Source organism: Hylobates moloch, unplaced genomic scaffold (genome assembly GCF_009828535.3).
Source record: "Hylobates moloch isolate HMO894 unplaced genomic scaffold, HMol_V3 SCAFFOLD_9, whole genome shotgun sequence".
NCBI classification, from domain to species: domain Eukaryota; kingdom Metazoa; phylum Chordata; class Mammalia; order Primates; family Hylobatidae; genus Hylobates; species Hylobates moloch.
Window position 1 is genome coordinate 114185301 of NW_026652284.1, and position 68937 is coordinate 114254237.

The following is a 68937-nucleotide window of genomic DNA, read 5'->3' on the forward strand; positions in this document are numbered from 1 at the left end:
GGGCACCATGCTAAGTGCTTGCCGTGGTTTTATGTAATCCTTGCTATAGCCTTAAGCATGGATATAGCTATTATTCTCACTTAACACATAAGGAGAATGAGGCACAGAGAGGTTGAGTCATTTGTTCAAGATCACACAGCTGGCGAGTGGCAGAGTTGGATTTGACCCAGGCAGTCTCGCCCAGAAGCCCATGTTAGTAACCACTGGGCTATATTATACCGTTCTTATGATTGTCATTATCATTATCATTGTCTTCTTCTGAACTTAAACAGGGAGCTTGGTCTGACTAGGATGGAGCACCCAGAGACTCCCTGAGCCAGGCCCAGAGATCAGGCCCAGGAGTCTTATTCCCAAAGCCAGAGAAGCTAGGTACAGGAGGCAGGACGCAGTCCTTCCTGGAGATGCTGCCTTTGGGGTGCTTACATTGGGAGGTCGGCACCCAAAAAGCGAGGAGAAGAGAGTTCAAATGAGGACACTCCTGCTATTCATTAAACCAAGGAGAGGCCTCTGCAGGACTGAAAGCACACGGCTTTATTCTTTATTCTCCGATCCAAAGTCTGGATCAGAGCTAATCAACCACAAAGCGATTACTCACATTACACAGCTTCAGGCTGACTCAGCACCTTTGGAACCCAGGTTGGATAACAGATCCTCTTTTCCCACTGTCCTGTAGAGATTCTAGGCAGTGGGGTCCACCCCATTTGATATGAGACTGCAGCAAATTCTCCTGAGATCAGACAGGTGCCTGCCCCTGACTAGGGAGTATTCTTCCTTTGTGTTTTCTCCTTCTGGCACGGAGAAGTAAACTGCATGTATGGTCCCATCTTCTTCTTTTTTTTTTTTCTTTTCTTTCTTTCTTTTTTGAGACAGTCTTGCTCTGTTGCCCAGTCTGGAGTGCAGTGGCACAATCTTGGCTCATTGCAACCTCTGCCTCCCAGGTTCAAGCAATTCTACTGCCTCAGCCTCCCGAGTAGCTGGGATTACAGGGGCATGCTGCCATGCCCAGCTAATTTTTTGTACTTCAGTAGAGATGGGATTTCACTGTGTTGCTCAAGCTGGTCTCAAACTCCTGGGCTCAGGCAATCCACCCACCTCGGCCTCCCAAAGTGCTGGGATTACAGGTGTGAGCCACCGCTCCCGCCCCCCATCTTTTTCAAATAATCTCATGAATTCAAGATTTTAAGTTGAAAGCAGGAGGATAATGTATCAGCAATATTTTTGAAAATGTTGAAAAGAAAAAATGTACCCCAATTTCAATGATTCTCAGAGCAATAATTTAATTTCTCTCCTATGAAATAGGAATGATGGTAATAATGATGATGATGATGATGATGATCGTAACAGCTAACATATATTGAGCTCTCACAACGTCCCAGGCACTTTGCTAAATGCTTGACTCAAATTATCTCACGCACGCATTCCTACCTGACATAGGTGTGATCCTGCTGTCCAAAACACTTACAATCTTTTTTCAAGATGCACTAAATTATAGCTCAGGCAATTTACATGCAATTAATCTCCTTAATGGAATGTTTATGGTTAGATAATAGAACCATGGTACAGATGAGTGGCAATTCATTGAGCTCCTCTGCTCAAGTTGGATCTTTCCTGTTCTAAGAGGAGTGTGGTGGGAGACGTGGAAAGGAAGGTGAAGGAGAGGCAGGGCTGGGAAGCTGACCGCTGCCAGTGACGCCCCTTTTTTCCCTCTGTATCTCCCTCACTAAGCTTGCTCCCTCACTAAGCTCCAGCTACACTGTCCTCCTTTTGTCTTTCTTTGTTTCTTAAATTCTGTGTGCTCTATGCCTCTCCAGGGCCTTTGCAAGTGCTGTTCAACGCCTTTCTCTTCTGTGTGCCTGGGTGGCATCCACACATCCTTCTGGCCTTCAGCTTGGTGTCATGTTCTTGGGAAGCCCTCTCGGACCCTGGGTCCTGGTTGTGCTGCGCAGCCTTCTTCCTATTGCTTGCCAAAGCTGCACTTGAACATTCGTTTTGGATCTTATTTGTTAGTGCCTCCCATGCATTAGACTCTTCACACCACGAGGACAGAGACCATGCCTATCTTATTCCTATTTATTATCATTGCATCTCTACCACCTAACACATAGTATGGATTCAATAAGTGCTTGTTGAAGGAGTGAATAAGTAGAAAGATGTGTTCAGGTGGCACATATGCATCAGCTCCGTGAATGTGGGTGATGAATTCAGGCTGAGCTGGACGCTAGTCTATACCTGGGGAAAGGGGATAGGCTGTCATGGCCTCAGCCAGGGGTTGGATAGGCACACTGGATACTTCGTAGGTTGATGGCAGCATCATTGAGTCTGATTTTCCAGGGTATGGGGCTGGCCTTTATGTGGACTGGATTTGAAGCTGGAAAAAAGAGGAACTGAGAGAGCCAGGCAGGTGCAAGGCAAATGCCCCTCCACTGGCCCAGAATCTTCTCCCCTGCCCGAAGCAGAAGCACTGGGCCCTCAAGGTCTAGACCAAGAGGAGGTAAACAGTCTCTGTAAAGGTCCAGATGGTAAATATTTCAGGCTTTGTGGGCCTTATGGCCTGTGTTGCAACTATTTAACTTATACCATCATAGTACAAAAGCAGCCGTAGACAATGCATCAGCCAATGAGTCTGGCTGTGTTCCAATAAATATTTATTTATTGACATTTGAATTTCACATCTTCATGAATCATAATTTTTTTTTAATTTTTTTCTCTCAACCGTTAAACGATGTTAAGGCCAGGCGCAGTGGCTCATGCCTGTAATTCCAGCACTTTGGGAGGCCGAGGCAGGTGGATCATGAGGTCAGGAGTTCGTGACCAGCCTGGCCAACATAGTGAAACCCCATCTCTACTAAAAATACAAAAAAATTAGCCAGATGTGGTGGCATGCGCCTATAGTCCCAGATACTCAGGAGGCCGAGGCAAGAGAATTGCTTGAACCTGGGAGGCGGAGGCTGCAGTGAGCCAAGATCACGCCACTGCACTCCAGCCTGGGCGACAGAGTGAAACTCTGTCTCAAAAAAAAAAAAAAGTTAAAACAATTATTAGCTTGTTGGTTGCACAAAAAAACAGGTGACCGGCTGGATTTGGCTCACCAACCCTGGTCTATACTCTTGGTCCATATTTCTGTTTTCTCTGCCATTTCATAGAAGATGCTTTTTTAGGTCGGCTGGGACCAGGTCCTCAGGTGCCATTTCCTCCTTGTGTGATCTAGGGGGTGTCATTTGATCTCTTGGGGATGGGCATTTAGGGGTTGGGTTAGATAAGTTCCAAGCTTAGGCTTTCTGTTAATGGTTGGGTGACGATGATGTCTGGAGACCCTTGCTGGGGTCTCTCCACTCCATGCTGGGGGTTCTTCTGGGGAGGCTCTGCATGGCTTTCAGAAAAACTCTGAACATCAGAGCGAGACTACCATGTAGGAAGCCACCAGTGGATAGAGAAGCAGATTCCAGATTCCTGAGCTGTGGGTGCCACTGGGGGTCTTGTTCATTGAAAGAACCTCCAATTCACACTTGGAACCGGACCTGAGCCACGTATTCATTCATTTTCCTTCCAGAAAACTGTGCAAGATTACCGGAATCCATCCTTATCTTCAAACACTCTGCTGTTGTGAAATAAGGACTTGATTTCCATCAAGCAGGAGGAGGTGAGGCTTGAGTGGGTTAAGGGATGTGGGACATGTTACCACAAGTAGTGTGTGGGCAAAGATCACAGCTCACAGCCGATTTGAGAAACAAAAAGCTTGGCCAACCTGTTTTTTGTCTTATTTCCTTATTCTTTGTAGATGACCCAAGTATATACCCAACCCGGAAACCGGGGCTTACTCGGGCCTTCCGTCCTTTCTCCCACACACACCATTAATCCTGTCAATCTGTGCATTTTTCCCAGGACCACTTGCGAGTGTGTGGCCTTTCTTGGACTCCAACCCATACTTCCTTCACTCAGCACTTTACCTTCCCGCACCTGGACCAAATTTGACCTCCTAAAATCGTTAATCATCGTCCTGCCTTTAGACACTTTCTAATTTTCAGGTCATGTTACACGTTGTTGTGTGTTTGTTTTGTTTTATTTTCCATAAATGAAAATCTGATTGTATCAGTTACCTGGTAGAAATTATTTAATGGCCTGGGATAATGAAAAGTTCTGGAGCTGGATATTGGTGACAGATGCCCAACAATGCAAATGGGCTTAATGCCACTGAATTCCACTTAAACGTGGTTAACATGATACATTTATGTTCTGTGCATTTTAAATTTTTTTTGTTTTTTTTACAGACAGGGTCTTGCTCTATTGCTCAGGATGGAGTGTAGTGGTGCAATTACAGCTCACGATAACCTCAAACTCCTGGGCTCAAGCTCTCCTCCTGCCTCAACCTCCCAAGTTGCTAGGACTACAGGTGTGAAGGCACAGCACCAGGCCTTTAAATTTTTGTTTGTTTGTTTGTTTGTTTTGTGGAGGTGGAGTCTTGCTATGTTGCCCAGACTGTGTTCTATGGATTTTACTACAATAAAATTTCTTTAATCATTCTCCATCATTGCAAAACACATTTGTAAGGTTTATGGGGACCTTGTAGAAACTCGAATCTCTCACCATGCAAGTTTCATTCCACGCGCTCTGATCTTAGCTTTACCTTCAGCAACCTGTCATTCCTAACTGCACTTTTTTTGTCTCCCCACCTTCCATTTCCATTTCATCTTCCTGATGTGTATTTCATCTTCCTCTCCTTCCTACTGCCTGAACATCTATTCAACTTTGAAGATCCAGGTCAACAAGATACTGTCATCTCCCCCATCATTGGCCTCTTACTGACAGCATTAAAGGACTATTTGTTTAATTTTAATACTAATACTAGATCAGCAAAAAAAGTCCTGGGTATTTATAAGGGGTATGCCAGATAAATGTCAGATAAAGAGAACCTCAGTAAAATGAACAGCACTCATTCTATGCAAAAGATAACCAACATCTTTGTAGTTGTGTGTATTTCTGTTCCCAAACTTCTTTCCTTCCTGCCCCCTTCAGATTTGACTCCTACCATGAATTTCGTATGTGTCCATCAATTTGTTTTCTTCTGTTTTGTCATGCCAATTTTTCTCCCTGGCAGCAGATCATGTAGTTGAACATGCTTTTGAACTTTACATAAGTGGAATCACACTGCATCTTCTCTGTGACTTGCTTTCTCCCCCCCAAAATTAGGTGTGTGAAATCCATCCACTCTTTTGCATGTTATTACAATTCATTCATTTCACTGGTATATACTGTTTAATTGGATAAATATAATACATTTTAAAAACCTATTCCTGTTGGTGATGGGAATTTTAATTGTTTCCAGCTTTTGCTATAAAAAATTGTGCTGACGTAACCTGGCTGTCTCTGTGCAGGTTTCCTGGAGCAAACCCAAGATTCTCCAGGTATATAGACAGAAGTGGAAATGCTGCCGCAGACTTACACATCTCCTTAACTACATCTGATGATGCCAAATTGCTGTCTACTGTGATTTTATCAAATTACACTCTCACCTGGCATTGGTTGAGAGGAGTGATTGTTCCATTTCCTTGCATCATTGATTATCAGACTTTAATTTTTGCTTACTTGGTGGATGTGAAATTATATCTCATTGTGGCTTTATTTCACATTTCCAAATGACTAGAGAGGTTGAGTTCCTTATTGCGTGTTGATTGTTGATTCACATTTTCTTTTTTATTGAGTAAAATCTGCTTTGCTCATTTTTTCTACTAAATTTTTTGTTTTGTTCTTATTGATTTGTAGTTCGTTATATATTCTGAAAAGTACTTAATTAATTTATATATTGCAAATGTTTTTCTCTAGCTTTGGCTTACCTTAACACTCTCTCTAGTTTCTTTTGATGAGTCAAAACTTTAAAGTTTAATGTAGATGATATTGTCTATTTCTTTCTCTGTCTTTATTTTAGAGATAGGATCTTGCTCTGTCACCCAGGCTGGAGTACAGTGGTGTGATAATAGCTCTCTGAAGCTTTGACCTCCTGTGCTCAAGTGATCTTCCCACTCCAGCCTGCTGAGTAGCTGAGACTACAGGTATATGCCACCACACCTGGCCAATTTTTTTTTTAACTTTTTGTAAATACAGGGTCTAGCTATGTTGCCCAAGCTGGTTTTGAACTCCTAGACTCAAGTGATCCTCCTGCCTTGACCTCCCAAAATGCTGGAATTACAGGAGTGAGAAACTGCACCTGGACATTCTTCTTTATTGCTTATGCTTTTTTGTATCTTGTTTAATAAATCCTTTCCCAGCTTGAGGCCATAAAGGCCTCTTCTATGTCATCTTTTAAAATTTTAATAGTTTTACCTTCGTGGTATTCAAGTCTACTGAAGTTGATTTTTACTTACAATGTAACGAAGGTGTCCCAGGCAAAATATTTTCCCATGTGGATGTCAGTGATCCCAGAATCACTCATTGCACATCTGACATCTCCCCCGAGATCTGCTGCAGGGCTTTCATTGACTGAGGTTCTGTCCCTGGGCCTTCTATTCAGTTCTAGTGTTTATTCCTGGGTCCTCACCACACTGTCTTCATTCCTAGAGCTTACTAATGTGTCTCAATATTAGTCAAGGCAACTTACCTCAGCAGTTCTTCCTCTGAAATGCCTTGACTGTCTCTATTTCTTTACTTTTTCATTTACATTTTATTATAAGCTTATCAGATTTCATTAAAAAGTCATGATTTGAATTATATAATTCTTAATCATGGCTGTCATAGTGTTTTATACGATGCACATAAATCTGTGCACACTTATTTGTACCCAGGATTCACATCTTACCCTTAAAGCTTTTCATAGCACCTGATACATAGTAAGTTCCTTAAATGAATGGATGAATGATCAAAGTTCTCTATTCAGCTGTGGTTCTATCTTATACAAAACCCAAAATTTATAGTGTAATTAAATTATTAACCTTTCAAGAGGATCTATCACTCCACAAAAGAGCAGGGAAAGGCCAGGTGCGGTGGCTCACGCCTGTAATCCCAGCATTTTGGGAGGCCGAGGTGGGTGGATCATAAGGTCAGGAATTCAACCCTAGCCTGGTCAACATGGCGGAACCCCGTCTCTACCAAAAATACAAAAATTAGCCAGGCGTGGTGTCGGGCACCTGTAAACCCAGCTACTCAGAAGCCTGAGGCAGGAGAATGGCTTGAACCCAGGAGGCGGAGTTGCAGTGAGCAGAGATCGTGCCATTGCACTCCAGCCTGGGCAACAAAAGCAAGACTCAGTCTAAAAAAAAAAAAGGTGGGGGGCAGAAAGAGTACCGGCCATTATCTGATCAGCTACCATGTGCCAGGAATGTTGCTAGGGCCATGCTTCCTGACCTTCAAAGCTGTAGTCTTGAAGCCTGGGTTCAAATCCAGGCTCTGAAGTTCCCTGAATGTCTGACAATAGGTAGACACTTGATCTTGGGGAGGGGCAAAGTTGTCACTGAAATGCAGAATGGAAATAACCAGGCTTGTCTTCCATGAGGCTATGCTCTTGGGATGAGGAACCCCTCGTAACCAGTAACGTGTCATGGAAATTCTAGCTCACTCATTCATTCACTCAAGAAGTATTCACTGAGCACCTGCTATGTGCTGGGCTCCACAGAAGAAGTAGACGCACAGCAATTGTGTGTTTTAGAAACTGTCTTTTTTTTTTTTTTTCTGAGATGGAGTCTCACTCTGTCACCTAGGCTGGAGTGCAGTGGTGCGATCTCAGCTCACTGCAACCTCTGCCTCCGGGGTTCAAGCGATTCTCCTGCCTCAGCCTCCCAAGTAGCTGGGACTACAGGCATGTACCACCACACCCAGCTAATTTTTGTATTTTTAGTAGAGACGGGGTTTCACCATGTTAGCCAGGATGATCTCGATCTTCTGACCTTGTGATCCACCCCCCTCAGCCTCCCAAAGTGCTGGGATTACAGGCGTGAGCCACCGCACCTGGCCAATTTTTGTATTCTTAATACAGACAGGGTTTCACCATGTTGGCCAGGCTGGTCTCGAACTCCTGACCTCAGGTGATCTGCCTGCCTCAGCCTCCCAAAGTGCTAGGATTACAGGTGTGAGCCACTGAGCCCTGCCTAGGAGCTGTCTTTTGCCAGTAATAGAAATCCAACAACCTTGGTTAATACAAGCGGATGCTTTTGGGATGGGAAAGCCCTCACAACTAGTAACGTGTCCTGGGAATCCTAGATCACTAATCTGTTCACTTGAGAAGCATTCACTGAGCGCCTACTATGTGCTCGGCTTTATAGTAGAAGTGGATGCACAGCAATTAAACAACAAAACTCCTCCCTCAGGGAGCTGGTCCAGTGGTAGGAGATAGACACTAAACAAATCAAGATCTATGGAGAAAAACAAGGTTGTCTAATGAGCGGGGCGGTGACTGTGGGAGTAGGAGTAGTGATGGGAATACTGTATGTGAACTGGACAGGAAAGGCCTCTTTGACCAGGTGACACTTGAACAGTGGGAACTGACATAAGTAAGGGAGTGAGCCCCAGTCTTTCTGGAGAAATCTTTCCAAGCAGAAGGAACTATAAGCATAAAGTCCCTGAGACAGGAGGTCACCATGGGATGGCAGGTGACCTGAGGTGGGTTGGGTGGGGCTTGCAAGTCTAGTGGTCGAATCCTCTGAGCAAGGGTGTCCAGGGGCACGGCCCGTGTTTTTCTAGTCTGCAAGTGTGAGGATGAGTGAAAAGAATGTTGGATGAAGCAGGACTCAAAAGGAACCCCTCTTGCACAAAATGCCTCCCTTTCAATAAAAACTCATTCAGCCAGTTGGACAGGGCTTCCTCCAGAGTCTATTTCCATAGACTTAGTGAGTGACTAAGTCTATGATTTAAGTCATAGATTGAGTGAGTGACTGATTCATATCACAGCTCTGTGAGGTGACCTGTGAAGTCAGCTTCCCCAGGAAACAGTCTCTAAGGTGGGACTTACCATGTGGGGCATTTATTAAGGGGTGTCATTGGGATCAACATCTGTGGATGGAAGGAGAAGCAAGCAGGATTGGGCAGAAGGGGAAGTTGAGCTGTGATGATGTCCCTACAAAAGCCTCAGGTGACACCCCGGGAAGCTCTGGAATTGGAGTAGCCCTGCAGAGTTGTTTGGAGTGAAAGGGTGAGGATTGAGCCTTCCTGTGTCTCAGCATGGATGAGTCCTTACTTCCAGGCTTTTCTTGGAAGGAGGCATGACCTTGGGTGAGGTGGCTTTCGTCAGCTAAGGCAACCCTTGTAGGAACTGACACTGAGGGCTGTTCATCAGCAGTGGGAGTATAAGGCTGCTATTGTTTGAATCTCTGTCTGCACTCAAATCTCGTGCTCAATTGTAATCCCCAATATTGGAGGTGGGGCCTGGTGGGAGGTGATTGGACCGTGGGAAAAGTTTCTCATGAATGGTTTAGCACCATGCCCTTGATGCTGTCATCCCCCAAATGAGTGAATTCTCATGAGATCTGATTGTTTGAAAGTGTGTGGCATCCCCCACTACTTGCTCCTACTCTGGCCATGTGACGTGTGTGCTCCTCTGTGGCCTTCTGCCATGATTGTAAGTTTCCTGAGGTCTCCTCCAGAAGTTGAGCAGATTCCAGCATCACACTTCCTGTATAGCCTGTGGAACCATGAGCCAATTAAACTTCTTTTCTTTATAAATTACCCAGTCCCAGGTGTTTCTTTATAGTAATGTGAGGATGGACTAATATAAAGGTCTTGAGTTCTGGAAAAGATCTGGGCTATATTTCAAAGCAGACTCCACAGCCAAATCCTTACAATGCTCAAGCTCATTTCTTCATAGAGGCTTTTCCATCCAGAGGCCTTTGCTGTCCAACTCATGTAAGGACTCTGTCCTCAGGGTTCCAGTGGCCTCTCTTGCTGGGGAAATGTACCAGTGGACATTTGTGGAAGGCTCTATAGCCCCAACACTGCAACTTGTCATGGGCTGCAAATGATAGACCGTACCTCCCTCCTCCATTAACCATTCTAGATTCTACTCACCCTCAGCCAGCACCTGTTGGGCTCAGTGGCTTACCTGCCTGTCCTTATGCCAGAAAACTCTGACATTCAAGTCACCATGCTTTTCTCAGGTTGGAGTTGCCACACTTGCCTATTTACAGTCAAAATTTTTAAAAAAGGAGTATCAAAAGGAGAGGTGCATAAGTGGATCAAACATATCCCCCTCCTTCCCACACACATTGTGTAGCAGAAACACTTCATCTCCTAGCTATCAAAGTCCATAACCCCGTAAGATGGTCCCTGAGCATAAGGGGCACTAGCTTATAGTTCCATATGACTCCTGTTGTGTCCCTTAGAAGTAGTCTTCTCCCTTTGGGAGCCAGGGCCACCATCTCTGCAGAGTGGAGATGTACAGACAGGAAGTGCATGTTCTCCATGTGGTCACTGGGAGTGATGGCCAGAGAAGCCACTTCTTTCTCTCCTTGGCTCCAGGGTCCATATGTTCTTCCTGCTGGGGACACAGCAACCTATAAAGGGCTTTGATTTAAACATACCCTGCATTCTGGAGGATGATGCTCTATTCTCACAATGTCATGATTTCTGAAGTGTTTCTATGAACTCTTGGGTAGGCTATTCCACAGATCTCTCAGGCTGACAGCTCTGGGTGATACAGTACATGATAAACCAGCACACCTCAGCATCAGGCTCATTCTTGCCCCTCCCTGGCTGTAAACTGGGGTCCCTTCATCTGACACAATGTTATGTGAACTCTTGTGCTAGTGAACAGAACATTCTGGAAGCCCCAGGATAATGGTGTAGATGAGGCTTTGTTGGCAGGAGAGGCAAAGGCATACCTGGAACGTATGCCTATTCCTATTAAAATTAACCACTGCACCTTCCAGTATTGAAAGGGTCTCAGATTGTCACTTTGCCACTAAGTGGCCAGTGGGTATCTTCCAAGAGGGCTGACATGTCAGGGGTTCAGCTTTGGTCTCTCTTTCTGGCAGGCTGGAAACTTGGCAGTTGCTGCAGCTAGATCAGCTGTGGAGCCTGCCCTGTTGGGTCCATGCATAGCCTCTAGCCCTGCTACCAGGGCTTCTTCATTCAGGCATCATCTGTGTCAGCAATGGAGTGGACAGATTGGGGCTGGCTGGGGTCAAATGCATGCATCATTAGGCCTCCTTGTTCTTCCTTGCTGGGCACTTTCTGGTGGCCTTTAATTTTGGCAGAAAAAAAGCCCTCCCACTCGGGGCTACTCCCACACGTGCATGCCTCCTCCCCAGACCTCCTTGCTATTAGTCTTCTGTCCTTTTTTCTTCCAATCCCCTGAGCAGACAGGAAAGGAACTGCACTAAGTGCTTCATCTGCATCTCTCATTTGACCTTCTGACTCACTCAAAGAAGATGAGCATCATTTTACAGAGGAGGAAATTGAGACAGAAATAAGTTAAAGACTTGGAGTTGGCCAGTTGCGGTGGCTCACGCCTGTAATCCCAGCACTTCGTGGGGCTGAGGCGGGCGGATCACGAGGTCAGGAGATTGAGACCATCCTGGCTAACATGGTGAAACCCCGTCTCTACCAAAAATACAAAAAGTTAGCTGGGCGTGGTGGCAGGAACCTGTAGTCCCAGCTACTCAGGAGGCTGAAGCAGGAGAATGGCGTGAACCCGGGAAGCGGAGTTTGCAGTAAGCTGAGATTGCGCCACTGCACTCCAGCCTGGGCGACAGAGCAAGACTGCATTGCTAAAAAAAAAAAAAAAAAAAGAGAGAGAAAAGAAAAAGACTCAGAGTCACACATCTAGTGTCTGTCAGGGCCGGGAATGGAACCCAGGCTATATAACTCTGCAAAGTGCCCTGAACCAACACGCTGGCCACATATGGAAAGGGGGGATGAATGAAAACTAAAATCTTAGCCATGCAAAGGAACTTTCAACACTGGTGACAGACAGGAGTCTGGGCTCAGCAGGATGAGATCCTGGGAAATTCAAGGAAATCCTGAGGACAGTTGTTCATTCCCACTTCAGAGAGATTCTGAGCACTTCCGTATGTCCCATCACTGTCTGGTCATCGTTTACCCAAGGAGTTGAAAAAGGAGGTAGGAAGAATAAAATACACCATCTTTAGTAATGTGTTCTTTCCTTCCTTCCTACATCCCCACCTTCTTTCCTTCATCTCTTCACCAAAAAGTAACTAAGCCCCTGCTATGCCCTGGAAATTGTGCTAGGAGCTGTGATGAAATGGGTCCCCCACTCCAATTACATCTCCCACCATCTCCCTCCCTCATGATGGTTCTTTCTGTATCTAGAACCCAGCACATTGCCTTTCTGGCTTCAGAGCCTTGGCAATTGCTGTTCTTTCTGTCGAAAATACTCCTTTCCCTTGTATTTCAATGGTTCATTCTTTCCTATTTTATAGATCTCGGCTGAGATGTTACCTCTTCAAAGGGTTCTCTGTGTTTGTTAGGGACTGTCTCTTGCTAGTAACAGAAATACAACAACCTTGGTTAATACACAAAGGGTTTATTCACTCACATTAAGGGCATCCAGAGAAGGCAGCAGAGCTCTGAAATCAATGCTCAATGAGGTCATTAAGGACCCGGGCTTGTTCTATCAATCCTTCCCCCATTGATGGTGGGGGATTGTTTTCATCTTTAAATTTTAGGAAGGCTGCTGGGGCTCCACCCATCATCTATATATTCCAGATGGGTAGAAAATAAAGAGAGTCAAAATAGTAGCCACCCTCTAGCCATCTGTTTCTTCTCTTAAGGAGCTTTCTAGGAAATCCAGCTTCAAAATATTACACATAGATTATCTACTCTTAGCTGCAGGAAAGACTGGGAAATATGGCATTATCCTGGGTACATTATTGCTGAGAATAAAATAAGGGTTCCAAAAATGAATAGAGTGGGGAGTTGCGTAAGTAGCTAGTTACCTCTGATACACCTTTCCTGGCTACTGTAATACCACCCTCTCAGGCTCTCTTGGCTTTGTTATACTAGTCTATTTTTAAGTTTTTGTAGGAAACATTATTATCTGAAGTGGTCATTCTCTGTTGTCTTCTCCACTAGACTGGAAGCTCCCTGAGGACCTTTGCCTGTTTTGATCTCTTCTGCATCTTTATTTTTCTGTAGAGATCTTAGAGCACTTAGGTTCTCATGTCAAAAAAAGAGTCAGTCGTAGCAATATATACATGGATTTATTCATTCAATAATTTATCTATTAGTTTATTCTGCAATTAATTTTTAAGCTCTGTGTTGCTTTACATTAAACACTGGAAGAGATAAACTGCCTTTCCTAAGGGAGATTGACATGCAGATGTAGAAACTGAACAGTGATATGAAAAAAAAGAAACTTAAAGTCACGTGTAGAAGCTGTAGGAGCCTAGAAGGGAGAATGATTACCTGTCTGGAGAAGGAGCTTCTTAATGGGGCACTGTAGTTAAGTCATGCAAGACTTCTACCAATGGCCTGCACAGTTCCCCTAAGAGTCAGGAGGGGTGACTGTGTGTGCCTAAAGTTTCTTCAGCTTTTGACACAGCCACAAATAAAACCTTTAGGCAAGGAAATCAAGCTGTAGTAGAGAATAGCAAACTATCTGTAATGGTCAAGGTGAAATACAAATTAATACTCCAATTCTGTCATCTACATGGGTATGTATACATCAGCCAGGGGCTAATGAGCACAATTCAATACCCATCAAACATCTATTGAGCACCTGCCATATAGGTGCTTATTTGCAAATAGCTTTATAGTTTACAAAGCATACATTTGCACTGAAATAGTCAAAGTTTTACTGGTGGCAAAAAAACAATGAAAACCACTTCTAATTGTAACTTTTTAAAAATATGTATGTGTGTGTTTGTGTGTGTGCATGCGCATGTGTGGTGGGTGAGATTTACTGGAAGAATTCTAGCACAGTTCAGAGAAACAAACAAAGAACATCTAAGACACAGGAGGGTAGGAAACTTGGGCCCTTTGGGATTGCAGGCCACCAGGTAAAGAGGGCTTTTAGCTCCAGCGTCTTTCTCTCCAAATGAGCTAAGAAAATGCAAGCTATGACTGAAGCAAGACAAAACAGTCTATTTTTCTTCTTCTGCAGGATGTTTTTCATAATGCCTATAAGACTGTGAGCTCAGGGGATGCTGATGAAGAGAGAACAAAGGCTTTCACTGGGGTCTCAGGGTCTCAGAGGATTGCATCTGGGAGGGAGGAGAAAGGATGACAGAGATGGGAGAAGGAGCTCAAGGCTGTATAAAAAGTCATTATGGGCTTTTAAGTAAATTCTCAATTATAATTATTCTAATGGATTTAATAATTCTGCAATTTGGAACTACAATGTTCTTCCATGTCAGCTGTCATATGCCTCAGTGAAAGAGTCTCTTTTTTCCTTTGAAAGCCAATAAGAATAAGAGGGTACCTGCTATGGAGAATTCTGTCAATTTCTCATTCAACAGGGGTTGGGACTTTCTTTATATATATATATATATATATTATACTTTAAGTTCTAGGGTACATGTGCACAATGTGCAGGTTTGTTACATATGTTTACATGTGCCATGCTGGTGTGCTGCACCCATTAACTTGTCATTTATATTAGGTATATCTCCTAATGCTATCCCTTCCCCCTCCCTCCACCCCACAACAGGCCCCGGTGTGTGATGTTCCCCTTCCTGTGTCCAAGTGTTCTCATTGGACTTCCTATCTTATTTTAAGACCAATTCAGCCACCAAGGTGCAGTTATAGATCCAAGCCCAGAACTGTCTACCCTGAACTCTACTAACTTTGGCTATTAAGTAACTGATAGCAGCAGAGAATGTGCTAGTGGGAATGAGTGACTGTGGCAGATGCTGCTTAAATGATTTGGATTCAAATTCTGTTTCTGCCTCATTGTAATGAGGAAACTTTGGCCAAGCCAATTTCCTCCTCCATGTCTCAGTTTTCTCAGTTGTGAAATAAGGATGATGACGATGCCCACCTCACAGCATTGGAGGAATAAACAGTCTCATGTGTGCCAAAGCCTGTGCTTGACATATAATGGACTTTACTCATGATAGCCAAAGTCTTTTTTTTTTTTTCGCAGATGAGAAAAAATAATATGCTGACTGTCCAACATCACTTAGCAACAAAATTGCTAGCACGGTGAGCCAGCAAGATGATGCCAAAAGAATACCTTGAACTTGGGCATCAAAAAGACCTGGATCAAACCCTAGCTCTGTCATTTATCACCTTTGTGGCTCTAAGCAAATTTCTCTCTTGCCTCAGGGCCCTTTCCCATTGTCTGGGGTGTTCTTTCCCGACATCCTTCATGGAAGAAGACATATTCCACTCCTTCAAGTCTCTGTTCAAAAGGCCACTTGATCAGGGAAGGCTGCTGAGTGCCCTGCATCACTCCTTTACCCTGCTTGAGGTGGTCATCTGACATATCGACTTTTTAATTATTTTGTCTTCTGTCTTGCATTGCATGACAATGCATGCTCTTTGAGAACAAAGATATCTGTGTGTTTTATTCCCTGCTAAACCTCTATGTCCTAGAACGCCACCTGGCATAGACAAGGTACATAATGCGTATTTGTCGAATAGGTGTGGAATGAAAGGGTCTTAATTTCTCTAAGCTTAAATTATTCACGGAATGAAAACACCTATCTCCCCAGATCATTGTGGAGATAGCTTTTAAATGCTTAGCATCAGGACATGGATTGCTGGCAGATGTCAGTGCAATGATAATGGTGAGTTCTATAGACCCCTGTGGCTGTGGCAACACTTTTCATAGGCTGACCCTGCCCCTGAAAGCTTTTGTCAAAGGAAGATTTGGGTCAGTGTTTCCCACATCTGGCTGCAGATCAGCTTCACATGGGAGCCTTGTAGCAGCGCAGCTTTCTGGGCCCTGCTGTGATCATTCTGACCCAGATCCCTGGATGGAGCTCAAGAATCAGTGTTTTTTAAATATTGCAGTAGCCATGGAATTTCCCCTTTAGGAATCAGAAAGGAGGCAACTCCAGAGAGAGGTATTGTGATGTCAGTTACCAGTGCTTCCTGTGAAGATCATTATTATTATAAAGAATAAACACTTCCTGAACAACGTAAAGGCTACATATAAAAAGCATAATCGTAAGTCAAGGAAAGGGAGCAAAGAACTATTGACCAGAGAGAACTTGCTCGCAAGGAGCAAGCAGTTTGGTGAGATACAGAAACTACTGTAGCCACATCCATAGCAGACAGGCTGCATTTCTGTAGATGAAGCCAATGAAAGCAACGTGATAATTATATTTCTTTTTTAAACACTGCTGAGTAGCAAGCAGGTAGTAAATGCTTCTAAGACTATTTGCATTGCTGAGTGTTTAATCTTTTAATTATTACTCTTGAAGTTTTTTTTTTTTTCAATGTAATGCCAATAAGCAAACACATGGCCTCTTTCTTGAACTTAATTTCATGCATGGAGTGTTGACACAACTGTGAATCCCTGCAGTGCAAAATACTGGGGCCAAGAGCTAAACCCATTGGATAAACAAACTGAAATCATCCTGTGTTTACAATAAAATAAGTGTATACATAAGTAACCAGGCTGATATTTTCTTAGTAATTATCTAGATCCGTGCTGTCCAATACTGTAGCCATTAGTCACATGTGGCTTTTTTAATTTAATCAAAATCGAATTAAAAATTCAATTCCTCAGTTGTCCTAGCCACTTTTCAAGTGCTTAGTGACCACATGGGGCTATGGGCTATCGTGCTGGACAACACAAACTAGAGAATTTCCATCTGCTGGACAATGCTGATGGAAATTTTCTAGAAGTGTGTGGAAATCTGCAACATATGGTATATGCTAAACAACAAAATGGGCCCAAAGCACGAAAGATGTGTTGTTGAGGAATTTGAGTCTTAGAGCCAGATTTTAAAACCTTGTTGTCTTGGACATTTAAGAAGGGGCTGTAAATTATTGATAGGAGGACACTACCCATATATGAGAAGCAGACGATTGAAGTGGCTGTGCATGGATGTTTGGAAGCTCTCTCCCAAAGAGTGACTTTGCTTGGGAAGGAAATAGAAAGACGAGACTTCTGTTCTTCCTAGTCTCCTTGCAAGGACGGCTGTGCTTCTCACAGCCCCTCACCAGTGGAAGAAGATAAAATGAGAAGCGTTCATATTTGGATCGGTATTTGCATTGCTATGCCCTAAGAAAGAAAATCAGATTGGATTTGAGAGTGACGTTACCTGAACTCATGCTGTCTCTGCCCTGTTGATCACCTTCTCTTCTCATAGCAAAGACAAGCTGGAATCATACAAACCGGGGACTGCTTCACTGTAATATTTAAACCGCAGAATCCGTCTTAATGAGATCTGGCTGTGTGACATTGGTCAAGTTATTTCACCTCTATGAGCTTCAGCTATCCTGTCAGCAAAATAGCAACAATGTGTCCATCTGATGGAGCTGCTTTCAGGGGAAAATAAGACAGTGCATAAATGCACTGAACAGGCTGCCTGCCTCATGACACTCACATAATAAATGGTTAATCATAATGCATGCACCCAGCACCAATCTCAGTTTTGCTATTAATTATCTGCTTCACTAAACATATTAATGCTTTTATGTTGATTTCCTCATCCGTAAATTGTCAATGACGTTACCACCTATGTGGAAATTTGTTATGAGAATCAAATGGAATGAACTACGCCAAGGAGCACTGACATGAGTTGACACATAGTAGGAGCTTCATGGACGCTGTTGCTACTTTTGGCCTAAAAACATCTTTGGGAGCAAAACCTATTTAATTCTTAAGCTTTTAAAGTTTTTCTATTAAGGTCAAGACTGAGCTGGACCATATTCAACAGCCAGTGGATTTCCCCTCTATTCATGAGTTCTGCTGGGCCCAAGCATTCTTTCCACTCTCCAGAGGATAGGGGTGCAGAGCCCCATTCCATATCAGAGGGTCCCTGAGTACCATGGGCAGGTCAGTGGGTGAGAACAGAAAATGTCAACTGGGCTTGTTGCTGAAGCCTCAGCTTCTTATGTAGAGAGACTTCGTCCACTGGAAGCTGCCTCCCTGCAACAGCTGGGCTTGTGTGCTGGTGGGAGAGTGGCAGCCTTGTGGATCTGCTCTGCTTTCCCCCCTAGAGTAACTAACCTGCACATTTACCTGGGGCTTTCCACCACTCCATGTGATTGTTTTTTTTAATTTTTAAAAATTTGTTTAACTTTTTTTAAAGACAGGGTCTTGTTCTGTCACCCCGGCTGGAGTGCAGTGGCAGGATCAGCGCTCACGGCAGCCTTCAACTCCTGACCTCAAACAATCCTCCCACCTTGGCCTCCCAAAGCGCTGGGATTAAAAACATAAGCCACCACACCTGGCCACCCAGGTGGTTTTCACAGCACCCCAGGAAGAAGGCAGATTGTACCGCAGTGGAAGCTGACCCTCAGAAAGGAGGAATACTTTCTGCGAAGACATAGCTTGTACATGGCCAGGCTGGGATGAGAGCCTAAGACCTCGAATCCTACTTCTGTTTTGCTTTGTCTTTTTCACTGTAACTTCCCTTGCACTGTCTCTCAGAGCTCTGTATCCTCTGTAGCATCCCCCAGGCCCTGCCCAGCCTTGTTTTGCCTACTGCAGCCCCCCTGCTCCATGCACACCCCATCTCCTCTAATAGCTTCATCCTCACAGCATGACCGAAGTAAATGTAACTTGAACAAAATGATTCTTTTCTAAATACACAATGACATATTTAACAGCTCAAGAAAGTTTGGAAAAAAGAAACTGGATTATTCTAACCACATCCCACTGTGGTGAATTCCAGGCACTTAGTAACACCAGATCTCGAGGCAAGGGGCAGAGCGGGAGGCATAGCTTTGCTGCTAATCGGCAGGTGACATCGGGCTGGCTTCTTAAACCTGAGCCTCAGCCTCTTCATGTATGAAATGAAGTCATTCAATCCTAATGCTTTCAGAAGGCACATCCAGCTCTAGGATTCTTTGAAATAAGGAGAAGCATTTCAACCGCTGAAGAGATCATGTTGCTCCATTCTCCTCCTCCTGTTTTGGGTAAGGAGGCACCTGGATTTGGACACCGTATCAAGGCGAGACGTGGTCAGTTTCCCTTGACATCCTGCAGCAACTCCCTGTGCAGGGAGCTATGGGGACATAAAGCTCAAGATTCCACTCTCCTTGGAAATCCCTAAGGATTCCTCCCTTTTCTTTAGTCTCCAGGGAATCTCTTGTTCCCTTTTGGACCAGGTCCAAGGTTGTTACTATTCGATTCTTAGGTTTGTCTCCATATTTTCTCCTTCTGCCAACAGCCTGCACAGTTCCCCTAAGAGGCAGAAGGGGTGACTGTGTGTGTCTAAAGTTTCTTCAGCTTTTGACACAGCTACAAATAAAACCTTTAGGCAAGGAAATCAAGCTGTAACAGAGAAGAGCAAACTATCTGTAATGGTGAAGATGAAATACAAATTAATACTCCAATTCTGTCGTCTACATGTATACGTATACATCAGCCAGGGGCTAATGAGCACAATTCAATACTCGTCAAACATCTATTGAGCACCTACAGTATAGGCGCTTGTTTGCAAATTGCTTTGTAGTTTACAGAGCACAGATTATGCACTGAATTAGTCAAGGTCTACCAGTAGCAAAAAAATGAAAACCAGTTCTAACTATAACTAACTTTTTAAAAACATATGTATATGTGTGTGCGTGTTCATGTGTGGTGGGTGAGATTTCCTGGAAGAATACTAGGGCAGTTCAGAGAAACAAACAAAGAACATCTAAGACACAGGAGGGTAGGAAGCTTGCGCCCTTTGGGACTGCATCAGTCAGAGTCAAACTTAGTGAACCGAAACTATTCTAGGTCTTTTGAGTAGATGGCATTTAATACAGGGAAGTGGTTACACAGGAGATGGAATAACCGAAAAATCCAAACAGAGGACAGCAACGTCACCCAGATTAGCAGTAGCAAAAAGCCTACTTCTTCTGGGACTAAATGTTTTCATTTCATTGGGAGAAGGTGATACTCAAATTCACAAGTGGGGCTCTGTAATGAGAGCTGGAACCACGATAGGGCTGTCTCATCAGGTGCTAAGACATCGGGGTGAGAGGGTTACTCTAACTTGGCATTGAAACTACTGAAAAGAGACAAAGCCACTGCTGAAGACACCAAAGGGAACATAAAGGTGGGAGAAATATCTGGTTCTTCCCTCCTCTTGCCCACCAGTCTTCTGCCTGAGCTTCCCACTGCCTGAGCCTACCCAGAAGGCAGCTGGCAAGGGCGCTGGAGTATGCAGCTGCCTGCAATGCAGAGTATTGCAGAAGAGAAGAGTCTGCAAGGAGGCAAGCAAATGGCCAGCTTGGAAACCTTAGCCATCCTTACTCCAGAGCACGGCCCCCAGTATGACTTAGCTAAGCCAACTTTAGTCCCTGGCTTATTCTCTTAAAGGTTCAAGTTCTCAGCAAGGAATGTAATGGCCCCAGCTTGCTTCAGGCAATTCCTCTGGAAGCTCAGCTATGGTCAAGGCACAGGGTCAGTAAGGGAACTGTTGGGAGTTCCCCCATCCCTGACCTCCTCCAATATAAAATTATAGCAGATACATTTTCTCACTTAAGGTCCTGGGAACTGGTCTTTATTTTCAGCTTAGTCTGCAGACAAAGACACTGAAGACACTGAAGCTCAGTAAGAGAGAATAATTTCCCACATAGCGTGTGATGGCCAAGAGCTATGTGGAGTTACAGAGTTTGGATTCAAATTATGACTTCGACTCTCACTGGCTGAGTAACGTTGAACAGACAATTTGACCTCACAGCATTGTTGGGAAGATACAATGAGATCACACACACATACACCCACCCACACACACACGCACATGCAGGTACACACAGACCTGGCAAAGCTGGTATTCAGAAATCTCTATTTCCAACAGAGCAGCTGCTTTTCTTTGCATGTCATGACCCAACTCATGGAAGGTTTTAGCCAGGTTAGTGAGCTTTCCCATCTCATTAAATAAGGCTGTTGTGATGCAAAGTGTCACTCAGAGTGATCTGCATACACAGAAAGATGCGATTAATATCTTCTAATCCATGCATTCTCAACATGGCACCCGGGGATGGTGGTGGTACAAAAATTGGTTCTTGAGGAAAGAAAATATCTTACTCTTTTTGTGTATAGAGCACATATACACACATAGATTATGTGAAGGACTATATAATATGTTTTTGGTATTAAAATTTCATGGGGGAAAGTGGTGATTAGGAGAAACATATGTAAAAGGCTCCTTAGGCAGGCAATAATCAGATGCCCTTAGCTCTCACTAGAAGGTCTTTTATTGCTCAATAGAGAGTCATTCCTGCCATGTCCAGGGGAGACTTTTGGGGATAGGTAGCTGATATCCTCTGACTTAAGAGAAGCACGGGGCATAGAGGTCATGCTATGGGCTTTTGAATCAGATAGAAGTGACAGTCTCTATTGCATCCTAACCACATGCCCTGGGAAGCTACTTTGCCTCTCTGAGCCTCAGTTTCTTTAACTCTGAATTGTGGATGGTGATTTTTCCTTGCAGACACGTGGAAAGTATGGGAGACAAAGCCTGTGAGGAACAGTAAGTGGCACGTTTTTGCTGCTCCATGCAAGGTGCTTGGATCACCCTAACTTTGCTCAAGGCTGAGACTTGAAGCCTTTTTCTCATTTCTGATTTTCATATCATGCTGTCTTCTTCTCTCTCTCCCATCTCCTGACTCCTTACTCCTCTCCACCCCTGACTTATGGGCCTGATATCTTTCCCTGCATCTGACTTTCCTCCAACGTATAGGACCCACCCTAGGGTCCACACCTGGGGTCCACACCAGTCCTACCAAATGCTGGGCTTTCCTTGCCTGCCCTAAGTGGCTTTTGAGAGTAGATCAGACAGTCTTGTCTGTCCCTGAGTCCTGTCCACTCACCCTTAGCCATACACCAGGGATGCAAAAATTATCCCATGCAATGATTATCCTGTGTGGCTTAGATGGTGGTTCTGCCTTCAGAATTCCAAGACAAGGCATTGTTCCCCACGCAGTCTCAAAGGCCTGGCATTGCAGAGCCAATTTCTCTGTTTGTGCCCAAGCTGGCAATTCTCTAGCTTCCTGCCTGGGTGCTAAGTCTTTAATGCTGCCCTTCCTATGTTATTGCCAGTGGGTGGTGGAGTAGTTCTCTGCAAACACTCTAGATCTGCCTCCTTCACAAACGACTGCTTCTGCTTTGTCTCAGTTCACCTATAGGTTCTTCAAATACAGACCTGGCTCTAAACCCCTCTGCATTGATGTTTTTTACTAATTCATTTATCATTCATCCATCCACCCATTTGATCACTCAGCAAACATATATCAATCACTTACTGTATTAGTTTCCTAGTGCTGTCCTAACAAAGTGCCACAAAATGAGTGGTTTAAAACAACAGAAATGTACTATCTCATGGCTCTGGAGGGTAGGACTGCACATTCAAGGTGTGGACATGCTCCCTCTGAAGGCTCTAGAGAAGAAGTCTTCCTTGTCTCTTCCTAGCTTCTGGTGGTTGCTGGAAATCTGTGTTCTTTGGCATACAGATGCATCACATCAATATATTCCTCCTTCTTCATACCATCTTCCCTGTGTGTCTCTCAGTCTCTTAAATTTTCTGTAGAAATGAGATCCCACTATGTTGCCCAGGCTGGTCTTAACTCCTATCTTCAAATGATTCTCCCACCTCAGCCTCTCAAAGTGCTGGAATTACAGTGGCATAAGCCACTGTACCTGGCCTCTCTCTGTCTCTTCACATATCATTTTTATCTCTTTGCATCTATCTCCAAATTTCCCTCATTTTATAAGGACCCGAGTCATAGAATTTGAGCCCATCCTAATCCAGTATGGCCCCATCTTAACTTGACTACATCTATCAAGTCCCTGTTTCCAAATAATGTCAGATTTACAGATACCGAGGGTTAGGATATCAACATACCTTTTTAAGAATGTGATTCAACCCACTATGTCTACTATTTGCCAAGGCCTGTCTGTGTTAGACTGTGACCAAGCAATGGACTCACTGCTCAACTTTATTGTGAGTCAACTGGTAAGGAGACAGGAGGCCACACTCAAAGCTGTCTCCCCGATCTGGGATGAGTCAAGCTTTTATGATGATCCTAACTAGTCCCAGCTGATGCTAATGCAGCCGCTCAGCCAGTCTGGTCATGTTAACAATTAGAAGGTTAAGACTTTTTCCCATTGAGCATGCCCAAGCCACATGACTTGCAGTCTTTGCTCTACTTTATCTATAGCAACTTAAGCAATGACTAATTGGCTTGAGCTGGTCCCATGGCTACAGTATTACTGCCCAATTCTTAGTGTGGGCTCCATGAGTTCATACCTTCAAGGTACATTCAAGCCATGAGGGGTCATCAAACTAATTCTTTGTTTCTGCCCAGTCATCATTCTCAGGCAGCTGCCTGGATCTCTGGCCATCTCTTTCCATTAGAGCTAATTTTTTCAGATTTAAACAAAAAAAATTTAAAAAATCATCCCATTGTCTGTGTCTAACCTCTAGGAAACAAAAACTTTAGCTCAGTGGCCTATCTGTGCAAACATCTGCCAGGATGAGGCTGTGCTGCTAGCTCAGAGTATAATAAGAAATGAGAAAAGGAATTGAATTAGAGGGAACAAAAATAATCACCTGTCTCAGGTTCTCTTGGAGGGAGAAAAAAAAAATCATGATTTCAATCATTTTCAGGGGAATCCTCACTCCCAGCTTCACAGATCCAACAGCTCTACTCAATTTTCCCTTTGGAAACTGGCAGATTCAACAGTTTCCCAGAAAAATCAGTTACTGCAAGGGTCAGCAAACTCGTTCTACAAAGGGCCCAATCGCGAATACTTGTAGCTTTGTGGCTGCAGGGTCTCCATCACAACTGCTCAGCAATGCTGTTACAGTGAAAGCAGCTGTGGACAATCCACAAAGGACTCCCCCTCACTGTGTCCCAATAAAACCTTGTTTACAAAAGGCAGTGAACCGGACTTGGCATGTGGGCCATACTTTGCCAACTCTTAGGTTATGGCAGAGAATTATGAAGAACCTCCAAGGAACTGAATCTGAGAACCAGAAAGGGCCTTGAGTATGAGCCGGTGGCAGGGGATTGGACCATCTCTGCACAGCCAGCCTAGCTTGCATGTCGCACGATGGGGATAGGTACTTCTCCAGATCATGCACTCCATCCATTCTGTAAGGAAGTTCCTACTTACGCTGACCTGAAATCTGTCTCCCTGTGTCTTCCTCTATTGGTCCTTGGGGCCACGTAGAACTGCCCCAAACCCTTGCACCCAATAGCCCTTTGAATATTTATATCCCCCGAGTCTTCTCTCCTCCAGATAAAACATTCTAAGTTCTTGTGATTATCTTTTTGGCTAACATGGCTTTAATTCCTCCCCTTTTCAAATCACCCTCATCATGTGGAATGTTGGTTTCAGACAGAAAAGCAGAAAGAGCTGTTACCTGAGACACTCACCTGGAGGGCGAGGTGATTGGCTTCTAGGTGGCAGAGGCCCCTCAGCTGGGGAATTGGATAAGGATGCTGAGCTCACAGAGTTGCTGTAAGGAGGAGATGGAAACTATTTCCTCCCATGGGGCCTGGTACACAGAGGGCTCTGGGTAAGTAATTCAGGTACTATCTTGGGACACTAGGTATTGATGGAACATATCTCAAAATAATAAGAGCTATTTATAACAAACTCACAGCCAATATCATACTGAATGGGCAAAAACTGGAAGCATTCCCTTTGAAAACTGACACAAGACAGGGATGCCCTCTCTCACCACTCCTATTCAACCCAGTGTTGGAAGTTCTGGCCAGGGCAATCAGGCAGGAGAAAGAAATAAAGGGTATTCAATTAGGAAAAGAGGAAGTCAAATTGACCCTGTTTGCAGATGACATGATTGTGTATTTAGAAAACCCCATCATCTCAGCCCAAACTCTCCTTAAGCTGATAAGCAACTTCAGCAGAGTCTCAGGATACAAAATCAATGTGCAAAAATCACAAGCATTCCTATACACCAATAACAGACAAACAGAGAGCCAAATCATGAGTGAACTCCCATTCACAATTGCTTCAAAGAGAATAAAATACCTAGGAATCCAATTTACAAGGGATGTGAAGGACCTCTTCAAGGAGAACTACAAACCACTGCTCAATGAAATAAAAGAGGGCACAAATGAATGGAAGAACATTCCATGCTCATGGGTTGGAATAATCAATATCGTGAAAATGGCCATACTGCCCAAGGTAATTTATAGATTCAATGCCATCCCCATCAAGCTACCAATAACTTCCTTCACAGAATTGGAAAAAACTACTTTAAAGTTCATATGGAACCAAAAAAGAGCCCACATCGCCAAGTCAATCCTAAGCCAAAAGAACAAAGCTGGAGGCATCATGCTACCTGACTTCAAACTATACTACAAGGCTACAGTAACCAAAACAGCATGGTACTGATACCAAAACAGAGATATAGACCAATGGAACAGAACAGAGCACTCAGAAATAATACCACACATCTACAACCATCTGATCTTTGACAAACCTGACAAAAAAACAAGAAATGGGGAGAGGATTCCCTGTTTAACAAATGGTGCTGGGAAAACTGGCTAGCCATACATAGAAATCTGAAACTGGATCCCTTCCTTACACCTTATACAAAAATTAATTCAAGATGGATTAAATATTTAAATGTTAGACCTAAAACCATAAAAACCCTAGAAGAAAACCTAGGCAATACCATTCAGGACACAGGCATGGGCAAGGACTTCATGTCTAAAACACCAAAAACAATGGCAACAAAAGCCAAAATTGACAAATGGGATCTAATTAAACTAAAGAGCTTCTGCACAGCAAAAGAAACTACATCAGAGTGAACAGGCAACCTACAGAATGGGAGAAAATTTCTACAATCTACCCATCTGACAAAGGGCTAATATCCAGAATCTAAAAGAACTTAAACAAATTTACAAAAAAAAATCAAACAACCCCATCAAAAAGTGAGTGAAGGTATGAACAGACACTTCTCAAAAGACATTTATGCAGTCAACAGACACATGAAAAAGTGCTCATCATCACTGGCCATCAGAAAAATGCAAATCAAAACCACAATGATATCTCATCTCACACCAGTTAGAACGGTGATCATTAAAAAGTCAGGAAACAACAGGTGCTGGAGAGGATGTGGAGAAATAGGAACACTTTTACACTGTTGGTGGGACTGTAAACTAGTTCAACCATTGTGGAAGACAGGGTTGCAATTCCTCAAGGATCTAGAACTAGAAATACCATTTGACCCAGCCATTCCTTTACTGGGTATACACCCAAAGAATTATAAATCATGCTGCTATAAAGACATATGCACACGTATGTTTATTGCAGCACTATTCACAATAGCAAAGAGTGGAACCAACTCAAATGTCCATCTATGACAGACTGGATTAAGAAAATGTGGCACATATACACCATGGAATACTATGCAGCCATAAAAAAGGATGAGTTCATGTCTTTTGTAGGGACATGGATGAAGCTGGAAACTATCATTCTCAGCAAACTATCACAAGGACAGAAAACCAAACACTGCATGTTCTCACTCATAGGTTGGAATTGAACAATAACACTTGGACACAGGGTGGGGAACAACACACAACAGGGCCTGTCGTGGGGTGGGGGGAAGGGGGAGGGATAGCATTAGGAGATATACCTAATTTAAATGATGAGTTAATGGGTGCAGCACACCAACATGGCACACGTATACATATGTAACAAACCTGCATGTTGTGCACATGTACCCTAGAACTTAAAGTATAATTTAAAAAAGATTTTTTTAAAAAAAGAAAATGGAGGGTGTATTTGTCGAGGAATTTATCCATTGCTTCTAGATTTTCTAGTTTATTTGCATAGAGGTGTTTGTAGTATTCTCTGATGGTAGATTGTATTTCTGTGGGAGCGGTGGTGATATCCCCTTTTACACTTTTTATTGCATCTATTTGATTCTTCTCTCTTTTCTTCTTTATTAGTCTTGCTAGCGGTCTATCAATTTTGTTGATCTTTTCAAAAAACCAGCTCCTGGATTCATTAATTTTTTGAAGGGTTTTTTGTGTCTCTATTTCCTTCAGTTCTGCTCTGATTTTAGTTATTTCTAGCCTTCTGCTAGCTTTTGAATGTGTTTGCTCTTGCTTTTCTAGTTCTTTTAATTGTGATGTTAGGGTGTCAATTTTGGATCTTTCCTGCTTTCTCTTGTGGGCATTTAGTGCTATAAGTTTCCCTCTACACACTGCTTTGAATGTGTCCCAGAGATTCTGGCACGTTGTGTCTTTGTTCTCATTGGTTTCAAAGAACATCTTTATTTCTGCCTTCATTTCATTATGTACCCAATAGTCATTCAGGAGCAGGTTGTTCAGTTTCCATGTAGTTGAGTGGTTTTGAGTGAGTTTCTTAATCCTGAATTCTAGTTTGATTGCACTGTGGTCTGAGAGACAGTTTGTTATAATTTCTGTTCTTTTACATTTGCTGAGGAGAGCTTTACTTCCAACTATGTGGTCAATTTTGGAATAGGTGTGGTGTGGTGCTGAAAAAAATGTATATTCTGTTGATTTGGGGTGGAGAGTTCTGTAGATGTCTATTAGGTCCACTTTGTGCAGAGCTGAGTTCAATTCCTGGATATCCTTGTTAACTTTCTGTCTCGTTGATCTGTCTAATGTTGACAGTGAGGTGTTAAAACCTCCCATTATTATTGTGTGGGAGTTTAAGTCCCTTTGTAGGTCACTCAGGACTTGCTTTGTGAATCTGGGTGCTCCTGTGTTGGGTGCATATATATTTAGGTTAGTTAGCTCTTCTTGTTGAATTGATCCCTTTACCATTATGTAATGGCCTTCTTTGTCTCTTTTGATCTTTGTTGGTTTAAAGTCTATTTTATCAGAGACTAGGATTGCAACCCCTGCCTTTTTTTGTTTTCCATTTGCTTGATAGATCTTCCTCCATCCCTTCATTTTGAGTCTATGTGTGTCTCTGCACATGAGATGGGTTTCCTGAATACAGCACACTGATGGGTCTTGACTCCTTATCCAGTTTGCCAGTCTGTGTCTAAACTAGTTCAACCATTGTGGAAGTCAGTGTGGTGATTCCTCAGGGATCTAGAACTAGAAATACCATTTGACCCAGCCATCCCATTACTGGGTATATATCTGAAGGACTATAAATCATGCTGCTATAAAGACACATGCACACGTATATTTATTGCAGCACTATTCACAATAGCAAAGAGTTGGAACCAACCCAAATGTCCAATAACGATAGACTGGATTAAGAAAATGTGGCACATATACACCATGGAATACTATGCAGCCATAAAAAATGATGAGTTCATGTCCTTTGTAGGGACATGGATGAAACTGGAAAACATCATTCTCAGTAAACTATCGCAAGGACAAAAAACCAAACACCGCATGTTCTCACTCATAGGTGGGAATTGAACAATGAGAACTCATGGACACAGGAAGGGGAACATCACACTCCGGGGACTGTTGTGGGGTGGGGGGAGAGGGGAGGGACAGCATTAGGAGATATACCTAATGCTAAATGACGAGTTAATGGGTGCAGCAAAACAACATGGCACATGGATACATATGTAACAAACCTGCACATTGTGCACATGTACCCTAAAACCTAAAGTATAATAATAAAATAAAAATAAATAAATAAATAAATAAATAAATAAATAAAAAGAAATTGAACCACTTTTATAATTTAGGCCATCTCCAAAAAGTGTTGAATTTTTGTTAGCTTTAATAAGAAAGTAATTGAGACATGCACACAGCTAGAAGATGAGTTAGAATATCCAGTGAGTAACAAAAGTATACACTACGCAAGATTATTTGAAAGATGGTCCCTATTTATTTGTGTGCAATCTGTTTGAGAAATGTTACTGTATTATTTGACTCTCTTCCTATGTTGTAGTTTATCATGTTCTAATTTAAACTTGGTTAGTTCTAATTAATATTTGGGTTATCTTTGGGTCATCTTTGCATGTAGTAAAATTATTGCTACTTGCCTCTTTATGAGCACACAGTATAGTATATCATACACAATTCTTGAGTAAATAGTAAAATAAATGAAAAAAAAAAAAGAAAATGACCAAGTGAATCAGCACCTGCTCACCTCTTTATCATTGTAGCTAGACTGACGTGAGGTTGACAGGGAAGAACTGGTGATCCCATTTTACAAAGAATGGAAAAGAGGATCTGGGAGACGTAGTGAGTTTTCCAAGGCCACGTGGTCTGTGAGAGACAGTGCTAGGCCATTCCTCAGAAGCCAGGCTAGTTCAGTGCTTGTGTGACCACCATACCATATCACAGGCAGCTTAGAGCCAGAGCTGGGACCAGAAGCCTGTCTGCCTTGGCATTATTCTTCTCCCTGCTGTGTGGGAGTAGTGAGGGTATGTACTCTGTGCCTTCCTTGGCAGAATCCTGAGGCTTATCAGTGTCAATGAGGAGGAAAATGACAGCCAACGCCAGCTCCCTTTGGCTTCAGAGAGTGCGATCCAGTCATCTCAAAGAAAAGCAGTGGGGGAGGCAATCTGTGGCAGACACTGTGTTATTAGCTTCCAGGGTAGGCAGTGGGACTCAGGGGGGAGCCTGCTGAAGAGGATGGAGCCCAAGGAAAGTGTTGGGACACAGCTCTGGGGCAGGTGTGGGAGGGATGGGCCAGCAGGCTGACCCAGCCACTGGGACACTAAGCCCACCCCTGGATGCCAGTCTGGCAAGGATGGAGGTGAAAGAAATGGCAGGTCTAGAGAATGGCTCAGACCCAGAGAGAGAAGTGGTGGGGCCCAGTCCTCACGACTTGGTAGCCATCAGGGTGAAATTAGAAACCCATCCCAGATTGCAAGGCTTAGGCTTTGCTATACAGCCAGCACTGCTCATGGAGCCTCACCGCAATACTCAGCTGTCCTTCCTTTCCACATCTGCCCTCCCCACACGCGTACCCTAGGCTGGGTAGGACTATAGGCACCATGCAGGCCCCATCCTCCCTCCCCACAAGCTCTGACTCTGTACCCCCACCTCCGGTAGGTTCTCAACAGCTACCTCAGTCACTACCACCCAGGCTGGGGCACAAGCTATCCTCCAGCACCTCTGCTATTCTCTAGCCCATCCAGCATTAAGCCCTGGTAGCCTACAGAGCTATGAGTTCATTCCCTGCCCATCACCCCTGTCACCTCGGCCAGCTTCACCAGATGTTTCCCTGGCTGGCCGCCTGCTCCTTCCTCACCCTCCTTTCAGCTCACCAGCACCATTCTTTCATCCAAGCACTTGCTTGATCATTTAACCAATATGGGTTGAAGCCCTGCTATGTGCTGGGCACTTTTGTAGACACAGCTGTGAATAAAATGAATAAACCTTGTCCTCATGAAGCTTATATCCCAGAGGTGAGAATGCAGACAATAAGCAAATCAATAAGCAAATGTGGTATGTTGGGATGATAAAAACGTACACAGCAACACACACACACACACACACACACACACACACACACACACACACACACACACACACACACGAAAGAGAGATAGGGAACCTGGGGTGAAATGTTGGTGTTTTAAACATTTTGGTTAAGAAACACCTTATGGAAGGGGGATTTTTTTTAAGTGGCTAAAATTTATCTTTTTAAAAATTTTATTTCATTTTATTTTATGCTCTGGGATACATGTGCAGGACGTGCGGGTTTGTTACATAGGTAAACATGTGCCATGGTGGTTTGCTGCACCTATCAAACCATCACCTGGGTATTAAGCCCCACATGCACTAACTATTTATCCTGATGCTCTCCCTCACCCTCCCCCACCCCACCACCAGCCCTGACCCAGTGTGTGTTGTTCTTCTCCCTGTGTTCATGCTTTCTCATTGTTCAGCTCACACTTATAAGTGAGAACACGCAGTGATTGGTTTTCTGTTCCTGTGTTACTTTGCAGAGGATAATGGCCTCCAGCTTCATCCATGTCCTTGGGAAGGACATGATCTCATTCTTTTTTATGGCTGCATAGTATTCCATAGTGTATATGTATCATATTTTCTTTATCCAGTTTATCATTGATGGGCATTTGGGCTGATTCCAGGTCTTTGCTATTGTGAACAGTGCTGCAATGAATATACACGTGCATGTGTCTTTATAATAGAATGATTTATATTTTTTTGGATATATACCCAGTAATGGGATTGCTGGGTCAAATGGTATTTCCGGTTCTAGGTCTTTGAGGAGTCACCACACCATCTTCCACAATGGTTGAACTAAATTTACATTCCCACCAACAGTATAAAAGTGAGGAACGGGACATTTAAGCAGGCTCTGAAGGAGGCCAGGGAGGGGTCCTGTAGCTATCTGGAGGAGAATATTCTAGGCAGAGGAAAGAGAAAGTTCAATGACCCTAAAGTAGGAATCACTGGGTGTGTCCAAGGCATGAAGGAGGCCATGGGCTGCAGTGAGAGGGACCCATGGAGAGACTGGCAGGGGAGGAGGTCAGAGGGGAAATGGGGCTGGCTCTGGAGGCCAGGGCAGGCCAAGGCAGGGAATTTGGCTCTTCCACTGAGTGAGATGGGGAGACATCAGTATTTGGAGCTCAGGAGTTGTGCCATCTGACTTGCACTTTGAAAGGATTCTTTTGGCTACTGCTCAGGTAACAGATCTTAGGAGACAGAGAAAGGACACTGATCCACTCTTCTAGGCAACAATCAAGTGACAGAAGTGGGTGGATGGGAGGGTACTGGCAGTAGAGATGGTGGGTTGGGGTCAGGTTCTGGCTATGTTGTGAAGGTAGTGCTGGAAGAATTTGCTACACTTTGGGTGTGAGTGGAAGAGAAGGGGCAAGGTTTTTGGCCTATAATCTTAGAAGACTGGAAGGACCATTTACAGAGATGGAGAAAAGATTAAAAGAAGCAGGTTTTGCAAGGAAAAGACGAGGTGTTTAGTTTTGATACCATCAAAATTGTCAAGCATTTGCTGTTACAGAGCATTTTTAATATACATTCTTTGATTGGATTTCATCCTTATAACAAACCTGTAAAGTAAGCAGGAGCACGCACATGCGCACATGCACACCGCACCCTGCCCCCAACAGTTTCCAAATATATCAGGATACTTTTCAGAAAGCGGACAGATACATTCTAGAGAGGGCAGTTGCCACAGCAATTATTTTTATCTTGTCATCTTCTTTATTGCAAAATCATAGAAGGTTATTTCTCTCTTGTATAACAGGGTAGAGCTAAGTGTTTCTGGGAAATCTATTGTCTTCTGTCTCTGGTTCTAAAACAGTGGTTCCAGTCATACCTGGAATGGAGAAAGAGGATGGGAAGGCATGCCCCTTGTCTTTGAGAAGCACAACCTGCATGGTGCACACCGTGCCTCTGCTTACATCCTGTTGGACAAACATGAATCACACAGCCTTCCCCAGCTACAACAGAGGCGAGAAAGCAGAATGTTTGCAACTGGGTGGCCGTGTTTCCAGCTATAGTTTGGAGAGGTCTACCCCTGAAAAAAATGTGAATTCATAAAGGAACCATGCCACACTTATCCTCCCCCAATCCCACTTAACAGAGAACATGACCTCAGCAAGATGACAATTTTCTCAAATCACCAATCTGACTGTTAATGTCCTAAAGTGTAATATATTCCTTCACTGATTTTCTGTCTCCAACAAAGGGTCAGTAAAAGAATGATTCCACTGTATAACATCCTAGAGACCTTCCCAAAGTCTTCTTTACCCAACATCTCTCTCCCCCAAATCTCAACCTCAGCTTAGCTTATAAACGTCATTTTAGCTTCTGTTGACCTTTCCATTCCTATCTCAAGCCAATCACCAATTAGCAAACTAAAGTCCAGACAAGCAATACAAACATTTTCTAGATCATCAGGAAGGAGAATCGAAGGGGAAAAAGTATGAATAATGATAATGTAATGTTTTGACACATATACATGCGTGTGTGTGTGTATGTGTGTATGTGTGTAACATCTGAGCAGTCTCCCTCATAAAATCTCCTCAAATCACCTAATGTCCATGCAGTTAGAGGCTGAGGTTTCTTTCCTCTGTCCAAGACCTATGCACAGATTTTCTTTTATTATTATTATTATTTATTTGTCAACCAGGAAAGCAGGGACACATTATGGAGCCCAGAACCTCAGAGCCTTCCTCTGTCTCCTTGCTTCAGCTTTTATGCATACTCTCAGGAAAAATATACACATTTCTCCGTTTTGTTTTGCAGCAAAATTCCATTCCAAGTAGGAGGAAGCAAATCTATCTGAAGGGATGAGCTATGGTTTGCCAGGCAGGCAGGTAGACGGCATTTCAGCATTTCAGTTGGGGCAATGGATAGGCCTCTGAGGTCTAACTATTTTTGAGTGAACTGTTCAGTCATGCTAAGTACATTCACATTGTGTGCAACCAATCTCCAGAACCCTTTTATTTGCAAAACAACATTCTATTTCCTTTAAACAACTTCTCATGTTTTCCTCTCCCTAGCTCCTGGCAACCGTAATTCTACTTTGTGATTCTGTGAATTTGACTACTCTAGATTGCCCTTGGAATCACACAGTGTTTTTCTTTTCGTGACTGCCTGATTATACTTAGCATAATGTCCTCAAGGTTCAGTCATGTTGTAACAGAATTTCCTTTTTTTAAAAGACTGTATAATATTTTATTGTATGCATATGTTTTCTTTATCTATTTATCCATTGGTTAGCAAGTGGGTTGCTTCCCACCTCTTGATTGTTGTGAATAATGCTGCTATATACATGGTATATGAATAATTTTTCAAGACCCTGCTTTCTTCCTTGGCTATTATTTCAGAAACAGAATTGCTGGATCATATGGCAACTCTACTTTTAAGTTTTTAAGGAATCACCATACTGTTTTTCACAGTGGCTGTACCATTTTGCATGCCTAACAGTATACAAGGACTCTGATTACTCCATATCTTTGCCAATATTTGTTATTTTCTCTTTTTAATAGTATCCAGTTTAATGGATTTGAGGTAATATCTCATTATGGTTTTGATTTATGTTTTCCTAATTATTAATGATGCTGAGCATATTTTCATTTGCTTGTTGGTCATTTGTATGTTTTCTTTGGGAAATGTCTATTTGGATTCTTTGCCCATTTTTTAAATTGGGTTATTTGGTTTTTGTTGTTGTTGTTAAGTTGTAGTTCTTTATGTGTTCTGGATATTAACCACTTATCAGATGTTATATTATTTGCAAATATTTTTCCTATTTCATGGGTTGCATTTCACTCTGTTAATTATGTCCTTTGATGCACAGAAGTGTTAAATTTGGATGTAGACAAATTTGTCTATTTTTACTTGTGTTTTCTCTGCCTTTCACGTCATATTCAAGAAATCCTTGCCAACTCTATTGTCATGAAGCTTTCCCCTATGTTTTCTTCTAAGAGTTTTATAGTTTTAGGTCTTATGTTTAAACCTTTAATCCATTTTCAGTTAATTTTTGTGCATGGCATATGGTAAGGGTACAATTCGATTCTTTTGTGTGTGGATATCCAGTGTTCCCAACACTAACTCTGTCCTTTTCCCATTGAATAGTCTAGGCGCTCTTGTCAAAAATCATTTGACCATATATCATTTGGTTTATTTCTGGGGTCTCTGTTCTGTTCCATTTTTCTATAGGTCTGGCTTTATGCCAGTAACACACTGTTTTGATTACTGTCATTTTGTAATTAGTTTTGAAATCAGAAAGTGTGAGAATTCCAACTTTTTTTTTTTAAGATTGTTTTGGCTATTTGGTGTTCCTTGAGATTCCATATTAATTTCAGGATGGATTTTTTATTTCAGCAAAAATTTCCATTGAGATTTTGATAGAGATTGCATTGAATCTGTTGATTACTTTGGGTAATATTGTCATTGTAGCAATATTGTCTTTCAATTCATGGACATAGAATGGCTTTCCATTTATTTATATCTTCTTTAATTTTCTTCAGCAATATTTTGCAGGTTTTAGAGTATAAGTCTTTTTCCTTCTTGGTTAAGTTTGCTCCCAAATATCGTGTTCTTTCTGATGCTCTTGTAAATAGATTTATTTTCTTAATTTTCTTTTAGATTGTTTATCATTACTGTACAAAATGCAACTGATTTTTCCATGTTGATTTTGTATCCTGCAACTTTGCTGAATTTGCTTATTAGTTCTGAAATAGTTTTTATATAATATTTTGGTTTTTTATATATAAGATTATGTAATCTTCAAATGAGGGTAATTTTACTTTTTTCTTTCCAATTTATATGGCTTTTCATTTTCTTGCCTAATTGTTCTGGCTGAGACTTCCAGTACTATATTTGAATGGAAGCAGCAAAACTGGGCGTCTTTGTCTTATTTCTAATCTCAGAGGAAAAGCCTTTAGCCTTTCACTATACAGTATGATGTTATTTTGATTGGTAGGCTATTAATTACTGCCTCAGTTTCAGAACTTGTTATTGGCCTATTCAGGGATTCGACTTCTTCCTGGTTTAGCCTTGGGAAGAGGTATGTGTCCAGGAATTTATCCATTTTTTCTAGATTTTCTGGTTTATTTGCATAGAGGCATTTACAGTATTCTCTGATGGTAGTTTGTATTTCTGTGGGATCAGTGGTAATATCCCCTTTATCATTTTTTATTGTGTCTATTTGATTCTTCTCTCTTTTCTTTATTAGTCTGCCTAGCAGTCTATGTATTTTGTTGATCTTTTCAAACCAGCTCCTGGATTCATGGATTTTTTTGAAGGGTTTTTCATGTCTCTATCTCCTTTAATTCTGCTCTGATCTTAGTTATTTCTTGTCTTCTGCTAGCTTTTGAATATGTTTGCTCTTGCTTCTCTAGTTCTTTTAATTGTGATGTTAGGGTGTTGATTTTAGATCTTTCCTGCTTTCTTCTGTGGGCATTTGGTGCTATAAATTTCCCTCTAAAGACTGCTTTAAACGTGTTCCAGAGATTCTGGTATGTTGTGTCTTTGTTCTCATTGGTTTCAAATAACTTACTTATTTCTGCCTTAATGTTGTTATTTACCCAGTAGTCTTTCAGGAGCAGGTTGTTCAGTTTCCATGTAGTTGAGCGGTTTTGAATGAGTTTCTTAATACTGAGTTCTAATTTGGTTGCACTGTGGTCTGAGAGACTGTTTGTTATGATTTCCATTTTTCTGCATTTGCTGAGGAGTGTTTTACTTCCAATTACGTGGTCAATTTTAGAATAAGTGCAATGTGGTGCTGAGAAGAATGTATATTCTGTTCATTTGGGGTGGAGAGTTCTGTAGATGTCTATTAGGTCTGCTTGGACCAGAGCCGAGTTCAAGTTCTGAATATCCTTGTTAATTTTCTCTCCCATTGATCTGTCTAATATTGACAGTGGGGTGATAAAGTCTTCCACTATTATTGTGTGGGAGTCTAAGTCTCTTTGTAGATCTCTAAGAACTTGCTTTATGAATCTGGGTACTCTTGTGTTGGATGCATATATATTTAGGATAGTTAGCTCTTTTTGTTGCATTGATCCCTTTACCATTATGTAATGCCCTTCTTTGTCTTTTTTGATCTTTGTTGGTTTAAAGTCTGTTTTATCAGAGACTAGGATTGCAACCCCTGTTTTGTTTTGTTTTGTTTTGCTTTCCATTTGCTTTGTAAATATTCCTCCATCCCTTTATTTTGAGCCCATATGTGTCTTGGCATGTGAGATGGGTCTCCTGAATACAGCACACCAATGGATGTTGACTCTTTACCCAATTTGCCAGTCTGTGTCTTTTAATTGGGGCATTTAGCCCATTTACATTTAAGGTTAATATTGTTATGTGTGAATTTGATCCTGTCATTATGATTCTAGTGGGTTATTTTATCCATTAGTTGACGCAGTTTCTTCATAGTGTTGATGGTCTTTACAATTAGGTATGTTTTTGCAGTTGCTGGTACTGGTTATTCCTTTCAAGGTTTAGTGCTTCCTTTAGGGGCTCTTGTAAGGCAGGCCTGGTAATGACAAAATGTTAATGATAAGCTTTTCTTTTCTGTTTTCTTTTTTTGAGACAGAGTCTCACTCTGTTGCCCAGGCTAGAGTATGTGGTGGTGCAATCTTAGTTCACTGCAACCTCTGCCTCTTGGGTTCAAGCAATTCTCCTGCCTCTGCCTCCCAAGTAGCTGGGACTACAGGTGTGCATCACCACCCCTGGCTAATTTTTGTATTTTTAGTAGAGAAGGGGTTTCACCATATAGGCCAGGCTAATCTCAAACTCCTGGCCACAGGTGATCTACCTGTCTCAGCATCCCAAATTGCTGGGATTACAGGCATGAGCCACTGCACCTGGCCATATAAGCTTTTCATAGATGGCCTATGTTATGCTTAGGCAATTTCCTTCTATTTACTAGTGTGTTGAGTGTTTTATCATGAAAGCGTTTTGTATTCTCCTAAGTGCTTTTTTTGCAACATTTGGGATGGTCACCTGTTTTTTCCATCATCCTGTTAATGTGGTATGGTATGTTGCATTGACTGATTTTCATATGTTGAACTATCCTTGCATTTCAGGTATAAATCCTTTTAACAGTAGAATCCTTTTAATAGTGATATTATATTTGTTAAGTGTACATGGTGTGCTGTTATTAATATCAACAACTTATGAAGATTATTTCCATTATTTCAAATGGCATTATTATGAATAATAATTCATGGTATATGTACAGTACCTGATAGCAATCAGCACTGAACTTTTGCAAATCAGTGCTGATACTCCTAGTTATCCTATAGGTAAAAGAAGGTAGTTTTAATCTCCATTTCATAGATCACAAAACTGTGAAAACAGAAAGGTAAAGTCATTTTCTCTAGGTCACCAGTAAGAATAGTCAACTAGCTGCTATATGAATATAAATTATTGATTAGGCCTGTTCTGTGTGGCCCTGATGAAGGTAAGTAGGAATTCTTTGGTAAATGGCATGTGAAGACGGGCTTTAGTCAGCAAAATTACAGCACTCTGATTCTCAGAACTGTTTAAAGTGAGAACGGCATGCAGTAGGCAGTGTGGTCTTCATTTTAGGGGATTTACTTGCAAAAGTGGGGAGGTCTTCACCAAGAAAGATGCTGTTGAGGAAATGGCTGAAACAACAGATGAAGATGAGAAAAGAATGGATATTGTTTAATACATCTCCAGGTCTTTATTACTTTTGTAGCTCTTTTCAGCACTAAGCACTAAAGGTAAACAAATTTAGAATTACCACAATGTTCCAAAGCTGTACCTATATTCTAAGAAACATGATTTAAGAAGAGAAAGATCTAGAATCTAAAGACAATTCCTCCACTCTGGGTATTCTTGAAGACAATAGCTTTGTCTTACACATTTCTTTATCTGTAGTGGTTAGCGCAAGACATGGCCTATAAATATTTGTTGGATGAAAGGACAAAATAAATAAATGGATGAAATAAAAGGAATTTATCAGCCGGGTGCAGTGGCTCACACCTGTAATCCCAGCACTTTGGGAGGCCAAGGCGGTGGATCACGAGGTCAGGAGATAGAGACCATCTTGGCTAACACGGTGAAACCCTGTCTCTACTAAAAAAAAAATACAAAAAATTAGCCAAGAGCAGTGGCAGGCTCCTGTAGTCCCCGCTACTTGGGAGGCTGCGGCAGGAGAATGGCATGAACCTGGGAGGTGGAGCTTGCAGTGAGCCGAGATAGCGCCACTGCAGTCTGGCCTTGGTGAAAGAGCGAGACTCTGTCTCAAAAAAAAAAAAAAAAAAAGGAATTCATCTTCCTCCAAACTAATTTCAAAAGGTTTTTTCATAGCTGGTTAAGGAAAGAATTATTGTAGAGATCATTAATTCTACTTGTCTCTTTTGATAAAAGGAATCAATGACCAGCAAGATTCAGAAATTTGCCAAAAGTTAATTTGGTGAGGTTGTGTTCCTTCCCTTCCTTCCTGATCATAACTGTTATAGACCTGTTACCAGCTGTTATGGACCAAATCCTTGTGTTGCCCTAAAATTCACATGTTAAAACCCTGCCCCTTAATCTGATGGTGTTAGGAGAAGGGGTCTCTGGGAGGGAATTAGAACTAGATGAGGTTGTTAGGCAGAGCCCTCACATAGAATTAGTGTCCTTCTAAAAGTTTCAAGAGAGCTTGCTTCTCTTTCCACTGTGTAAGGACACAAGAATAAGACAGCCATCTATAAAACAGGCCCTCACCAGACACCAAATCTGCTGGTGCCTTGATGTTGGACTTTCCAGCCTCCAGAACTATGAGAAATAAATGCTTGTTGTTTATATCACCTAGTTTATGATATTTCAAGATTCCAGTTACCTTGTGTGTACCTTTTAACAGCCAAAGCTAAGACACCAGTTAGCACTGACATCTGCTCATTTTTCCAGTATATCCCACAATAACAACAAAGTGTTTTTATATGATTATTGAATGTATTTCTAGAAGGCTTGCTCTAGGGTACTTATCAAATTCAGTTTCGTGGCAAAGATAAAATTCACAAGTAGTATTATTTACTTTGGAAAGATCTTTTAGGGCCTAATCTGCTACTGAGTTTCTCCTTGTAGTTTACTTTAGTCTCTCATGCTATAATTTCTGAGTTATCTCTTATAATGCTGAATTCATATGTCCACTATTCTCTGGGCTCTGCGAACATCTTCTATGAAAGATCTTACACTCTTAAGATTCAGAGTACCCTGTGTGTCTCTCTCACTAAAGAACATGCTGCTTCAGGCCAAGGATCCTGCAGGTGCCAGTGCCAACAATGGATGGGGCACTTGGAGCACGGTCAGGAGATGTGTTGAATCAGACCAGCCTAGAAGGAGCCCCAGAGACCATGGGGTACTGTGCTTTCATTGCACAGCCAAGGAAACACAGGTTGCATAATGTATTCAAAGTCACATTGCTATTTTGTGGCAGAGCTGGAACTCAATGATTTCAGCCACTCAAATAACAAAGATGATGACATCATGAAGGAAACAGCAATACAGCTTTAATTTTTCCAACACTTTGCTATTCACAAAGAATACCTTTGTGTCTGGATCAGGTATCCTCACAATACCTTTATCGTTATTAAGGGTCTGACAACACCACCCCAACTCTCAAGGTACCTAAAGTTGAATTTAGGGAAAACTCTTCTCAGACTTTCCTCCACCACCACCTTATTCACCTGAAATTCCTGTTCATTGAACAGAAAGATGATAGTACTTCTTTGTAGTATTCACTGAACGTCCTATTCTAGGCAAAAGTAAGTACTTTCTGATCTATTTTTCTCCTTCTGTTTTATACATTCATTCTCACTATTCTCTTATTTTTAGAACAAAAGTTCATAACACAGTCTGCCCTCTACCTGTTAACTTTATTTATCTAATTTAACTTTTAAGTGATTTGAAAATTATTTTAAATGCCTCAGTGAATGACCTGCATTTTTATTAAGGACTATTCAATGACTTGTGATAAAAATACAAATATTATTTGTAATTTTTGCATGACAAAATCAGACAACTCTTCTCTGATGGAATTCCCATATCTTGACCATATTTCTGTCTTCATTCTTATGTCTATACTTTCTTTTTTGCAGATGGAGAACCAGAGTAAACCCTCATGGTGTCCTGGCTTCTAAGGATTTTGTTCTCAAGAAGGGATGACCAGGCACTCTGTTCATCTGCATGAACAAAGCCTGCAATACAGGTTTTGATAAGGAGTAAACAACACTGAACAAGCTGCTTGTCCACACACAAATTTTGAACTAACATGACTGGCCAGATGCACTGAAAAGAGAATTGAGACACTGAACTCAGAGCACATGGAGAAAAAGAGAGGGAGAAAGATTTAATTTTGTCTAACTGCTCTTGTATGTTTCCTCAATTTTGTCTTGAAAGAAGGTAAGGAGAATATACTCTCAACTCACCTTTAAGCCACATTGTACTACCAAGAAATGAAATCTCAAACCAACCACTCCTCCGTCTCCTGCCTTCTTCCTTGTGTGCCCCTTGGATGATATCTATGAAATCAATGGACTGAGTGTGGGGACTGGTGCTTTGCACACTGACTTAAGACATTCTTCTTAGGGAAATGTGATCCTTTTTTTTATATAGGGAGATATAAAAATGCATATGAATAGGCAATTTTATTGCTTGATTTGAGCATTAAATTTTATTAGCACGGTGGGTGTGTTTTGTCATATCCATTATTGTCTGTTAACAGTGAGGATAAGAGTGTTGTTCTAGCTTGCATGAAGAGGGACATTCAGAACAGTGTTTTAGGTGAGCTCCCTGCAATATTGCACCAGTTTTCCAAAGCACCAGTCTCATGAGTCACAAGTTATTTGATGCTCTGTCTATTTCTGCAAGCATTACAGGACAGTTGTCTCCTTGTGGGCAAGGAGTACTTGTTAACTCTTTACCTGGCATGTGCCTGGTGTACAGTTGGTGCTCAGTAACTATCTTGATTTCCATTTCCTTCTTTTGATTGTAATTGCAATGTTCTCCCCTCTGTCCTGTGCTGCCCTTAGAGATAGATCAGGCTTTTTGTGCTTCCTCCAAAGCTCGTGCTTTATCATTCACCAAACCATCCTTCTCTGTGCCCAGGATAATGTGTCTAAGGATGGCGTGTGGCCTTGCTGATGCAGCATTCCTTGGAGAGGCTGTCTCCTGTCCAAGGGCCTGTGAGAGCAGAGGCCGGCAGGGTCCCATCTTGCCACAATTGATCTCTGCATGATCTGCTCAGGAAATGAATTGGCAGGCAGGTTGGGAAATGTTGCAAAATGAATAGTCACTTATAAGGGATCAGGAGTTGGAGCCAGAGCCCAAGAGAAACTTACTACCAAACACTAAGACTTAGTGAGAGGTTCCCCAGGATGCTAACTTCTGTGCTGAGAGCTCTTGTTAAGCTATTTAAGCCCCTGCAAGAGAGATGTCTGCAATCATAGAAGAAATGAAGAGTAGTCCTGAGTCATGGCAGGAGAAGACCCTGGAGCAAGGCGAACCTGAGTTAAGATCTGCCCCCTCCACTTACTAGGAAGGCTTCGAACAGGCTGCTTAAGGTCTCTGAGACTCAACCTCCATAAAATGGGTCCAGAACACCTTTTTCTGTGAGAGATACATGAATTAGTAGGGATCCGGTGGCGAATAAATAATCTGTTGAATGAATCATTTAATATAAATCACCTTCCCAGTGCCTAGTTCCTCATTTATGCTTTTGATGAGTGAATAAAGAATATATTTTTCCTACCATGATGCATGATATATAGTCTATTTTTAAAAATAAAAAGTTAGCTCTTTCCCCCACTAAAATTTCACCCCCTTCAACTTCTTTTCTTTCGTGATTTGTAATTTCTGGCCCAGAGAAAGGAAATGATCTTGTGAAGGTCACAGAGAGCAAGCAAGTCAGAACTCGGTCTACTGCCCCTCACCCCAACTCCTTTTCTCTATCTGGCACCTTGAGTTTTCTTTTCTACGTAATTTACTACCGTGTATTGAATTTATATGCCTTTTGTCTGTCTGGGAACACCTTGAGGGCAGAGATTCTCTTATTCATCTCACATGTTGTAGCACAGAGCAAAGTTGTATTTAAAAAACAGAAGGAAAGAAGGAAGGAAGGAAGGAATGAAGGAAGAAAGGGAGGGAGGGAGGAAGGAAGGGAGGGAGGAAGGAAGGAAAGAAGGAAGGGAGTAAGAAAGGAAGGAAAAAATAAAGGAAGGAAGGGAGAGAGGGAGGGAAAGAAAATAGCCCAAAAGAAATGCAATACTGGCCTCCATTGATGGAAATGAGTCACAGGAAAACAAAAACCAACTGGAAGAGCTCCTGATGGCCAAAGCTGGAACAATATGAACAAGGAAATGAATGAATATTGGATTAAACCCAAAGTATAAAATATTCATGAGTACATGCTCACATAAATAAATAACTGAATTAATGAATGAGGAAAGTTTTCAAATAATTTATGTAGATATTCCATCCTCCAAGAAGAGAAACATAACTTTCTACTTCTTAGGTGTCAATCATACGTGGTGACTTTCTTCTAAAGAGAACAGTAAGGAAAGAGGGAAAAATAGCAACTTTTCAGTGAAGAAACCTGACAAACACTACCTCAACCAGGTGATCAAGGTTAAACATCAACAGTCATAAATCATGTTGATTATGTGTACCCTGATATGATGTGAAAAAAATGGCACTTCATCTCTTCCTCCCAAGAAGTCCAATCATGAGGAAAAAAATTCAGTAGTGGAACATCTTACAAACCATCCTCAAAACTGTTAAGGTCAGGCTGGGTGCAGTGGCTCACGCCTGTAATCCCAGCACTTTGGGAGGCTGAGGTGGGTGGATCCCCTGAGGTCAAGAGTTCAAGACCAGCCTGGCCAACATGGTAAAACCCCGTCTCTACTAAAAATACAAAATTAGCCTGGTGTTGTGATGGTCACGTGTAATCCCAGTTACTTGGGAAGGTGAGGCAGGAGAATCGTTTGTACCTGGGCGGCAGAGGTTGCAGTGAGCCAAGATTGCATGACTGCACTCCAACCTGGGTGACAAGAGCAAAACTCCATAAAAAAAAAAACACAAAAACAAACAAAACAAAACAAAACAAAAAGTCAAGTTCAAGAAAAACAAGTTAAGTCTGAGAAAGAGCCAAGTAGAAGCTTAAAGAGACATGACAAGTAAACCTAACGGGGTATCCTGAATGAATGCTGGAACAGAAAGAGAACATTAGGTTAAAACTAAGGAAATCCGAATAAACTGTGGACTCCAGTTGGCAATATGGTATCAATATCACTTTATTAATTGTAACAAATGTATCACGCTAACGTAAGATATTAAAAATAGAGGAAATGGGTGTGGAGTAAGTGGAAATCTGTAATATTTTCTCAAGTTTTCTGTAAATATAAACTTTCAAAGTATGAAGTCTATTAGAAGAATAAGAAAGTGGGACAGTTATCAAACATCAGCCTATAGCAATGGCTTGAACTTCCTTATTCGGACCTTGATTCACAACAAAGAAACAACACCAATGAGAGAGTGAGAGAGACAGAGAGAAAGAGAAAGGAGGAGGGAGAGAGAGGAGAGGGAGAGACAGAGAGAGAAGGGGGAGGAGAGTGAGAAAGAGACAAAAAGAGAGAAAAAGAGAGAGAGATTGGGGAAAGAGAGAGGGAAGGGGGAGAGAGAGAGGGAAGGGGGAGAGAGGAGACAGGGAGGAGAGGAGAGGAGTAAAAAAAAGAGAGAGAGAGAGATTGAGAACCAGGACTCAAACCCAGGGCTGCACCTTTAAGTAAGACTATACTTATAACCTGTGAAAAGCAAAGTATTTTTGTTTCTTCTACTGATTTTCCCTTCTCATGGAAGATTATTCCCAGAGCTTAGTTTAAGTCGCAAATTCCAGTTTAGCCTTAATCTTTCAGGTTTGAGAGACTCATCTCCCTTCACCCCAAGCCTAGCTCATAGTAGTGATTTTTATTCTGAAGAGGGAAATCAACTAACAAACAGGATAAGTGAGGACAATATCCAGATATTAGCTCCTCCTCATCAGCCACAGAAGTTTGTGTCTACTCTCTAGCTCCACCTACTGGACCTTGTGTAAATCACCTGAATAAATGCACAAGCGCTCACCGCAAGACCCCATGCTATGCAAGGCACTGAGGGAAAGGAAGCAACATGCATTCTTTCAGGCACTGCTAGGACTAAAAGAAACTTTTAAGGTGAATCTCCTCTTTTACTGAAGAGAAAACTAAGTGCTAGATGCATTGGGCATTTGCTGCATGTGGAGTCAAACTGGCCAGAGTTTTACGGTCCTGCCACTTCCTGATAATGGCACCTCAGGTAAGTCACTGACTCTCTTTGGAATTCGGCTTCCTCCTCTGTAAAATGAGGATAACAAACCTATACTCTGTGGTTGTTGCTATTGTCGTTTTTTATTTTTATTACTTAGTTATTTACCTTTAATATGAGGGCAAAGATATTTTTGGTAGATATTTCTTGATGGATACTTGAACTTATAACTGTCTTTCTTTTGGTCCCCCTACACACACATGCGCACACACACATTCACACATATACATCATCCTTCCCTTGGGAGTTTTGGAGAATGGACAGACAGCAAGACTTGAGTTGGACCATTTCAGTCTAGGCTGGGGCAGGTAAGGAGGAAAAAAAGGCGAAAGAAAGACAGCTGGAACCAGTAAGATTAGCAAAAGTGAACATCTGGCTCCTTCTCACTGTCATGTTGCATGAAACCCATTATATATTCATGCATTCAAAAATATTGACTTCATACCTTCTACGTGGGTGATCTCTGCCCTCATGCCACAGCACCACCAGCTATTAGACTTTCATTGCAAAGAAATTCCTGTAAGAATGGTTTTTGGTTTCTCTAGTAATATTCTCAAAATGTGAGTGATTGTCTGGCAACCAGTATCTGATCAACTGAGAAGGTCAATCTTTAGGCAAACATGGGCCGTCAGGCTACTATTGCTTCAAGTCTGTAGTTATCAAGATCCTAACTAACTCCCCTAACCCCACAGCTCATGGGCAGCAACTTTCAAACTAGTAACAACAAATATGAATGTAGCTTTTTTTCCAGGGATCAGATGTTCTGCCCAACAGATGCCCTCATTCTGGTCTTTCTCTTAGTTACATTCCAGCCACTGTCACCTGATGGTAGGACATAAGGATTTCTACATTGTAGAAGCTCAGTTTATATCTGTTGAATGAACGAATGAATGAATGAGTGAATAAATATTAGTCTCTACATAATGAAATAGTTGTAAATTAACAGCAAGAGACAGGTCGCCTCTCCACTAGTCAAATGGAGATTTTGACTTGAAGATCAGAACTTGGGGTTATACTAACACCAGGAAAACTTCACCCGTTTGCTTGTAAATGAAGCACAGAGACAGCCTCAGTTTCTTATGACTCAGTACATGACACCCAGTTTACTGTTGATTGCATACCTTTTAAAGGTCATATTGCAATTTTTACCAATATACTTGCTTATATTCTTAGTTAGATTGTGAACTACTTTTGAAAGAAAAATCCTCAGAACGTGTTCTCAAACTAAGGCACAGGGGTCCTTACCCATCACTCTGGCTCTTGCTTCGACCCTCATTCATTAACTTTTACCTGCTGAGAGTTCACTGTGAGCCAGGCATTGTGCTAGGCTCTTTGAAATAAGGTTCTACACCTTTTATCACAACATTTGTTTTCCTCTCATTCCTTCATGAAGTCATTGCAATTTGTGTCTTTATCCTCCTACCAACATAAATGTGTCTGATAAGGCAGTGGTTCCCAACCTTTTTGGCACCCAAGACCGGTTTTGTGGAAGACAATTTTTCCACATATTGTAGTATGTGGGATGGTTTCGAGATGAAACGGTTCCACTTCAGATCATCAGGCTTTAGTTAGATTCTCATAAGGAGCAAGCAACCTAGATCCCTCAAATACACCCTCTCACAATAAGGTCCATGCTCCTATGAGAATCTAATGTCGCCACTAATCTGACAGGAGGCAGAGCTCAGGGGTAATACTTGCTTGCCTGCCATTCATGTCCTGCTGTATGGCCCAGTTCCTAGCAGGCCATGGACCAGTACTGGTCCGTGGCCTGGGGGTTGGGGACTCCTGTAACGAGGGAAACCATTGACCACTTCGTTGCAAAACCTAAGAAACACATCCCTTTATTACTCTATCAGACTTCTCTGTGGTATCCAATTCCATTTACCATTCCATTCTCATAGAAAGTCCTTACTTTTAGCCAGGAGCAGTGGCTCACCCCTGTAATCCCAGCACTTTGGGAGGCTGAGGCGGATGGATCACCTGAGGTTGGGAGTTCTAGACCAGCCTGACCAACATGGAGAAACCTTGTCTCTACTAAAAATACAAAATTAGCTGGGCATGGTGGCGCATGCCTGTAATCCCAGCTACTTGGGAGGCTGAGGTGGGAGAATAGCTTGAACCCAGGAGGCAGAGGTTGCAGTGAGCTGAGATTGCGCCACTGCAATCCAGCCTGGGCCACAAGAGTGAAACTCCAAAAAAAAAAAAACCTTTCTTTTTTCTGCTTTCCATGTCAATACTATCTTCTAGTCTTTTTCACTTTCTTTCTGGAGCTTTGAACCAACAGATCCACAGTATACTCTCAAGCATTGTAAGTTCAACATATCTGAAATTAAACACGTCATTACATTCCACTGAAAAAATGGTACTGAGAATAAAGGGGTGTTTTCTGAATGGGGCACTCAGATTGGGTCGAAGTGCAGATGGTTGCATTCCAAAAAGATTTTGAGGTCAAAGATGATTCCACTACTCCAAAACTAAGTGGTTAATGCAAGGATCTAGATGCAAAATAGGAGAAGATGGCTGTGAAAACAGGAGCACTGCAGCTGAGTGGGCGATGGATGGCAATATTAGAAAATTAAAATGCTGACATGGAGATGCTAATGAAGTAATTTTTAAGCTACTTTACATGGATGCATGAAGTTCATTTAAATGGGCAGGCTGTCTGCTTTAAAAGCCCAAGTCTTTTAAACTATGAGAGATTTCAGGCAGGGGAAAGTAATATATGGCCGATGAGAACGATAGTAATGGAAACCCAATAGAGCCATCCTTGAAATGGGCCCTGCAAACTCTAAAGGGAGCTTAGAATTCTCAGTGCAGAGAAACAAACACATTGGTGACCAGGTGCATGGCGGTCTTCTCTTTCTAAAGGAATTTGACTTCAAGTACAGAAGTCCTCACAGCCATATGCTGCAGACTTCCAACTGTTAGAGTCCAGGAAAAGAAAAATTGGCAAGAATTGTCTTACATGTTACGTGCTTTTGCTTTAGAGGAATGAGAGGAGAGAAAGAAAGAGATAGAGCAAGAGAGAAAGAGAGAAAGACATGTGAAAAGGTTAATTAGTATTTAAACACACAGTTGTGTTTTCTATTTGGTCTGACTAGGAAAATAAATTATGTTCTTCAAAGCACAGGCTAGAAGGCTATAATTGATAATAGGCATGGTGAGTACAGCTTTGCCAATGTGGCACAAAAAAACAAAAGAGAATCAAATAGAAACAAGCAGAAGAGTTACCCCCCACCCAAAGCCTGGGGCTGAATGAGAAAGTGGAGAGGGGGCTGCAGAAGTGGAGAAGCTCGCTTTTTACTCTGGCCCTGCCACTTTCCTCAGGTCACCTTGGGCAGGTGACCTGGCTTTTCTGAACCCCGGGATTTTCAGTTATAAAATGATGGTAATAATGCTTTTTTCTCAGTGTGTTGTTAGGAGTTAATGAGATAGTGTTTGAGAGAAGGGCTGGCATGGTGTCAGGCACAAAGTGGTTATTCAGGAAGTGCTTGTCCCCAGTAACTGTTTGTTTAGTCTACTTTCATCTCCCCCGTCTCTGAATTTCTGTAATTTTATAAAAGCTCGGAGAAGCCCTTAGTAAGATGGTGTCTCCTATTGTTCCTTAATTGTATCATGTTTAGGTTGCATCCTTGTCAATTCAATCCAATCCAATTTCATTCCATTTACTTTAGCTCAATTAAAAAATATTTGTTAATAAATGTGTTCCTAGAACAATGCTTGGGAATACAAACATGAATAAGAAACAGTAAATGCCTTCAAAGACCTTAAGCGCATTGCGAGAAATAAGAAAAGTATTCAAGGGGCTCCAATCAGCATTTGGACACCCATTATTAATCAGTGGGGAGCTCCTACAAAGACGTGAATCAACACGTCCATCATCATTTTCACAGCAATCTCATGAAGCGGTGACTGTACAGATTGGGAAACTAAGACACAGAGAAGGTAACTGACTTGCTCAAGGTCAAGACAAGAGGATGGGCCCTGAATCCACATCTGCTCGCCGGAGGCCCCTCTGCGCTTTGGTTTTCTCCAGGACTGCTGTACCACCCCTGCTCAGCCCAAGGCATCTCTTATCTTCCAGGGCTCAGTGGTGCCTGTGTGCTAAAGCCCAGCTATTTGCAACTCTTCATGCTAAACCCATGGGAAGAAGACATACATAATATATCAAATATGCTCATTGCTAAAGACAATGGCATTGGGGTTCTCATCAAGAAGACTTCCTTTTTCCATGACCATCAGGGAAGCACCCTAATATAGTTTGCATAATTTGTCCTTGCCAACATATCACATTGAAATGTAATCCCCAGTGCTGCAGCTGGGGCCTGGCTGGAGGTGTTTGAGTCATGGGGGCAGAGCCCTTATGACTTGGTGCTGTCCTTGCAGTAGTGAGTGAGTTCTCACCAGATCTGGTTGTTGTAAAGTGTGACACTCCCCCCACCACACAGCTCTCTCTTGCTCCTGCTTTCACCATGTAATATGCCTGCTCCTGGTTCACCTTTTGCCATGAGTAAAAGCTCTGTGAGGCCTCCCCAGAAGTCAGCAGATACCAGAGTCATGCTTTTCTGTACAGCCTGCAGAACTGAACCAACGAAAGCCTTTTTCTTTATAAATGTCTTTCTTTCTTTCTTTCTTTCTTTCTTTCTTTCTTTCTTTCTTTCTTTCTTTCTTTCTTTCTTTCTTTCTTCCTTCCTTTCTTTCTCTCTTTTCTTTCTTTTCCTTTCTTTCTCTTTCTTTCTTTCTTTCGTTTTCTTTCTCTCTTTCTTCCTTCCTTTCTTTCTCTCTCTCTCTCTTTTCTTTCTCTCTTTCTTTCTTTCTTTCTTTCTTTCTTTCTTTCTTTCTTTCTTTCTTTCTTTCTTTCTTCTTTTCTTTTTTTCTTTCTTTTTCTTTCTTTCTTTCACAGAGTCTCACTGCTGCCCAGGCTGCAGTACAGTGGCACAATGATAACTCACTGTAGCCTTCACCTCCTGGCCTCAAGCAACCCTCCCACCTCAGCCTCCCATGTAGCTGGAACTACCATAACCTGCTAATTTGGGTGTTTTTTTGGTAGAGACAGAAAAAATTTCCAGCCTCAGAAATTTTTTACAGCAATGCAAGAAATGAACTAACTCATATCCCAAAGGCAAGTCCCTCCCCATATAACACTCTATCTACAGTTTACATGCACCACCTCTTTTTTTATTTTAATTCAATATTTAATATTGAATTTAATATTAATTTTGTTATTAATATTAATTTTTTTGAAAAAAAATTAAAGTGGGTCTCAGCATTATCATATGTTACCAAGGTTAGTCTAGGTATACATTACAATTTACATTCACAAATCCATGCAAAAAAAGACTTTTCTGTCTTGCTCATCTCTGTATCATCAATGCCTAGAAGAGGGCACCTAACAGGAAGGTGCCGGATACTTACATTCACTGCAAGATGATGACGATTTCCATTCTTTCTGCTGTTAAACTTAATTTCCAATATTTACACTCAACTAATTATTTTTCTAACAAATTCTACATTTATTCTTTATCTCAATCATTCTCATAAGGCACATATTATCTCACTTTACTCATTAAACATCCCAGTATCTTCTTTGTTATTAATTTTAATTTCACCACCTGTAAAACACACAATAGCAATCATTACTAATTTCTTGAAGTCAATTGTTAAATATGCTTTCCACTATATTTTACTACTTTCTGTGATCACCTGTATTTTCTCCATCCCGATCGATCCTCTTGCTGATTTTGTTTTTCAGTAAAGGCTAATGAGTAGTGAATTTTTTGTATTCCTACATGTCTTTATTTAACTCTCATATTAAATAATCGTTATGCTGAATACAGAGCTCTAGGCTACCATACAAGTGCTCAAAAATGGATGCCTACTATTTATTGTTTATATTAGATTGTTAATCATTTCTCCTCAGCACCTTCCTGATGATACACCATCTTTCATGACATCTGTTGTTGGGGACATAAGGTCTACTGAACGTATAATTGCCATCTCTTTATAGGTAACCTCTCCTTTTCCCTGATGACTTTGAATACTGCCATTTTCACTTTGATGTTCCAAGGCTTCTCTCTCAAAAGTCTAGTCAGGAGCTGCCTGTAATCTACCCTTTGGGCTTGCCACCTATGGGGTGCTGAGGGGCATCTCCTGGCACTCTTGTCTTGGGGCCGGAGCCATCAGTATCTGGTGTCAGCTCCTCATCCTCTCCTGACAGTGTGTCCCCAACACACGCACCTCCTTCCTTTCAGTCACGTGGAAAGATTCATGGTGGTTCCTCACATGCCAGGTTCTTTCACAGCTTCTCACCAGGGCTGGGGCTAGGGTGAGGCATGTGAGGCACCCAGGGTGCACGACTGAAGGAGGCTCTCACTCACATGCACTGGCCCTGCACTTGCACCACCCTGGAAGCTAAAGTCATCCTGAGTTAGCAAATAAGAAAACCAAAGCAGCCCAGCACAGTGGCTCCTGCCTGTAGACCCAGCTACTCAGGAGGCTGAGGCAGGAGGATTGCTTGAGCCCAAGAGTTCAAGACAAGCCTGGGAAACACACAAGACCTGTTTCTTCCAAAAAAATTGGCTGGTTGTGGTAGTCTCAGCTACTTGAGAGGCTGAGGTGGGAGGGTTGCTTGAGCCCAGGAGGTGGAGGCTGCAGTGAGTTATGACTGTGACACTGTACTCCAGTCTGGGCAACATTGAGAGTGTCTCAAGAAAGAAAGAAAGAAAGGAAAGAAAGAAAGAAAGAAATAGAAAGAGAGAAGGAAGGAAGGGAAGGGAAGGGAAGAGAAGAGAAAGGAAAGGAAAGGAAAGGAAAGGAAAGGAGAGAGAGAGGGAAAGAGAGAGGGAGGGAAGGATAGAGGAAGATAGGAAAGAGAGACAGAGAAAGAAAGAAAAGAGAGAGAAGGAGGGAGGAAAGAAAAGAAAAGAAAGAGAGAAAGAAAAGAAAAAAGAGAGAAAGAAAAGAAAGAAACCAAAGCAGACAGAATTAAATGCATTGCCCAAGAGTTGGTGGCTTATCAGAGACAAAACTTGGATTGAAGCTCTGATCAATCTGAAGCCAAAGTCATTCTTTCTAACAATCCTGGGCACAAATCATTATGCAGCTCCTGCAACGAGATGGGGCTGGAACAACTGCCATACACAGGCAGAATGGGCATGGGATGCAAGAGGGCTCCTGGTTTGCCCACATGCAGGGCTCCCTAGCATGGAGGCATCATATTGCATTGCTCTGTTTTTAGCTACAGTTTGGGTTTCACTTCTGCATCAAAAAGTCCTTCTGGGGCTATAGACTTTCTGACGACTAGGAGGGGTTGGGTGTTGCTGCTCAGAGAGGCCCATGTCCTGCAGACTCGTGCTGTGTCAACCTTTATTCAGGCTCTGAGCCGCTGTACCTCAAAGACCAAATTTGGCCATGGTTTTCAGAATCACAGATGGAAGCCAGTGTCTATCAGCAAGAAAGTGCTGTACATGGAGCTCTGGGCTAAATTCCAGCTCTTACACCACACGCACGTGTGCATATACACACACACACCACACAAGCACACACACACGGGGCATTGAACAATATCCTATTGCAGACTTACAGAATAACCTGGAGGCATGACATTTCTTTCTTTTCTCAGAAAATAAAGTTTTTATTGAGTAGCTAGTATGTGCCAGGATCATTTGTGATATATATATATATATATTCTGGGTGAATAAATACATCAAAGTGGGGTAGTATGAGAATCACAACACAACGCCATGCTCAGTAAAGCCTGATATTTATCTTTACTCTCCCATCATCCCAAGACTGCCACAAGCCGAAGACCCTTACCCAAGCTGTTCCATCATAACTATCTCCCTACCACCAACTTTCAGCTTCTCCTTTCTCCCACTTCTTCCTTCCAGATTCATTGTATTAAAGTTCAGTTTTGATCATGTGATTCCCTTGCCCAAAAATACCTATTGCCTACTTGATTATGTACCAATTATCTGGCTTAACTCCCAAGTCCATCTATCTGGGAGATCTGTCCTTTAATTTTGACCTCTGAAAGCTCCATTGTGTTTACCTTCATGAGGCTCTTCCTAAACCCCCAGAGAACAATGTACAGCCTTCATGCTGGATCCAGCTAGCGGATTCATCCCTCAGCTCTTCTATTTACCAGCTGTGGGATCTTGGGTAAAGTGTCTATGACAGCATCAGTTTCAGAATGGCATTGTGAGATGAGATGCATTGACTCAGCGTGAAGTCCTTATAACACTGCCAGGCACATGCTAAGTGCTCTGCAATATTTTTGTCCTTGCAATGAAGTCCTTGGGCACTCTGTTTATAATAGACTTATTTTTAGCTGTATGACTAACATTCTAGATAATTGCATATTTTTAAAAATCTTCTCAACTCTTGGAGGATGGGCACAGTGTCGTGTTAATCCCCTCCAGTACCTACAACAGACATTAAACTAACACCAATGAATGTCTGTGAAATGGAATTACTTATCAAATGAACATCCAGAATGTATATGTTCAGCTCTGTTGGGTTGTGCCAATAGCCCATTTGGATGAGTCAGTCTTCTTTGTTAGCTGATTTATGCCACACTTGATTATAAATACTGTCCAAGAAGCCTACGTGACCTCCTGTAGAAAATGAAGAATAAGTGGGAGAGGCCTGGTGTCCGAGGGTCCTATAACACTTATGCCAGACCAGTCTTCAGAGAGGGTAGAATCCACCCCCCAGGTGCAAACCTGATATCTGGGCTTGGAAATTTCCATAGTTGACTCAGGGTTTCATGGCTGCCTATAAGTAGGTCTGAGTTCCCCTTCCATTCTGAAAATTCTCACCCCAAATGAAGGAGTGAAGCAGCAGATTTCTGCTTTCTATAAGAATTCTAGAATACTACAAATTCTTTCATAATTCCTCTTGTAGATGATTTGGACATCACTTTCAAGTGGGATGGAAATCAGATCTCCATCATGGCTCTGAGCTTAACATGTGGCCAGCTGGACCACCAGCCTTGTATTTCAATTCCAACTTCTCCATGTGGCTCTCAGCAGGGCTGGTAACTCTCTAGAAATGAGAGTTACATTTTCCTCACTAGACTATTTAAGGTTTCCCTCAGTCCCTTAGGAAATAGCAATAGAGTTGATGTCAGAACCATCTCCTTTGCTGTGAAGTTTATTGAAGTTATGCACAGTTGCATCACCTGTGATGTAATAAATACCACCTCACCACATGGCGTGTGTTGTCTTTTATTTTTAAAGTTTTATTTTTGACTTTTGTGAAGTGTAGATTAAAAGACCCCTTCAGTTAGTTCAAATCAAAACCATGCCAGTCCCCATATCTCATGCATTCCAAATACCTACATGACTGCTGGTGGGTGCGTTGACTTGGACAGCTGTTTTGGAAATCAATGTGGTAATATTTGTCAAGACCCTTCAGGATCTCGATTACTTTATTTCAGTAATTTCACTTCTAAAAATTTACCCAGTGAAAAAAAGTAGGAATGTAGACAAAGACCTATATGTGTGTAGGTATGCATTTTGAAGATGATCTTTTTGGTAAGGGCACAAAGTGGAAACAACCTATCTAACAATATTGTGTCATTAAAATGACAGTACATTAGAAGGCTAGGATATAATGCAGCCACTAAAAATGACATTTATAATGAATGTTTAATGATGAGGAGCAATATCATGATGTGACATTAAGTGAAAATACAGAATATAAAACGGTGTGTGGATCTCAACTGTGATATTTTACACATGCATTTGATTAAAATGCATTTTTTTCATAAAAGAACAAGAATTAATATATGATGGATCTAGGTCAACGGTTCTCAACTGGAGGTGATTTCGCCCCCTAGGGCAATGTCTGAGGACATTTTTGACTGTGATGCCTTAGAGGAGGGGAGACTGCTGGCCTTGATTTGTAGAGGCTGGAGATGATGTTAAACATCCTATGAATTGCAGGACAGCCCCCCGACAGCAGAGAATTTTCCAGCCCAGCATACCAATGGTGCTGAGGTTAGCAAACTCTGTGTCTTCACCTCCTTTCAGACTTTTTCTAACATGAGTAAATTCCCTCATCTCTTGCTCCCTCTTTTCCTCTCTTTCTTTCTCTCTCTCTTCTCTTTCTAATATCTATTAAGGCCTTAGTATAGGCCAGGCACTGTCTTAAACATTTTACCACATATTAGCTAATGTTAATGCACAACCACCTCATGAGGTAGGAACTGTTATTGTCATCCTAGGTGAGATAACCTTTCAAACTTTTTTGTGGTTTCAAAATAATTAATCAAGAGTGCTTAGTAGCACAGTGTCTGATACACAGATAAATACATACATATATATATATGGGCATGTGTATGTATACACATACACACAAGGAGTGTATATGTTACCTGTGTGTATTATGGCAAGATTATAGAAATGACTAGTTTTGGATAATGGAATTGGAAAAAAGTTTTGTGTTTTTTCTTTATACTTTATATTTTTCTATATTCACACATTTCTATATTTCCACATTTTCTTCCATACATATAATTTATTTTTGTTACTGAAACAACCTAATAGTATATTAGAGTCCCAGAGGGCTTAAGGACTCTCTGTGAGAAGAACAGTCCCTGTTACATGAGAAAGTTTAAAGACACTCTATTCCCATCAAGCCACATACTTCACTAAAATAGAGCACTGGATCACATTGTCAAAACAAAACTTCAACTTCCTCTGATTCAATGCAGTCAGCATTAGGGCCACAGATCCTGCTTGTAGCAATCAATTTGCTTGTTATATTTTGCCGCGGCTACCTCCTTTGGGATTAATCATTTCCTATTGATCTCATTATGCAACAGAAATCTTTTTCATTCATCCTTTGGATGACCCTTCTCATTTCCTCTCAGTCAAATAACACTCTAGTAGGGCAGACGTAGGGTTTTCAACTTTGTTTACATATCAGATTTATCTGGGGAGCCCTTAAGAAATAAAAATGACCCATCCCTATCTTGAGAGATTATGATTTGACTTCTCTGGAGCTGAGCACTTTATTTTTAAACTTCTCAGAGCTTTTCATATGCAGCCAGGTTTGAGAATCACCACCTGAGCTATAGTCACGCTTACAATTTTTGAACTGGCCCAAAGAGGAGGGAATTAACCTTTCAGATGCAGCCTACATCAAGGAAGCTGCCTGCTGTTAAGGGAACAGGATACCTGCAGAGGCTCCGGTCCTGACAATGCCTTCAGCTCCACCTCCCACCAAAGACCTGTGTGGTGTCAGCAGCAGCCCCATTTGCAGGTGAGGAGAGAATTGAGCCCTGACTGTTGGGACCCTCTCCACCTAAAATGCAACCCCCCTGAGGTGCTGAGGAACATAGCAGAGCCTTCTTCCACTTGCCAGCCCTTCAGCTATTTACAGGTGGGCCTCACGTCCCTCCACAGTCTTCTCTGCCCGCCCCCAGATAAACATTCCCAGTTTCTCCAACCATCTCTCAGGGGATAAATGTGCTCCTCACACATTCTGTTTCTCTTGGTTCCTGCTTTCTATCAAACAAGTTGTTTATAGCACCTGGCTGATCCTCACCATATGTTACTGCTCATTTCTGGAGTCTGAATAGTCTGGCTAATTATCATTTCTCCCATGGGCAGAACTTCCCAGAGCAGGTTATCTGCGATGGAAGCAGTGATGCAGCACCCACATGGCCCAGAGGAAGGGTTGTCAGCTGACAGCTCACAGCTGGATCATGCTGGGGGATTTTTTCTTTCCCCTGGGAGAAAATGCATCTAATGACTGATTGAGATGGGGAACAGAAGCCTGGCCCTTTGCGTAAGTACGAAAGGTCTTTGAAGGGCCTTGTCAACTTCTGCACTCCCCATGGAATCAGCTGAGATCTCTGTTTTAACTGTATGGCAAGTTAACCTCGCCCTTTGCCCAATTCTGCTTCCTTTATCACTTAGGTTGCTGATCCTGACAGTGCACCACGATAAACCTTCTGCATAGATATTTTCATCTCGGGGCCTGTTTCCCAGAGAGCCCAACCTAAAGACATCTGCTGTAAATGCAAAATGAGCCTGTGAATTAACTGCCTTGAGTCAGATAGTTAGAACTCATGGTTGGCCATAACTTTCTTTAGGAAAAAACAGCCTAGGGACAAGGATAGAGCTGTTTCCTTTACACAGGGGTGATAGGAAGGCCTGTCTCCATGATCATACCAGAATAAAATGCTTTTGAATTCCTTTGCCACCCTGGCTCCCTTCTCTGCTTCAGTTTTGGTGGTTTCAAAGGTCTTATATAGGACTAGAAACTTCAGACAGGATCTGGATAGTGGAGAATGGAGATGGAACCTCACACTATAAATAATTGCCACTAATTTATGTACTATTCTAGCTTCAATAGCTACAGTCTTGTGTTTATTAGCCTAAATATGACCTAAAGTTGTGTTGTAATCTTGGCTAGCCTTGTTTCTCTGACTGTATCTCCTGACATAATCCTGTGTTGCGCTCATTGCTATAGCTTGTATAATCTATTTACTTTAGTATAGCCAGTATATGCGATAGCTGTAGTATAGGTTGTCCTCTCTGTAACTGAAGTTGCCAACTGGCTTGAACCTCTTTGTCTTTTCACCAGCTGTTTCCCCTGCCCACTTCGGTCAGCCTGAACAACTTCTGTATTTCCTTGAAACTTCAACTCACTCATCATCTTCTTCTACATTCTTAGCACCTTTGCTGACCTCTTTAAGCTAGATGGGTCATCTCCACTTTGTGCTCTCACCCTAGTTGCCCTGGAGACCTCCATCACAGCACTTGCCATTTTTCTTTGCAGGACCCTATCCTTCAGGGCACTGGTCACATCTCATCCACCTTTGTACCTCTAGCAGCTAGCACAGTGCCTAGGACATAGAGAGTGGAATTAGAGTAAACTAAACTCAAATTTTATAGTTCTAATTTTGAGACATTCAGCCTATTAGAGAGGTATCAGCTCTGCCAACCTACCACATTGCCTTGTGATACATTAGGCAAATTTGCAAGTAATTTCAAAGTTTCCACTTGTGATTGACCTAACTCCTCCCTAAAACCCACAGGAGGGACGTGTGAAATGGGCTTGATGTTTACAATGACAAAACTAGACATGCAAGTTGCTTCTGTTTGTTTTGATTCAGAAATATTTCAGCACAGAGCGTTGGATTAAGAGGGATGCCTGAGGGAGGTGAAGCATGTGATCATCCTGACTTTACGTTTGGGGCTACTCTTGAATCATGGCTTAGGAAAGGAGAATCCAAGCAGAGCACAGCAGGTTTGCTAAGCTGAGGAGGCAGAAATCAGAGTTTAAAGTTTACAAAGTTTCAGGATAACAGAGAGAACAGAGCTACATAAAAGAGCAGCTCCAGAAATTTATGTATCAGTCCCCTTAAGGCACTGGATGGAATTAAAATATACATGTTTAGGGCAAGACTAGCCAACCTTTGGAAAAACAGCTTCTGGAGAGCTATGAGATGAACAGAAATCGCTAATGATACACAGTGTGGAGAAATACAGGTGTTCCAATCATCCAGCATGGAGAGAAGACCTCAACTGAGACCCAGAAAGGCCACATCTGAGAAGCAGTGTTCCTCTCATCCTAGAGTAAGAGTACTCTAGAACCACTCTAGCAAAGCTTAACAACAAGCCTTAAAAGATCAATCTAATCTTCCAGCAAATTAACTGCCCGCAATAACAAAACTTAGCGTTCTCTGAAGAAAAACAGCAAAATGCAGACTCTCAATGTAGCATCACAATGTCTAGAATACAATAAAAATTTATAGACAAACATAGAAGCAGGAAAATGCAATCTGTGCAAACATAGCTGATGAAAACTGATCCTAAGATGACTCAGATGTTGGGTCAAGAATTTTAAAGCAGCTTTATATATATGTTCAAGTACATAAAGGAAAATGTAGTGATAATAAATTAACAGATGTGGAATCTTAACAGAGAAATGTAAATTATAAAAAGAAACCAAATTAAAATTTTAGAACTATAAAGTACAATATCTGATGAAAAACGTTAACTGATGGGCTTAACAAACAATTGGAGACAACAGAAGAAAGGACTAATAATCTTTCACAAATTAATAGAAATTTTCCAGCAGAAAACAGCTGGCAGAATGTCAATATCTGGTAAAACTAATATTTATTTTAATATTAGTTTTGCCTTAAAACATTTCTCTCTCTCTCTCTTTCTTGCTCCACTCATTTCTCTCTTTTTCTTTCTATTTCACAATGATAACTCCAATTTTAATTTAGCACCATAGGGTTGATTCTAGTTTTCTCTTTCCTATATTTGTCACTCCCTTCTCTGATGGTGCAAAATCTAGGTCCCATTTTCTTTAATACCATTACTTATTGGATCAATCCTCTACATATGTTTCAATCATATATGCCCCACACCATCACCACCCTCTCTCTTGTGCAGGTGCCCTCCTCACTCTGCTTAGGCTCTGAAAGCCCATGCCAAACCACTGCCCTCTGTGGACACTCCCCTTAACATTCTCTAGCTTAGCTGCCTCATTGTGTTTCCTCCCCAATCCTTGCAAGTGGAAGACTCAACATTCATTATTAGACCACTTGGATTTATGAAACATGCCAGACTCATTTGTATTTCTGCCCATCCTCAAATTTTCATGCCCTTTGCATGGAATATCCTCTCTGACATGACCAATGGGCAAAGTCCTCTTTTTAAATTTGAGTTTAAATATTTTCTAATCTTCAAAGCCTTCTTCTGTGCCAGAGATGTTTGCAATGCTCCTTTATCCTAGTCTTGATCTTGCATGCCCCTCCACTGCCCAGGTATTTCCAGACCCTTGTGCACCCTGGTGCACTCTGAATTCCTTGCAGGGTGAGCATCATCAACTTCTCACACATCAAAGATGCCTGATGGTGTGGCCACTGAAACCCCTATTGCAGCAGCACCAGGGAGGTGAGAATGGCTGTGTATGGAGAACAATGTGTGCAGTTAATACACCAGCTTCAAGCACGTTTTGGGGCACCTGCATATCTATCTCTCACGCCTTCCGCTCTACTGCGATGGGTCAGATTCCACCCCCTGCCGCTTCATTGCTGGAGGATCCTAAGAAATTCAAGATCATTTTACTCCTTCGTTGTTTTTCAGGCTTTGGACAAAGTCTGCTGCCCACAGTGCAGTTTTTGTCCTATCAGATAACTTGGGAATAGTTCTGTCTTCAGAACTTAAATGAATATGAACCTTTGAAATCCATAAAATAAATAGAATGAAAATTTAGCCCATCAGATTTGGCAGCTTCACAAAACTTACCTAAACCTTCTTGTGCCTCTTGGATTCCAGTTTCCAGCCTCAGGCGGGGAATGAGAGACATGCTGATGTATTTAATACTCATGAGAACCACTCCAACGTTGGAAAGGGAATCCCAAGAGAAAGGTTTCATGAAGAAATAGGAGGTGAGAAGGGACTTCTTTCTGCCCTGAACATAACACGCAGAAGGAGGCTGGTTTTTAGTTTGGGGCTAGTCTGCATTTCTTCATGGAGCAAAGTAAAGAAAGAGGTTTGGGTTGCAGGATTCAGGATTCCCTGAAAGATAAGAGTGAAACACTCCCTCTCCCCACCTAAGCCGCCACCATCTCGGGGCAGCCGCCATCAGATCTCTCTGGGATCGTGAGGGGCCTCTCACCTGGCCTGCCTGATTTGAATGTCTCTCCACTTTGATCAGATAACTTGTCTCTTTCAGGTATCTGGGCTGCTGACCCAATAAAATGGAGCCGCTGTGACCTGCTGTCAGGGCTTTCACAACTGGTCCCGCATGATGACCCTGCCTGACAACCCCAACTTGGCTTCAGCCTTCCTCTTGCTGGATGACTTCAGCAAGTCAGACACTCTCCATGCATCTGCCTTCTTGTTTATAAAACAAAGACAGGATTATTGTGAGAATCAAAGAAAAAATGGATATAAGCATTTGTTGATTGTCAAGTGCTAAAAAAGTTGTTATAGTTATTGTCGTTATTACAAGAACTCAATGAGACATGTTAAAATGAGTTTCTCAGTGGTTTGGATAGTTAAATATTATAAAAATTACTTGAGAGACATGTGGAGCCTCTTTGAGTGGATCATAAAATCAAAAACTGGGAAAGACTGTGGCAGTGATTAAATCTACCACCCCAAACCATGGCTTTATGATGACTATCAGTATCTTAGGGTTAAGTATATGCCTTTATCAGTTCTATGATATATGGAGCCTAAAGGAAGTCCAGGATCTTGCAATCTAATCCCGAAAATTCATAAATGAGGAAATAGAGCCCCCGAACAGCATGGTTTGCTCAATGTTGTACAGCTACCAGAAGTGCAACTAATAATAAAAGTAAAGGACTGTACACTTTCAGTGAAACGCCTTTGCTACATGACCTCACTCCGGCTTCAGAACTGCTCAGGATGGACATTAACTAGCTTACCAGAGTTTCTCGGATACTCATTTTTCAAACCAATCTCTGAAGATAGGCTACAGACATTCTTCAAAAACCAACCAAACAAAATCAAACAAAAACTAGTTAAAGGTTTCTCCCCCCATCCAAAAATGGAGATTTAAATGTTCAGGGAACCCATGTGCTGCTTTTGTCTGTTTTATGATAATGTTGGGGTTTTGCTAAAGATTCCATTTGAAACACAGGGTCTGCTACTGAAAATGCTATGAAAATCATTGATCTAGAAGAAAACAAGTATGTGAAGGGAGCAAGGATAAGACTGCATGCAGGTGGGTTTGTATGTAAGTGTAGAGGGGTGGCGTGTATTCAGATGGGAGCGGGGAAAAGTCAATGCATTCATCAGATATTTTTCAAGTCCCTAACATGTAAATGTGTCAACAACAGGAAGTGCATTTTACAGTTCTCCAGCTACACCAGAAAGTATTTTCTATGCCACTGTCTGTTACTAAAGCTCTTTCATAAGGACTCCTGCCTTTGTCTAGCCAAGTCATCTGCAGAACACACATGGCTCTGTTCTATGAGGACAGGTGGATTTAGCCCTCAGGTAGGAGCTATGAACACAGGTTACTCTGTATGTTCCTAAGGATGTTGCCATTGAAGTGCTCTCATGAGGAAACATATCAGGGAGTCCTTTTATCTTATTTTTTTGATAAGGGCTTTCTCTTGGAAAGAGAAGAGAGAATGCTGTGGATAATTCCAGTCATTGGGGCTCCAACATTTTTTATGTAAGAAAAACTTAACATAGTGTTTTATAAACTGCCTTGTCCCATGACCTACAGTAAAAAATATAGTTTACATTATATTCCAATATGCACACATGCACACAAAAGACATAAAACAGAACCAAATATATTACACAATACTCACTACAGGCAATGCACTCATTCCATTCTATACTTTTTAATTTTGGAACATCTGGAAAGTACCCACTAGATTGACTTTAGCATCCACTAATATAGCTTGTAGTTTTAAAATATTTACTAAAGGGCAACAATCGGAAAGTTGGCAGCTAGAGGACTAATCTCAAAACTGGTTTTGCACTGTGTGTGACAGTAGATTGAGACTATGTCACTGTCCATATCAGTGAAGGGAACTGGTAGAGATTATGGGGGAGCTTTTCACCTCCACTAGCTCCATGTCTCTCTCTGGCATGGCCACTGGTGCTGATGACATGTCGGAACCTGCTGATTTGCCACACATCGACTCCCCAAAGTGTTCCCAGAACAGAGTAACCAGGTTGGAAGGGGACTTCATATCTGGTCTTCTGAGGAGCTGGGTACTTAGGGGAAGAGGTGACTTGGGGCAGTTGAACATGGTTTGAGCATGGACTTCCAAGGACAGGGTCAGGGGAAAGTATGGAGACTCTCGGGAGAGGGACTGGGGTACCCTGTGAAGGTGGGACCTTTTTGCAATCCACCCCTGCCTTCAGGGGCTGAGTGCTCAGGGATGGAGTCAGTGTTGGGAGAGCAGAAGCTGTGAAGAGGTGCTTCCAGGCAGGCTGTGCTGAGCCTAAATGCGTATTTCCTGCCTCTTTTGTGACAGTGATCTATCTACTGATTATTAATATTAGCTGATTGTACACCAAAGTCATTAGGTGTCAAGAGCTGTTCTAAGTGCTTTATATATAAAAATTCATGCAAGCTACACAAGAACCCAGGAGGTAGGATTTATTATTATCATCCTGCTTTACAATTGAGGAAATGGAAGCCTGGAGAGATTAATTGCCCAAGATTGCCAATTCAGGTTTGACCTCATGTGTCGGGCTCAAGAGCTCCCCATTCACCACAGATCCATGTGGATTTTTGCAGGGCAGCCACGTGCCCAGCATGCTGGCTGACACAGGTCAGGGATTGGGTGGACTCGCCATTACCTGTAATTGTTCCCTTACAGCACAAACTATGAAGCAGGGATTGACAAGACGTAAGGTTGCAGAGACAGAGGACGTGCATGATGCCCTGGGCCATCTACATCCTGCCTGAAACCTTGTACTCTAGTCTATAGGTTGGGGTTTTCTAAAACACCGGTTCTGAAGGACAGGATCAAATATGTTTTTAAAATATTAGGGTTAAAAATATTAAATAGGTTCCTGCTATGCAGGTTCAGTCAACACTTGAGGCTGGGGTGATGTATAGCCTACAACATTCCCTTCCAGTATTCTAGGCAGCACTGATGAGAGAACAACTCCTCCAGGCATCAGAAGTTATCCTGAGGTCTGACATGGGGGCAGTGATATGAGGGGCTTGCATTTTAGAAACATCATTCTGGTTTCAGAGTAGAAAAAGGATAGGGTGGGAGGCTGGGTGGAGGTGGAGTGTCATTGCTCGGAAGACCCATTGGGAGGCACATCCACCAATTCTGGGTGAAAAATGCTTAGGTAAATAGAGGATAATCCGTATATGCTGCAATGATGTATGAGGAGCATTTGTGGATGGGAAGGATTGCAACATGTGTTAATTTTCAAATGTAATTATACGTGTTGTGGAAAGGAAACAGCCCAATTAGAGCATCCTAAGGTGAAGATAATTATATTTTGGAGCTTTCATTTTCCTAGAAACAGGGCACATGGATTATGGCCTCTTTCCCCGATATGAACATTGTAAGAAAGTAAAAACGAAAAAGCTATTCCTTGTGGTTGACTTAGAGGCATTCTCTCTGATCCTTCTTCAGGTTGATAAGAAACTAAGAACCAGACCCATTGACTGCATTCTTTAGAAATAGAGGAAAGATTGTATCCCTTGACGATGTCTGTCAGCTTGAAAGAGCTATGAATCACAGCAAAATGGCATTTTATATTTAGTTATTCATTTTCCATTCAAATCCAGGTGACAAATCTTGTGCAAAACAGCTCCGTATGACTCACATCAACTTTTAAAGATGTTGGTAACGAAGTCTGACGAATCGTTATTGACCCAGCTTTGAGGGTGTACACAGTTCATCTCAGCTATTAATAAGATATGCAATCTTCATCTGGTTCAGAACATAATTATAATTATTTTCTCCCTCGTCATGACTCTCATGACAAGAGGGAAGATGTATTCCGGACTTAACAGAACCTCTGTGAGTTATGTCAAAAGAAATGCTTCTGGATTTTACCACATCTAGAAGTCTTGGAATGGATTCTAGATATAAGACAAAAGTGAGGAACACACAAAACTGGGCATGTTACAATAATAATAATTTATTATTAATAGATCAATAATTTACTAATATTAAAATTCATATAATAAAAAGTGCAAAAGGTTGAAGAGATGCTAAACACAGGTGGTTCAGAATCACCACATTGTTGTTTCTTGTGGCGCAAGCCTGGGTTTTTTCTATCAGCCCCTCTGATTTGTTGTGCCAAATCTGACCTTTGTTATTTATTTAGTTCACTCATTTTTTTGAATGGATAGTTATTCAGAAAACATATTAGGTGCTGGAATATGAAGCTGGATAAGGCCTGGTTTCCAGCTGAGAAGGTGCTCACAGCCCCAAGGAGAAGTCCATGATACTCATAATTCATCTTGATTCTGCATAGATTTAGGTAGGCCTGTGCGACCATAGAGAGGAGACTGAGCAATTTTGTGTGTGTGTAGATTCCCCTCAGATTTCAGAGAGGAACAGACATTTGATTTGCAGGACAGCACAGTAATTAAATCACAGAATTGGGAGTTAGTGGCTTGGGCTTGAGTCTTAGGTTAGAAACTTTGGACATGGTGTTTACCTTTCTAGCTCTCACCTTTTTCTTTTGTAAAATGGGACTCATCATCTTTGCAGTAAAGGGAGGCTTAAATGAGCCTATGCATGTGAATGGGCTCACAACAACACATGAAAAACATTTAGTAGTGTGTTTGGAGAGTCATACTGAAGACCTGCTTTCTGAATGAGTACATGAATACTCACTCTGTGTCAGGCATTTGGCGATCTTAGAAACCCCTGCCAAGCATGAGCTGGAGGGGTTGGATGGACTTGAATCTAGACCGTGAGACCGCCACACTGGCAGCAACAGCTGTCTCTCTGGTGTCCATGTGCATATGTATCTTGGTGCAATATGAGAGACGGCTTCTTCAGCTATTTTCTCTTCTGTCCTTGCCTGCTCCCTGCCTCACCTTGTTTGTTTCATCATCAATCTGATCCTTACGTGCATTCAGTGGCAAATAAAAGCAACCCAAGTAATGAGTTTCACCATCAATGGATTTTTTTTTTTAATCTCACGTTAAACTGTCGTGTTGGAAATCATTAAAAACCAGTGCCTACCATGCCATCTCCATGTTTGATGTTGTGACTCATCCTCATGGTCACATGAAGGCTGCTGCATCTCCAGGCCTGCTATCTACATTCTAAACAAGAATAAGAGAGAAAGGCACAGGAGCAAAATGAATGGATGCTGGGCTGAAGTGCATGCTAGCTGGGTCTCTCTTAAAGAGTTCTACCCAGGGACTTCTGATATTCCACAGGGCAGACTGGGCCACATTATCACTACTATCTGTAAAGGAGTCTGAAAAGGAAGGCAAGGAGACAAGGAGTTGTGATGGTTTGGGGGTTGCCCTAACATGGTGTGTGTAATACCTGCCATCCTTGAGGTCCTAATTTAACTATCACTGGCTCCATGAATCCTCTCTTGACAATTGGCATCATTGGCCTGTTACTCTTGTCCCATGAAAGGCCACAGCATTCACCCTCCATACCCCATTGTTAAGCCTTAAACACTGACATTGATGACAACACTGGTGAGCACATCACTTCACAGTTAACAATGTACTTTCTACCATGACCCCATGACTTCCTATTCAACTCTAACAACCGTTCAGTGAGCCACACAGCTTTTCTGAGGTTCCAAGAAGGAAATAGTCCAATCTCACAAGAAGGATGGTGAGAGAAGTACTAGATTTAGTGCTGGAAGTAAAAACTTTTAGTCCTAGCTTAGGAGTATTTTGGAATAAGGTGGTATCAAATTCCAATGTTGGTTTGGCCACTTATTAGCTATGCTAACCTGGTGTCTTAGTCTGTTTTGTGCTGCTATAACAGAATACCACTGACCGGGTGATTTATAAGGTGCAGAAATGTCTTTCCTTATATTTCTGGAAGCTAGAAAGTGAAAGATTGCAAGACCAGCCTCTTGCAAGGTCCCTTCTTTCTGTGTTGTCCCATTGTGGAAGGCAGAAGGGCAAGAGAGAGAGAAAGGGGACTGAACTCACTTGTATAATGAATCAACTCTCATAATAAAGGCATTAATTCATTCATAAGGGAAGTTAGACAAGAGATCTCAGCCTTGATCTTTTGAACAAGTGAGCAGAAACAAAAATAGCATGATACAGAAGGAAATAAATTAAGGTCAAAAAGCACAGATACTAAGGACTGTGTGATGGAGCTTCATGTGGTTGCTTATAAGGACTGAAATTCTAAGATACAAGTGTTTTGCTCAGCTTACGGCTTACGTGCAATGCCATGCAGCAGATAGGATCCAAGTCTCAGAATACCCAGGGCAAGTGTCTTTCCAACACACTCTTCATAAATAAACCAAATAAGCAGCTAATGTCCAGAGTGTATCTCTTCAGCTTTGTTCAAGAGGAATGATGTAGGCATTTGTTCAGATTTTGTAGCTGGGACCTCAGAATGAGATGAATGGTAAAAGCCATTGCTAAAGCCCCATTCAATGCCCAGATGCTATGTTTCTATGGAACAATTTATTGCTCTTGTTGTTGCTTCCCTTTCTTTTTCTAAAAGTCATTTATTCCTTCATTCATTCCACTATAGATATTTATTATTTATTAAGCACCTGCTGTGCACCAAGCATGCTGCCTCCATCTGGCTCTTTCCTCTCCTCACTCACAGTGTGGCACTGTGGATGACACACTGAATGAGAGGAGCTGCTTCATGAAGCTTTGAGTCTTGTGCAGAAAAAAACTCATCAAGTAACAAACAAATAAACATGTCATAACAAACAGAAGAGAAACATGAGGGAGGAAGCCCACCTTGTGGCATGAGGAAGAAACCAGAGGTGATCCACATGGTTAAGGAGGTTGGGAAAGACCCTACTGATCAGGAGACATTGGGCAGACAGACTGCAGGGCTAGGACAGGAGCTGGGATGAGTGCTCAGGGACCCAGGTAATCCAGAAGCTCCTGAGTGACAAGGGTTACCAGCCAGAATAACACAGTTTCTTGAATTTTCAAACACTAGACTTGTCTGCAATTGAGCAGATGCACACAGGCTATTCAGCATCTGGCAGAATGGAGGAGGGCTTTCAGCAAGGCAGGCAGTTAGCATGGCTCTTTGCCAGGAAAGCCCTGCCTCCTGGTGGATTTTTAGGCAGACTGTGCGGGGATGGGCTGGGGAGGAGGGGCATTTCAGAGCCCCGGAGAAAGGAGGGCATGGTTGGTACAGAAACTGTCTGGGCAGCTCTGGGCACTCCATTCTCTGGCTCGCACAGGATCTTGTTCCAAACCCTCTCATGGCCCTAATCCTAAGCTATTTTGCAATTTACTTCCACATCTATGTCCTTGGATGGAAGAAGTTTCTCGGAATGTTCTGAGTGGAAACTGTCATCCCCGCAACCATTCTCCTCATCTGCATTTCAATAAATACATCATCCCAATAAATTCCCATTGCAATAGAAACTACAAACTAAGACTTTTACATAAACTATCTCCCTTGCTTCTTACAGTAAGGCAATGGCAGAGACAGTGTGCCAATTATTCCCACTTTACAGAGAAGAAATGAAGTTCAGACCTTGCTGTGTGGAAAGCAATGGGAGAGTTGGCATTTGAACTCAGAGCTGACTCCAAATCAGATGTTTTAAGCCCCATGGAAGACCATTTCCTCCTTGAAACAATGTATAGCCCCCAGGAACACCATGTCTTGTGATACTTACTAGTAGTAACATCAGCAGCAGTAGTAGTAGTACTACCAGCAGCAGCAATAGTAGTAACCGTATTCATAGTAGCAGTTGCGATAGTGGTAGCAGTGGCAGCAGTGGTAGCAGGAGTAATAGTAGTCACATCAGCAGTAGTAACAATAGCAGCAATAGTAGTAACACTTTCTGAGCACTGCCTACGAGTCAGGCGCTGCTTTATGTGATTTCTGTGAGTCAGCTCATTTAATTTTAGAACAATACTAAGAGGCAGGTAGTACTGATGTCTCCCTTTTCCCTGCACTGAGAATCACAGAAGGTGAGTAGCTGGTCTGAAGTCACACAGCTGGTAGGTAGCCATGTGGATTTTCTGCCTCCACCTGGCCCTTCCTCTCCCCACTCTGCCTCTTTCTAGGTTTTCAAGTGGAATGTCTTCATGTCATAGATTAGAAGGTGGGTGATCACAAGGGGCAAACATGGCTATGAGGAGACTCAGGTAGACCCCTGTCAAGATTCCAGTTCTACTGTTTACTCAACCAAGGACTTTGCCTTTCTGTCCTCAGTTTCCCCTTACATAGATTGGGGAAGGGAATAGAGTCCAACTAAGCAGGTTGTGTCAAGAGGACAGAGGCATTCAGCATGTAGTTGGCTGGTGCAGGACTGGCCCTGCATGCCTTGCAGCTCGCATGAAGAGGCGTTGGAGAAGTCCAACCCAGGTCCCGTCCAACATTCCAACAGCCCAGTCAGTGCATTGCTGACAACCATGCATTAGCCTCAGTCTGCAGGCATTAGTGGAAGGAGCTCATTTGTCCTGCAGCAGCCCATCCTAATGTGAATCTCCTAGAGGGCTCTAAAAGGAAAATAAAATCTCATGACCCCAAACTGGCTATGC

At 42.1% G+C, this 68937-nt stretch overlaps 1 long non-coding RNA gene across 1 annotated transcript; it reads left to right on the forward strand.

Annotated features, from left to right (window-relative positions):
* Nucleotides 1-44714: 44714 nt before the first annotated feature.
* Nucleotides 44715-60689, forward strand: LOC116812723 (uncharacterized). Its single transcript, XR_004370764.1, has 4 exons — nt 44715-44748; nt 55893-56025; nt 56376-56553; nt 60466-60689. It is a non-coding gene; the product is annotated as an uncharacterized LOC116812723 (long non-coding RNA).
* The last annotated feature ends 8248 nt before the right edge of the window (nt 60690-68937 follow it).